Source organism: Odocoileus virginianus, chromosome 5 (assembly GCF_023699985.2).
Source record: "Odocoileus virginianus isolate 20LAN1187 ecotype Illinois chromosome 5, Ovbor_1.2, whole genome shotgun sequence".
Taxonomy (NCBI): Eukaryota; Metazoa; Chordata; class Mammalia; order Artiodactyla; family Cervidae; genus Odocoileus; species Odocoileus virginianus.
The window spans coordinates 37,562,856-37,630,188 of record NC_069678.1 but is presented as its reverse complement, the minus strand read 5'-3'; the positions used below and the strand labels follow the sequence as shown (position 1 = coordinate 37,630,188).

Genomic DNA, 67,333 nt, shown 5'->3' with positions numbered 1-67,333 from the left:
AGAAAAAGGTGAAGTTGATTGTTTTGGAGTGAAATGTCCTATAGATATCAATTAGGTCTAGCTGGTCCATTGTGTCATTTAAGGTTTGTGTTTCCTTGTTCATTTTCTGTTTAGTTGATCTATCCATAGTTGTGAGTGGGGTATTAAAGTCTCCCACTATTATTGTGTTACTATTAATTTCCTCTTTCATACTTGTTAGCATTTGCCGTATATATTGCGGTGCTCCTATGTTGGGTGCATATATATTTATAATTGTTATATCTTCTTCTTGGATTGATCCTTTGATCATTATATAGTGTCCTTCTTTGTCTCTTTTCACATCCTTTATTTGAAAGTCTATTTTATCTGATATGATTATTGCGACTCCTGCTTTCTTTTGGTCTCCATTTGTGTGAAATATTTTTTTCCAGCCCTTCACTTTTAGTCTGTATGTGTCTCTTGTTTTGAGGTGGGTCTCTTGTAGACAGCATATATAGGGGTCTTGTTTTTGTATCCATTCAGCCAATCTTTGTCTTTTGGTTGGGGCATTCAACCCATATACATTTAAGGTAATTATTGATAGATGTGGTCCTGTTGCCATTTACTTTGTTGTTTTGGGTTCACGTTTATACAACCTTTCTGCATTTCCTGTCTAGAGAAGATCCTTTAACATTTGTTGAAGAGCTGGTTTGGTGGTGCTGAATTCTCTCAGCTTTTGCTTGTCTGTAAAGCTTTTGAATTCTCCTTCATATCTGAATGAGATCCTTGCTGGATACAGTAATCTAGGTTGTAGGTTATTGTCTTTCATTACTTTAAGTATGCCCTACCATTTCCTTCTGGCCTGGAGGGTTTCTATTGTTAGATCAGCTGTTATCCTTATGGGAATCCCTTTGTGTGTTATTTGTTGTTTCTCGCTTGCTGCTTTTAATATTTGTTCTTTGTGTTTGATCTTTGTTAATTTGATTGATATGTGTCTTGGGGTGTTTCGCCTTGGGTTTATCCTGTTTGGGACTCTCTGGGTTTCTTGGACTTGGGTGGCTATTTCTTTCCCCATTTAGGGAAGTTTTCAGACTATTATCTCCTTGAGTATTTTCTCATGACCTTTCTTTTTGAGAAATGACAATTTTTAAATGAATGGTCCTAGGCCAATGAATATCCACAAAGAAAAATGAGAAAATGACTACCGTGTCATACCATACACAAAAAGTTATTCCAGAAAGATTGTAGAATTCAATTTAAAAGAGAAAAAAATAGCCTCTAGAAAATAATATGGAAGAATAATTTCAAGTATTTGAGGATCAGTTCAGTTCAGTTCAGTTCAGTCTCTCAGTTGTGTCTGACTCTTTGTGACCCCATGAATCACAGCATGCCAGGCCTCCCTGTCCATCACCAACTCATGGAGTTCACACAAATTCATGTCCATCGAGTCAGTGATGCCATCCAGCCATCTCATCCTCTGTCATCCCCTTCTCCTCCTGCCCCCAATCCCTCCCAGCATCATGGTCTTTTCCAATGAGTCAACTCTTTGCATGAGGTGGCCAAAGTATTGGAGTTCCAGCCTCAGCATCAGTCCTTCCAATTAATACCCAGGACTGGCCTCCTTTAGGATGGACTGGTTGGATTTGTTTGCAGTCCAAGGGACTCTCAAGAGTCTTCTCCAACACCATATTTCAAAAACATCAGTTTTTCAGCACTCAGCTTTCTTCACAGTCCAACTGTCACATCCATACATGACTATTGCAAAAACCATACCCTTCACTAGATAGACTTTTGTTGGTAAAGTAATATCGCTGCTTTTTAATATGCTATCTAGGTTGGTCATAACTTTCCTTCCAAGCAGTAAGCATCCTTTAATTTCATGGCTACAATCACCATCTGCAGTGATTTTGGAGCCCCCAAAAATAAAGTCTGACACTGTTTCCCCATCTATTTCCAATGAACTGATGGGACCAGATGTCATGATCTTAGTTTTCTGAATGTTGATCTTTAAGTCAACTTTTTCACTTTCCTCTTTCACTTTCATAAAGGGGTTTTTTAGTTCCTCTTCACTTTCTGCCATAAAGGTGGTGTCATCTGCATATCTGAGGTTATTGATATTTCTCCCGGCAATCTTGATTCCAGCTTGTGCTTCTTCCAGCCCAGGGTTTCTCATGATGTACTCTGCATAGAAGTTAAATAAGCAGGGTGACAATATACAGCCTTGACATACTCCTTTTCCTATTTGGAACCAGTGTGTTGTTCCATGTCCAGTTCTAACTGTTGCTTCCTGACCTGCATACAGGTTTCTCAAGAGGCAGGTCAGGGGGTCTGGTATGCCCATCTCTTTCAGAATTTTCCACAGTTTGTTGTGAGCCACACAAAGGCTTTGGTATAGTCAATAAAGCAGAAATAGATGTTTTCCTGGAACTCTCTTGCTTTTTTGATGATCCAGCAGATGTTGGCAATTTGATCTCTGGTTCCTCTGCCTTTTCTAAAACCAGCTTGAACACCTGGAAGTTCACGGTTCACAGATTGCTGAAGCCTGGCTTGCAGAATTTTGAGCATTACTTTACTAGCATGTGAGATGAGTGCAACTGTGCGGTACTTTGAGCATTCTTTGGCATTGCCTCTCATAGGGATTGGAATGAAAACTAACCTTTTCCAGTCCTGTGGCCACTGCTCAGTTTTCCAAATTTGTTGGCATATTGAGTGCAACATTTTCACGGCATCATCTTTCAGGCTTTGAAATAGCTCAACTGGAATTCCATCACATCCACTAGCTTTGTTCATAGTGATGCTTTCTAAGGCCCACTTGACTTCACATTCCAGGATGTCTGGCTCTAGGTGAGTGATCACACCATTGTGATTATCTGGGTCATGAAGATCTTTTTTGTACAGTTCTTCTGTGTATTCTTGCCACTTCTTCTTAATATCTCTGCTTCTGTTAGGTCCATACCATTTCTGTCCTTTATTGTGCTCATCTTTGCATGAAATGTTCCCTTGGTATGTCTAATTTTCTTGAAGAGATCTCTTGTCTTTCCCATTCTGTTGTTTTCCTCTATTTCTTTGCATTGATCGCTGAGGAAGGCTTTCTCATCTCTCCTTGTTATTCTTTGGAACTCTGCATTCAAATGGGAATATCTTTCCTTTTTTCCTTTGCTTTTTGCTTCTCTTGTTTTCACAGCTGTCTGTAAGGCCTCCTCAAACAGCCATTTTGCTTTTTTGCATTTCTTTTCCTTGGGGATGTTCTTGATCCCTGTCTCCTGTACAATATCATGAACCTCCATCCATAGTTCATCAGGCACTCTGTTTATCAAATCTAGTCCCTTAAATCTATTTCTCTCTTCCACTGTATAGTCATAAGGGATTTGATTTAGTTCATACCTGAATGGTCTAGTGGTTTTCCCTACTTTCTTCAATTTAAGTCTGAATTTGGCAATAAAGATTTCATGATCTGAGCCACAGTCAGCTCCCAGTCTTGTTTTTGCTGACTGTATAGAGCTTCTCCATCTTTGGCTGCAAAGAATATAATCAATCTGATTTCGGTGTTGACCATCTGATGACAGAAAATTTGTGGATAGGAAAGGTAGTTTTAGGGCATAAAATGTGTGAAGCAGCTATAAAGATTAACAAATTTGACTATATGAAAATTAAGATGCATTATCAAAAGATGCATTAATAAAAGAAAAAGGTAAACTGCATATGGGAAGACATATATAAATGATAAATGACCATATGCAAACATATAAATAACTTCTAGAAAGATAGGTACTCAATAGAAAATTGAAAATGATAATTCAGCTCTTCAAAAAGAAGGTATCTAAATAATCATAACATTTGAAAAAGATCTAACAGCATAAATCATAAGATAAATCAAGTTAACATCACTAGGCTATTGTAGCACACACCTATTACAGTGGCCTAAATTAACAATACTGATAAATGGAAATGTAGACTAAGACATGGAGCTTTTAGAATTCTTAGACATAGTTCCTGAGTAAATTTAGTACAACCACTCAGGTAGGTTTGGTGGTGATATTGGTGGCACCAGAAGACGTCTCCTAGTACTTATGCCCTGTGTAGTCCCCGCCACATTAAGTTCATGTTTAGCCATGTGGCTTGACAATGATATGTCAGCAAACATGACCCAGGGTTGCAGAAGTATTCCTGCAACTTTCATTTCCTATTAACATAAGTGAAAGTGAATGTGAAAATAGGACAGGGCTGATCTGAAATAGGATTAATGCTGAGAAATCACCTGTTGCTTCTCCAGACCAATGAAATCTGTTGCTTATATCAAAGCACCAAGAAGTAATTCCAGAAACAGTTTAGTCTTCCTGTGAATTATATGTAATGAGATTGTGCTTATAAACTGGAAAAAATTCATTTCCCTATCCCCTTTTCAGAGTTTCTCTTTTCTTCAGAAACTAATAGTTCTTTTCTCTAAACATCTAAATGTCAATAAAAGTCTAGGGTCAAATTAAAATTACTGGCAGCTTTAACACTTAGAGAAGTCTCCAAGTATCTAGGCTTCACCCCTATTGAAAAATGACCACCCAGAAAGCTAAAGCTTCAGGCTCCCTAACACTTTGGGAGTTTAACCTAAGTTCAGTCTTGGCTAAAGCTATTTCTACTTAGGAAGATAAGAAAAGTTTTATATTATTCTTTCAGACGAGAGAAATTAACTGGTAGCTACCTCAATTGTCCAGTGAGATTAGGGTGAACTCTGTAAAGGAAGACATGGGAAGTTCTGGATGTCATAGCAAATGGTGCTGCCCCGTACTCGCTGGAAAACAGGATACCGTTGACCCAGGGAAACGTGTCACATACTAGCTAAAACAGTGCAAAAGAATCTTACCTGTTCGGCTATAGAAAAAGTGTAATATTTCATCCTACTTACTAGTCACTTTCAGTCTACCTATATGCATGTACTTAATTCTTTTTACCCTGAAATGAGATAGTCTTCTTTCTTTTCTAAATTGTCATGATGAGGACTTTCTCTATTGATAAAAATTTTAATGCACCAAAAATATGAAACAATTGAATTTGCATTATACTCCAAATCTTTTTCCAGATGAGCCAAAGATATTTATCATAATAAATTTGGTATTTTGATTAAGAATAATTTAATTTATGGTAGGTATAAAATTACTTATGAAAAATTATAAATTAGTAATCAGTATAGAAAAGGTTGGAAGCATGTATTGTATACTCCAAAATTAATCTTAGTTTTCGCTAATTGATGGCACTAGAGATTATTTTCCCACTCCAGTACTCTTGCCTGGAGAATCCCACGGACGGAGGAGCCTGATAGGCTACAGTCCATGGGGTCGCTAAGAGTCGGACATGACTGAGCAACTTCACTTTCATGCATTGGAGAAGGAAATGGCAACCCACTCCAGTATTCTTGCCTAAAGAATCCCAGAGACGGGGGAGCCTGGTGGGCTGCCGTCTATGGGGTCGCACAGAGTTGGACACGACTGACGTGGCTTAGCAGTAGCAGCAGCAGAAATTATTTTGTGTTTCTGAACTTTGTGGATTCTTTAAATTACTATATAAACTTATTTTATGATAGTAGAAAATCATATACAACAAAAAGTAATTTCCCTTTTGAGAAATAAAATCATTTATTCAAGAAATATTTTTTGAGTATCACAATCCATTGGTCATTCTTTTATTATACAAGTATTTAATAAACAATGATGGTATACAAAGCCTGTCATACACTAGTGTTCAACTAATGTATTATATTATATTAATAATTAGCAAAATATTAATAATATAATAACCATATAATAAATTATAACCATAATATAAGGGGAGTTATTACATTAATATTAAGGTAGGTCATATAGGAAAGGCAGCTTGGAATGATGATTGTATTGATTCCCTTGGTTTGGACAGAAACCAGTTTTGTTTGCTATACTTGCAGCATCCAGGGCTTTCTCTTTCTGGAAATCAGGAAGAAAAATTATTATATTATTGTTATATTATTCATTATTCTAATTTGACTTCAGAATAAACAGTGTGCTGTGTATGTTTTCAAGCTATCTCCAATTTAAACCCATGGAGTTGTTAATGAACACGTGACTTGCCCTAATCTAAAAACATCACTTTAAGAGTTGATGGTTTAGCACAGGAAGCATTCTTTTCTGAACTAACAAAAATGAATGTGTTACTTGACATGCAAGTTGGCAGAAATAAGGACGTCACTAGTGTTCAGAGTGTGTGACAGCTTGGGAGAATGAACAGACGCAGATACCCTGCCAGCTGTGCGTGTCCCTGGACTGGAACCTGCGGTCCTGTTTCTCCCCCAGAGGGAGGCTCCTGGCCCTGCTGCAGAATCTCACTGCCCCAACCTGGGGATGAAACTCTGCCTGACACAGTGGGACCTCCCCACACTGCAGAGAGATTGCTTAAATGCTCTAACCTTCTTGTTATCTTCAAGGTACACGTGTTGCAGAATTTTATCTGAGACTGAGAAGGCTGCAGTAGTCCACTCGACACTCTTACCAACTCTCTTGAGCTTCCTTAAGCTCTTTCCTCTGTTCTGGTCACCTCTATTTTTCTTTGTATTTTCCACAATTTCCTGTCCCTAATCTCTAGTTCATCAGTGAAGTGTTTCCTTAGGAAATACTCTGTGTGTAATTTGAGACCAGGTTGACAGGTGAGAAGACAGCATCAGTGAGGCAAGCTATAGACTAAGTGGAGAAAGTATAGAGAGAATTCTAGGAGTGGTCAAGCTGCTAATTTGGTGTATAAAATGCCACATGCAAGGAGAGTTGTGAACCTAGCTTCCAAAAAATTGTGGGAAAGTACTTGAAATAGATCTCTTATTCCTTCATTCAGTCAATAATAATTGATTAACTTTCAAGTTTGTGAGAGGCCTTTTGCCTGAAGCCTTTTCTTGGGGTGTATATAAACTTTGACAACAGATGACAAGTTATACTTGAACTTGTAAAGTGGGTACATATTCCTTTTACTCAGCTTCATTGTCCTTTGACTCTCTCTGATCCCTTCCTGATCTATAGACAGCTCTATTCCATGTCAGCATTATTGTGCTGTTTCACATTCCCTTTCCTGGTTCCTGTACTGGGGAGACTGATGAGGACACAGCCCTTTTGCCTGCCTTCTCATCCCATTTCCAGACCATCCAGACATGCCACATGGAGCACATTTCTTTGATGAGACCTATGGGCTTCAGGACTGGCTCAGCTCTGACTTCTCATTTCTGTGTCGATGAGAGGAACCGAAAGGTGACTGAGAGTTACCTCACTTTCCTCAGAAAAGCACAGCTGTGCTCTTCCTTCCGCCTTTAGAAGGAAAGAAAAGATGAAGACTGATTACAGAAATTTCTGTTTCATGGCTCAATAGCCAATGTTCAGATTCCATCATGTTATCAGCCTGATCAATGCACTGAGATATTGGTTCTCATAGAAAATGTATGACTTTATTTCAGAACACCCTAAACTGATTTAAAAAAAAACTATGGTGGAAATATGAGGGGTTTTCATGATTCTGATAATTTATTTACTATTTTAAACACCACAATCACTCTGTGAGCCAAAGGCATTGGGTTAAGTTCTGGCAATTAACCTGGAGGAAGTTTAAGAACACAGGGAACACGGAGTTTCCGCCCCTCAGAGAGAACAGCAGAGCCGGTTCAGATGGAAGAGCGTGTCCTTTCTGCCTCAGGGAGTCCCATCTGCCCTAGTTCCTAAACTGTGGCCTGTGTTTTGAGAACCCTGAAGAGCAGGGAATAGAGTGGAGGCATGGTAAATTGAATGGCAGTTCTTCATTTATTCAACTTAGACCAGTCTTTTTATGTGGTGGATTCTATACCGGGAAATAAAGAAACATGATGGAGACCAAATACCTGAGATCAAGAGACAGGGGAGACAAAAGTTCACAACAATTTCCATTTCACAATGATATAAAAGGTGCTGCTGTAGGAGTGACAACAAGCAAGGCACAATGGCAGCGCGGAGGTGGTCACCTCATCCAGGCTCAGGAGGTTAGGCGGTAGCGGACCATGAGGAGGAACAGAAGTAACAAGTAAGGAGCATCCGATGGGGAAGCAAGGATGCCTTTTTAGGGAGGGGGCGGGGAGGAAAAAAAAAGAATGCCTTTTTAAGAAATCTGTTCATTGTGTTGCAAAAACCTAGAGTTAAGAGAATATGTCCAGCTTGTAGAATTATAAGGAGTTCATTCGAGCTACTGCAGAGTCTAAGGCAGTAGACAGCATAGGCGCTCCCCCAAAATGGGTGGGCCCTAAAGAAAAAAGATTCTTCCCAATTCACCAACTTTATAAATGTGGGACTTTAATTTAGATGCCATTCTAGGCAACCTCCATATGACTTTATATCTAAAGAGATTGGGGGTCAAATTTTAAAGCCTTACTGAGAATCCATATACTGATGATCCCACAATATAATCAAAGTTCCACCACACATTCTGAGCAGAGACAGTTTGGGACAAAGGTGCCACATGGTTCCCAGTGACAATCATCCCTTTGGGGGGTCTTAGTCATTGCATAAATGAAGAATATGAATAAAAATTTTGGATGCACCTGGAAATTACTATTCAGCTGTTTTTCTGGCATGTTATCAAAATGGAATAAGATTTTTGTCACTTGTTAGTTGGTCAAGGACAAGGCACTTCTGTTTTAGAAAGAACTGTCTGATACATGGTGGACATGTTGGATTTGGGGACTTTTACCTGTAGACATGGAAAATCAGTGGTCACTGAAGGGAAAGCCTTTAGTTGAAGAGGTTGAGCACTTTCATTTCCAGGGAGCTTTGCATCATTGCAGCTCCTATACCTTTAAACTTCCTTTAATCCAATCCAGAGTTACCTTATGGCAATTCAAATTTAGGTTAATCCAGCAAAGACAAAGATAATTATTTTTACACAGGCCAAGAGTCAAGGATGTACTTCAGGAGAGAAAGGAGAGGCATGTAGCCCAAGTGAAGAAGCTTGTGGTTGGTTTTTGTAACACTGGTATGGAGTTAGGTGAATTAAATGTTTACTAAATACTTATTGAGGGACTGATTAATGAAAGTATGATCATAACTCCTTGTGATCCTATTGTCTCCATGGCAAAATTGAAAAGTGTGCCCTGGAATAAAGTAATAAAGTAATGTCAGAAAGAATACATGTTGATTGTGAGAATATCATGTTGAAGAGAGTAATAGCTAGGTCTGTAAAGAGAAAACTTAGAACTCAGAGTTAAGCATGGGTATGTGTGTGTGTGTGTGTGTGTGTGTGTGTGTGTACACATACATACATATGCCATAAATACATTGGAAAGTCTCTTAACAGAAAACACTAAAGAGTGAGGTTAACCTAAATATAATTTAGAACTCACTCCTTATCTATATCAGATTATATTGCCTTGACAATGCCTTACAGAGTCATTTTGTGGTCCTTACTAGGTATTTAACAAACATTTGTGAATGGAATGAATAAATGAATGAGTAAACAAAAATGGATACTCTTTCTTAGTGCCATCAGTTATCCATTGTGCCAAATACAACAAATGTATTAAAATTATAATAGCAAAATGGGTACTGTAGTGTGTGAGGTTGTAGAATGAGTAGTTAAGTCCTGAGGAAAGTAAAATAAAAGGTGTGATTGTCTTCTGAAAGGATACATCATTTGGGGGGAAACATTTAGGTATAAATATCCTTTCTCTGAAAGATGCAACTGTCTAGGATCTAGTAAAATATGCTTAATGAAATATAGTTTTTAAATGACATAATTTTATTTCTTGAGACTCTTTTTATTAACCACTGCTCTGATGAACTCTTTTTGGAAGTAAAGAACAGGAAAAGCACAGAATAAGGAACATATATATGTGAGCCTTGGGAAGTTATAGCACTTACTATAAGCTGGAAAATTGTTTTCATGGTATAATTGGTATAAAATTATTTGTGCCAACATTGGTTCTCAAATTTTGGAGTTGTTCATTTTATGAGTCAAACAGCTAAAGGATGCCTAGAGACCTTGCAAAACATTTTTTCTGAGTAGGTCTGTGAGGGGGTTTCTGGAGGAGATTAACATTTGATTCAACGGACTAAGTGAAGAAGGTCCACTCTCAGCAATATCAGTGGGCCTCGTCCAATCCCTTAACAACTCAAGTAAAACAAAAAGACAAAGGGAAAACAAAGTTCCTTCATCCTCCTACATTTTTCAACATCAGGAGGATGTAGGAACTAGCACTAAATCAGCCTCCCTCTGGTTCTTAGACCCTCAGCCTTGGACTGTATTATATACCATCAGTTTCCCTTGTCTCAGGCTTTCAGACTCAAACTGAATTATACCACTGACTTTCTTTTTCTTTAGCTTACAGAGCATGGTACTACTTGGCCTCCATAATTGGAAGAAACAATTCCTGTAATTTCTATAATTATATACAGTTTTTCTGGAGAATCTCGACTACTTCTTCAGTGAGCTTATCCAGCGTAAAAATTGAATATTAATCACCAATTGCCACTTAACAATCACTGCTATTAGTATGAATCTCATTTCAGGCTCAGAAGTTGAAGTCAAGTTCAGAATGATGGTACTTAATTGATCCTATCCACTGCTGAAGCCTCCACCATCCAGGCCATGCTCTGGCACCTTGAATCAACTTCAAGGCATCTTCCAAGTACTCTTATCTTTATCTCCAAGGCAAAAACAAGACAGGCCAAACAAAATTTGGAAAGACATTTAAAACCTCTGTGGAGTCTTTTATTTCACCAGGTTTCAAGGAACATTTTGTTCTAATTAGCTCTTTTAGTTGAGTCACATAGCTGGGAACTTAGATAAGGAAGCCAAAGTATTCTACATCCCACTGTCCAGATTGCAGAAAAAAATTATAAACATTAACTTTTGTCTCAGGCCCCTTTTCAACCATGACAACTGAGGCACAGAAAAGAATAGTCTCAGTTGCCATATCTTAACTAACAACACAGGGTTAGTTCATTCACTTGGTTATTGATGGTGCCCATACTGCTATAGACAAAATCATTACTCAGAAGCACAGCCCATGCAAGGATCTAAGAGTTGTTCTTACAGTCACTTTAGAAACTATATTAAAGGATAAGAAGTCATTCTTTCATTCATTCACTCACTGTTTAATTCACTAATATAAAGACTAGAATATAGTAGGTGTGAACTAAGAAGCAAAGAATGATATCTTTAGCAAATGTACTCCATCATGGCAATATTAGAAACACAGAGCTGTTCAACTAAACTCAAGAACTATTCATTGGGCATCTACTAAATGCCAGGCAGCATACTTAGTTGTGTTTAAGAAAAGTTCCTTATGATAGTCCCTGCACCCAAAAAGATGAGTTTGTAGATGGGCAGACCAGTTTGTACAACTGCAAACAAGTTTAATATCTCTGTCAGGAGGGAAACCAAAGCTATAATGAAAAAGAAAAAGGAGTAAATCCAGTTAACATAAAAAGATGTAACAAGAATATATCTTATTATGAAATGAGAGTAGTAGGCAAAAAAAGAAAAAAGTTGCACATGAAAGAAGTGGTAGAATATGGACTTGTGGAGACAAAAGGATCATGCAAGTGGGAGGACCAACACAAGCCAAGTCAGAATTCTTAAAAGCACCATCATATTAAGGTATTATAAAGTCATTACATTTGACTGAAGCACTGGATACCTCTGGGAAGGGAGGTCAAGGAAATTTAGGCAAGACATGAAAGACCCTGAAGGTTGAACAAATAGAATTGGACACTACTCAAATCACACGATGGGTCCTAAAGTTAACAAGCAATTTTATTTCCATTGTCATGAATAATTTGATGTGATTTGGTGCCTTGAACAATGCAGCTAGATTCAAATAACTAAGTTTAAGTTAAGTTAAATAAGTTTAAGTTAAAGAAATGCAAAAAGGCAAAATGGTTGTCTGAGGAGGCATTTTAAATAGCTGTAAAAAGAAGAGAAGCAAAAACCAAAGGAGAAACGAAAAGATATTCCCATTTGAATGCAGAGTTCCAAAGAATAGCCAGGAGAGATAAGAAAGCCTTCTTCGGCAATCAATGCAAGAAATAGAGGAGAACAACAGAATGGGAAAGACTAGAGATCTCTTCAAGAAAATTAGAGGTACCAAGGGAACATTTCAGGCAAAGATGGGCTCGATAAAGGACCGAAATGGTATGGACCTAACAGAAGCAGAGATGTTAAGAAGAGGTGGCAAGAATACACAGAAAAACTGTACAAAAAAAAAGATCTTCACGACCCAGCTAATCACAATGGTGTGATCACTCACCTAGAGCCAGACATCCTGGAATGTGAAGTCAAGTGGGCCTTAGAAAGCATCACTATGAACAAAGCTAGTGGATGTGATGGAATTCCAGTTGAGCTATTTCAAAGCCTGAAAGATGATGCTGTGAAAGTGCTGCACTTAATATGCCAACAAATTTGGAAAACTGAACAGTGGCCACAGGACTGGAAAAGGTCAGTTTTCATTCCAATCCCTATGAGAGGCAATGCCAAAGAATGCTCAAACTACCGCACAATTGCACTCATCTCACATGCTAGTAAAGTAATGCTCAAAATTCTGCAAGCCAGGCTTCAGCAATCCATGAACCGTGAACTTCCAGGTGTTCAAGCTGGTTTTAGAAAAGGCAGAGGAACCAGAGATCAAATTGCCAACATCTGCTGGATCATCGAAAAAGCAAGAGAGTTCCAGAAAAACATCTATTTCTGCTTTATTAACTATACCAAAGCCTTCGACTGTGTGGCTCACAACAAACTGTGGAAAATTCTTAAAGAGATGGGCATACCAGACCCCCTGACCTGCCTCTTGAGAAACCTGTATGCAGGTCAGGAAGCAACAGTTAGAACTGGACATGGAACAACACACTGGTTCCAAATAGGAAAAGGAGTATGTCAAGGCTGTATATTGTCACCCTGCTTATTTAACTTCTATGCAGAGTACATCATGAGAAACCCTGGGCTGGAAGAAGCACAAGCTGGAATCAAGATTGCTGGGAGAAATATCAATAACCTCAGATATGCAGATGACACCACCCTTATGGCAGAAAGTGAAGAGGAACTAAAAAGCCTCTTGATGAAAGTGAAAGAGGAGAGTGAAAAAGCTGGCTTAAAGCTTAACATTCAGAAAACTAAGATCATGGCATCTGGTCCTATCACCTCATGGGAAATAGATGGGGAGACAGTGGAAACAGTGTCAGACTTTATTTTTGGGGGGGCTCCAAAATCACTGCAGATGCTGACTGCAGCCATGAAACTAAAAGACGCTTACTGCTTGGAAGGAACGTTATGACCAACCTAGATAGCATATTAAAAAGCAGAGACATTACTTTGCCAAGAAAGGTCCGTCTGGTCAAGGCTATGGTTTTTCCAGTGGTAATGTATGGATGTGAGATTTGGACTGTGAAGAAAGCTGAGCACCGAAAAATTGGTGCTTTTGAACTGTGGTGTTGGAGAAGACTCTTGAGAGTCCGTTGGACTGCAAGGAGATCCAAACAGTCCATCCTAAAGGAGATCAGTCCTGGGTGTTCATTGGAAGGACTGATGCTGAAGCTGAAACTCCAATACTTTGGCCACCTCATGCAAAGAGTTGACTCATTGGAAAAGGCCCTGATGCTAGGAGAGATTGGGGGCAGGAGGAGAAGGGGACGACAGAGGATGAGATGGGTGGATGGCATCACTGACTCAATGGGCATGAGTTTGAGTAAACTCCAGGACTTGGTAATGGACAGTGGGACCTGGCGTGCTGCGTTTCATGGGGTTGCAAAGAGTCAGACAGACGACTAAGCGACTGAACTGAACTGAACTGAAGTTAAAGTACAGTCTATTTCTTTCTTTTTTTTTTTTTCATTTATTTTTATTAGTTGGAGGCTAATTACTTCACAACATTGCAGTGGGTTTTGTCATACATTGACATGAATCAGCCTTGGAGTTACATGTATTCCCCATCCCGATCCCCCCTCCCACCTCCCTCTCCACCCAATTCCACTGGGTCTTCCCAGTGCACCAGGCCCGAGCACTTGTTTCATACATCCCACCTGGGCTGGTGATCTCTTTCACTATAGATAATATACATGTTATTCTCTCGAAACATCCCACCCTCGCCTTCTCCCACAGAGTCCAAAAGTCTGTTCTGTACATCTGTGTCTCTTTTTCTGTTTTGTATATAGGGTTATCATTACCATCTTTCTATATTCCATATACATGTGTTAGTATGCTGCAATGTTCTTTATCTTTCTGGCTTACTTCACTCTGTATAATGGCTCCAGTTTCATCCATCTCATTAGAACTGATTCAAATGAATTCTTTTTAATGGCTGAGTAATATTCCATGGTGTATAGGTACCACAGCTTCCTTATCCATTTGTCTGCTGATGGGCATCTAGGTTGCTTCCATGTCCTGGCTATTATAAACAGTGCTGCGATGAACATTGGGGTGCACATGTCTCTTTCAGATCTGGTTTTCTCAGAGTGTATGCCCAGAAGTGGGATTGCTGGGTCATATGGCAGTTCTATTTCCAGTTTTTTAAGAAATCTCCACACTGTTCTCCATAGCGGATGTACTAGTTTGCATTCCCACCAACAGTGTAAGAGGGTTCCCTTTTCTCCACACCCTCTCCAGCATTTATTGCTTGTAGACTTTTGGATAGCAGCCATCCTGACTGGCGTGTAATGGTACCTCATTGTGGTTTTGATTTGCATTTCTCTGATAATGAGTGATGTTGAGCATCTTTTCATATGTTTGTTAGCCATCTGTATGTCTTCTTTGGAGAAATGTCTGTTTAGTTCTCTGGCCCATTTTTTGATTGGGTCATTTATTTTTCTGGAATTGAGCTGGAGGAGTTGCTTGTATATTTTTGAGATTAATCCTTTGTCTGTTGCTTCGTTTGCTATTATTTTCTCCCAATCTGAGGGCTGTCTTTTCACCTTGCTTATAGTTTCCTTTGTTGTGCAAAAGCTTTTAAGTTTCCTTAGGTCCCATTTGTTTATTTTTGCTTTTATTTCCAATATTCTGGGAGGTGGGTCATAGAGGATCCTGCTGTGATTCATGTCGGAGAGTGTTTTGCCTATGTTCTCCACTAGGAGTTTTATAGTTTCTGGTCTTACATTTATATCTTTAATCCATTTTGAGTTTATTTTTGTGTATGGTGTTAGAAAGTGTTCTAGTTGCATTCTTTTACAAGTGGTTGACCAGTTTTCCCAGCACCACTTGTTAAAGAGGTTGTCTTTTTTCCATTGTATATCCTTGCCTCCTTTCTCGAAGATAAGGTGTCCATAGGTTTGTGTATTTATCTCTGGGCTTTCTATTCTGTTCCATTGATCTATATTTCTGTCTTTGTGCCAGTACCATACTGTCTTGATGACTGTGGCTTTGTAGTAGAGTCTGAAGTCAGGCAGGTTGATTTCTCCAGTTCCATTCTTCTTTCTCAAGATTACTTTGGCTATTCGAGGTTTTTTGTATTTCCATACAAATTGTGAAATTATTTGCTCTAGTCCTGTGAAAAATACCGTTGGTAGCTTGATAGGGATTGCATTGAATCTATAGATTACTTTGGGTAGTATAGCCATTTTGACAGTTGATTCTTCCAATCCATGAACACGGTATGTTTCTCCATCTGTTTGTGTCCTCTTTGATTTCTTTCATCAGTGTTTTATAGTTTTCTATGTATAGGCCTTTTGTTTCTTTAGGTAGATATACTCCTAAGTATTTTATTATTTTTGTTTCAATGGTGAATGATATTGTTCCCTTAATTTCTCTTTCCATCTTCTCATTTTTAGTGTATAGGAACACCAGGGATTTCTGTGTGCTAATTTTATATCCTGCCACTTTACTATATTTGTTGATTAGCTCTAGTAATTTTCTGGTAGCATCTTTAGAGTTTTCTATGTAGAGGATCATGTCATCTGCAAACAGCGAGACCTATGGGACACTGTAAGAGCAGTTCTAAGGGGAAGGTTCATAGCATTACAGGCTTACCTCAAGAAACAAGAAAAAAGTCAAATAAATAACCTAACTCTACACCTAAAGCAATTAGAGAAGGAAGAAATGAAGAACCCCAGGGTTAGTAGAAGGAAAGAAATCTTAAAAATTAGGGCAGAAATAAATGCAAAAGAAACTAAAGAGATCATAGCAAAAATTAACAAAGCTAAAAGCTGTTTTTTGAAAAAATAAACAAAATTGACAAACCATTAGCAAGACTCATTAAGAAACAAAGAGAGAAGAACCAAATAACAAAATTAGAAATGAAAATGGAGAGATCACAACAGACAACACTGAAATACAAAGGATCATAAGAGACTACTACCAGCAGCTCTATGCCAATAAAATGGACAACTTGGAAGAAATGGAAAAATTCTTAGAAAAGTATAACTTTCCAAAACTGAACCAGGAAGAAATAGAAGATCTTAACAGAGCCATCACAAGCAAGGAAATCGAAACTGTAATCAGAAATGTTTCAGCAAACAAAAGCCCAGGACCAGATGGCTTCACAGCTGAATACTACCAAGAATTTGGAGAAGAGCTAACACCTATCTTACTCAAACTCTTCCAGAAAATTGCAGAAGAAGGTAAACTTCAAACTCATTCTATGAGGCCACCATCACCCTAATTCCAAAACCAGACAAAGATGCCACAAAAAAGGAAAACTACAGGCCAATATCACTGATGAACATAGATGCAAAAATCCTTAACAAAATTCTAGCAAATAGAATCCAACAACATATTAAAAAAATCATACACCATGACTAAGTGGGCTTTATCCCAGGAATGCAAGGATTCTTTAATATCCACAAATCAATCAATGTAATACACCTCATTAACAAATTGAAAGATAAAAACCATATGATTATCTCAATAGATGCAGAGAAAGCCTTTGAGAAAATTCAACACTCATTTATGATTAAAACTCTCCAGAAAGCAGGAATAGAAGGAACATAGCTCAACATAATAAAAGCTATATATGACAAACCCACAGCAAGCATTATGCTCAATGGTGAAAAATTGAAAGCATTTCCCCTGAAATCAGGAACAAGACAAGGGTGCCGACTCTCACCACTACTATTCAACATAGTTTTGTAAGTGTTGGCCACAGCAATCAGAGCAGAAAAAGAAGTAAAAGGAATCCAGGTAGGAAAAGTACGTCTATTTCAACACTAGGAGTCCATCTTAGTTTTATACTTTATATTGAAAACTTTAAATATCATGAGTTTGAATACTTTAAAACTTTTAAAATTAAAGATAATTTTAATTCAGAACTTTTAAATTATTTTTTTTCAATAAAGGAAGCCTATTGGCATGGTACTATACTCAATGTAGATATGTAAATTCAGACTCAGTCTAACATAAAAATGACTTATTTCACCTACTGTATAAAGTCAGTGTACCAAAAATTATCACATTTAATATGTTTTTCATTGTTTAAACTTGTGCTTTTGAAGAGACTGTAAAGAATCAATCTTCAAAGCCCAAAATTTGCACCAAAATCTTTATGATTGTTTCTGGAGCAGCTAAAGCCATACTAGATACAGTTTAAATATATTCCTTTACAGTTTAAATATATTGAAAGCCTATTTTCAAGGCTCCTGTATCCAACCGCATAACTCCACACAGCTTAACTGGTGGCTCCTACAGACCTCACATGTTACAGTTTAGAGCTTGTCTCACAGTGAAACTTTCTCTATGTGTACAACAGGGCTGCACCAATGGCATCCTATACTGATCACGCTCTGTACTGTCATCTCCCAAACTAGCTTCTGGTCCTTTCTTCACTGCAGTGTCTGTAAGACTTAATACAGAGCCCTGCATTCCACCATTCAGTAAAGCATTTATTAAATTGTGTTATTCTTCCCAGTGTTAAAAATCAGATGAAAATCTTGCCTTAAAACACAGATGTTTCTACTGATCAAGAAAACATGTTTAAGGTAAGAGAATTTAACTTTATTATCCAACATTAACATTGGATGGATAATATTGGCTTCCCAGTTGGTGCTAGTGGTAAAGAATCCTCCCCACCAGTGCAGGAGATGCAAGAGATGGGGGTTCAACCCTGGGTTGGGAAGCTCCCCTGAGAAGGGAGTTGCATTCCACTCCAGTATTCTTGCCTGGGAACTCCCATAGACAGAGGAACCTGGTGGGCTATCCCCCATGGGGTCGTAAAGAGTCGGACACAACTGAGTGACTGAGCACATGCACGTCCAGCATTTGGGGTTACAATTTGCAGGAAGACGTCACAAAGGTTGAATTAGGAGGGCAAATTAAAAGGCCAGGGAAAATAAGATTTTTTTCCATGATCCTCACTGTCCAAATCCTCTGTGTCCATAAGAAACACTATTTGTAGGAATGGAGCACATAACATTTAGATGACCTTGGATTCAGATCACACTGTGGATCCCAGATAGAAACCTGTAAGGAAAGAGAAGTACATGACATTAAGTCACAACTGGTTATCCAGGTGATCCCAGGGCTAAAGGAATTAAACTAGTAAGAAATTAAGGGCCCAACAGGGAAAGAAGTTGCTTCCATTTCAGCAAAGACAGGCAATCAAAACTTTATACATATTAAATACCTTCTCAGGAAACATGCTCTGTTCCCTATTCACCACACATCTTTATAAGCTAAACTCTGTAACATTACAGAATTAATGAAACCTCTATAAATCTACATATTTTTACCTGATGCCCCACAAAGAAAGGAAAGACCTGCATCCTGTCTAGAGAAAGATATATACCAAGGTTTAACTTAATTAACTGGTAGAAGAAGACATTTCTTGTTTATAGGTTGACAGGAAGAGAGAAAAAAATAGCAAGGGTATCTGAGGATCTCCCAGGTCTGACAAGAGTCCTACGTCTGAGGGAGGCTCTCCTTTGTATTTTTTCATCTCAATGAGTGGGACATTTCATGACCTCAAGATACAGAGAGCAAAAAGCATGGTTACCCCTTTATTCAAAGACAGTTCTATGCAGCATTCACATGTTCTCACACTGCTTCCAGCCCTCTGCCTAAGGTGGGCTAACTTTAGACAGGCATTCAGCCCTCCTGGAGCCCATGTCAGAGGAGCTCTCTTGTCCAAAGGTGCCCCACCAAAAGGTCTCAATGTGTATGTTTGTAAAACATATGATTTTATCTTTCAAAATAATCACTATCATTTGGAGGCTCATTTTTTTCACTGGAATGAATGCAGATTTGGGGGAACCAGAGTTTATATCTTTGGGGAATTCACTTTGAATGATGCATAAATAAAAATTGAAACTCAATCAGTTGCTGTACAGCAGAAATTAACACATTGCAACTCAACTATGCTTTAATTTTTAAATTTTTAAAAATAAGAAAAAAATTCAAAAGTGCATATTTATTTAAGTGTGCAAAAGCAACCATAACAAATAGATTTTTCATATCTGTCAAATCATCAAACAGTTTCTCTCAGCTTCCAGTTTTTCTTCTATTAGGGTGCTTCTAATAATCATTGAATATTAGTGTAATAATTCTGGAGAAGCTAAAAATATTCAAATGTAAGGCACTCCCCTGTACTGAATTAGTGAACTAAAACTACATGATCCATTACCTGACATCTGCTGGCCTCTGGATGGATACAGATAGGAACTGTGTCATGGAATCCTTTGTGCACATTGGTTCATCAGCCACTTTGCCCAGAATATTCTGACAAGAATATTAAATATTAATATTAATATTCAAGACATTAAATATTGTAATTCCATTTTCAGCAATATCTTTGTGTAAAGTTGACTCAGACAATACTGTTAAAAAAAAAAAAACTACTAAGATGTTAGATTCACTTCTGGTAATACTGTCAAAAAAAGATTCTTAAAATGACAGATGAATCAAGAAAGATTTTACATGGAAAAAATTCAGGAAACAAACACCTAAAATAAAAACACATTGGATATTTCTGGGCATGGAAGCACCCAGGATAAGAAAGTCAGAATTCAGATTTACACAAATGTAAGACAATAAAACTTTCACATTGAGTCAGCATAATAAATGCCATGTTGCTTGCAAGTTGGGATGAAAGCTGTATTACCAAAACATACACCCTTTATTTAGTTTCAGTGTCCCTGGAACATGAGATTTAAAGGGAAAACTTGGTAACAAAGGCTTTTAACTTGTAGGATAGCTACTTAGGGAGAAAAGAAGCCTTAAGTAAGACCCAGGTATTGACGTGTTAGAGTTACATATTTATAAGTTTACAAAGTCAGGGTTGGTTTCCATGCCACTTTCTGAGAGGCTCCAGCCAGTTCCCTGGTCCCCTTCTCCAAGCTGGTTCTGCCCATAGTGATCCCTTACACACATCTATCCTAACAAGAGGTAAGAATAGCCTTGTCTCACATCACTGATGTTACTGCTGGGTAACACTTGAGACTCCTGGTCATTCTTCCTGTCAGGGGGCCTTTCACAGACTCCCTGACCTCCCTAGAGAAAAATTCAGTGATTTGTAAATGGGTTGAGGTTAAAAAAAAAAAAAAAAACCCACCTTATCCATCTTCCCAAGATCCAATCTGGAAAAGATCGCATTAAGAGTCAACTGATGTGCCCTCTTCACGGGTGATGCATTGATTTTGGTGTGGAGGGAAAGTGGTCCTAATTCTCAGTTCCACTGAGGTAGCATCTAACAAATAATGGGAACTGTTAACCCTGTATAGAACACTAGCTAACAAAGTGAAGTGTGTTAGTCACTCTTCGTGACATGATGGACTGCTGTAGCCTGCCAGGCTCCTCTGTTCATGGAATTCTCTAGGCAAGAATACAGGAGTGGGTAGACATTCCCTTCTCCAGGGACTCTTCCTGACCTCAGGATCAAACCGTGTGGGTCTCTGGCTTTGCAGGCAGATTCTTTACCATCTGAGTCACCAGGGAAGCCCAAGTTAAATTAAAGAAAGTATTTTCCTCAGTGTTTGTAAATGCAACAGGTTTTAGAAATGTCCACATCCTGTATTCTGTATTGACCAAGCCTGATACTTGTAAGTCTAGATGTATCTATTTCAGGTCTCTCTGATAGTTGTACCAAGAAAATTAGGAAGTGTAGGCTAAGGCTCTCTTCATTTAGGACACAATGAGGCCATCCTATAATCAACATACATAGAAGCCCAGCTCCCTGGGAGATGTTACATGTACACTCTAAGGCTAACATAACAGAAAATGGTGGACTCATAGATTTAAGGGCTTCAGCAGAATCCAGATGGATTTGAGGCAGTTGGTGAAGCATAAGCCATTTGTGTTTTTCTCTGAGACCATGACTTCACTTATAATTTGGGGTCAGTACTTCATGAAATGCCTTGGCATTATTCATCAGGCATTGCCCAGGTCTGATATAGACTTAGCTTCAGTTGGTGCTTCGGCATTCTTTCCCATTCTCTCAGCCTTGAGTCAGGGTCTATTTTCCTTAAAGTTTCAATTTTTATTTTTTAGAATGTATTTATTCTTAAATGGAAGATAATTGTTTTACAATGCTGTGTTGGTTTCTGCCATACAGCAACATGAATCAGCCATAGGTATACATATGCCCCCTTCCTCTTGAACCTTCCTCTCACCCTATCCCACCCCTTTAGGTTGTCACAGAACACTGGGTTTGAGCTCCCTATGTCATACAGCAAATTCCCACTGCCTATTTATTTTATGGGTATTGTGTATACATATGGTATTGTGTATGTTTCAGTGCTATTGTCTTAATTTGTCCCACCCTGCCTTCCCAGGTGGTACTAGTAGTAAAGAACCCACCTGCCAATGCAGGTAGACAAAAGATACATGGGTTCGATCCCTGGGACAGGAAGATCCCCTGGAGGAGATCTGGAGTATTCTTGAGAAGACTCTTGACTGGAGTATTCTTGAGAAGACTCTCGACTGGAGTATTCTTGCCTGGAGAATCCCATGGACAGAGAAGCCTGGCAGGCTGCAGTTCTTAGGGTTGCACGGAGTCAGACATGACTGAAGCAACTTAGTATGCACTCCTTCCCTTACCGTGTCCACAAGTCTATTCTCCACGTTGGTGTCTCTATTGCTGCCCTGCAAATAGGTTCATCAGTACCATTTTTCTAGATTCTAGATATATGCATTAATATAGAACTTTTTTTTTTACTTTCTGACTTTCTTCAGTCTGTACAAGAGGATCTAGGTTCATCTACCAAAGGTACACTCTTGAGCCATCATCTGTTGCTGCTTCTTTCATAGTTTCTGACTTAGTAGCTCCCATTCTTTCTTAACTGTTTCCTTAGCACAGTCTACTACCCATGAAGTTTTTATGAAGAAAGCAACAGTTAGACTTATGCTTTGCTGTCCTGAGACCAGAGAAATAAAGTTAAGAATAGTTGCAAATTTTCTGAATCCATTCAGTTGTACACACCATCAAAAGCATGTATCAGAATGTGATGGCCTGTCTCGCTGGACATCCAACTTATGTTTTTCAGATAAGGCAGAATGTGTTCCACAGAAAGAGATAATGTTCCTCATTATAGGAAGATACCCCACTCAAATATGTCAGAAGGCACTGCCAAAACCTACTCATTTGCTGTGACCTGAGCCCTGCTCCTATACCTGCTAGGGCCTTCTCTCCATTGGTGAGAGCTTTGTCTATCTGCAGGATGGATTTCTCTATTGTTTTCTGTGACTGCAGGGAACACTGGGAGACCTCTGTCACTTGAGGAAACAAGGAACAAAAATATTTCAGGTAAGAAAGAGCTAGAGGGCTTCTTAGTGGTGCAGCAGTTAAAAAAAAAAAAAAAAGTCCACCTGCAATGCAGGAGATGTAGGAGATGTAGATTTGACTGGGTCGGGAAGATCCCTTGAAGAAGGGAATGGCTACCCACTCCAGTATCCTTGCCTGGAGAATCCCATGGACAGAGGAGCCTGGTGGGCTACAGTCCATAGGGTCATAAAGAGTTGGACAGGATTGAAGTGACTGAGAATGCATGCACATGAAAGATCTAAACTCTTGCTAGGGAAATTAAAATGCCAAATCTGACCTTGTAAACTTTGTATCTGTTAGGAAAATTAAATAGATAGCCCTGTTCAGGCTTCAGAGAGAAAACAGAGCAGGCCTTGACCTTGCTTCTAATCTGCCTGGACACTGCCCTGATTGTGAGTACCCTGACTGCCTGCTGAGAGTACAAGCCTCGAGGCCCCATATAAGATAGAGGACAAATCTTGAGATTGTTGAGCCTCTGGAGGCGGTCTGGCCAATAAAACCCAAGACTTAACAACATTACAAGTTTTTACATAAAACAAACAGCATTAACAAGAAATCAGAACTGCAATTTGCTGACAGATTGATGATGATATCAGTTTGCCTCCTGTGATTATAAGCAGGAATCCCAAATTGCAATTTTTGATGTCTCACCCATGAAGAAGACACATTGCCTGGGACATTTTCCCATTAGGGACTCCAGATGTGCTGTGTCATGGGACTTGCCAGCACTATTTAAGCCTAAGTGTTAGTCAAAACCCAATTTGGTGACATATCCTCTACTGTTTCTATTTCTCTTTTCTTTTAATGTTAGTATATTGAAAGTTTCTCTAGTGGCTCAAGCAGTAAGGAATCCATCAGCAATGCAGGAGCTGCAGGAGATGCAGGTTCAATGCCTGGGTTGGGAAGATCCCCTGGAGAAGGGCATGGCAACCAACTCCAGTATTCTTGCCTGAAGAATCCCATGGACAGAGGAGCCTGGCAGCTACAGTCCATGGGGTCCCAGAGTCGGACACGACTGAAGGGACTTAGCACACACACATTTTGAAAGTAAGCCAGATAATTCTCTAATAAATATTGGTATTATTTATTAGTACATAACAAGTGGCTTATTTTAACATATCCTTTGAATGTCAGATGAAAGTGAAAAGTTTCTGCAAAACAGCACCCAAAGATCTTGCTTTGTTTCTTCTTCTTCCTCATCACTCACAAACAACAAACATTTGCTCCTTGCAATCCTGGAGTCTGGGAAGTCCAAGATCAAGTTGCCAGAAAATGGGTGTATAGTGAGAGTTGCTTCCTGGTTCATAAACGGTGCCTTCTCATCATGTTCTGACCTGAGGAAGTTGTGGGGGAGCTCTCTGGGTCCTCTTTTATAACAGCACTAATCCCATTCATGAGGCATATGCCCTCATGACTTAATCAGCTCCCAAAAGTCTCACCTCCAAATACTTTAGGGATCAGATTTTAACATATGAATTTTGGAGGGAGAAAAATATTCTGTCTGTAGCACCAAGGGACTGTTAACATATTGACACTAACTAAGGAGACATGACAACTAAATACATTTTGGGTCCTGGCACAGAAGTGCACTCAAAGATGTGTAAAATAAATGATTGGTGTCTGGATTTTCATAATAGAAGCAGAATTGGTCTCCAGTATAAGAATCTTCAGAGAAACTGCAACAGCTCATATTGATAAGAAAGCCTTGTGTCCTGAGAAATCAGATCATGGAACTAGAGTGAAATACAGTTGGTTTTGGCTGAATTTCCAGGCTATGCTGTCTCTTTGGGCTCCTTTGGATGGTTTGAGGTGCTAGTGCTCATCTGTGAAGACAAGATGTGTGTAGATGAAGGCGCAGATAATGATGCACCAGCCCAAGTGTTGAAGGTCTGGAGAAGCACTGGAGGAAAGCTTTGTCCTGAAAACAGAATCCCTTCTGGAACAACCCTGGAAGGACATCATGGGGCCTGTGTTTAAGCACTTGGCTGATGGGTCCCTGTGGTTCTGCAGGTGGCCCAGCAGGGACTTGGTCCACATTTTTGTCTTTATGTCCCTGACCATAATACACATTCTAAGCTCTTTGGTGTGACATACAAACCCTCCTTTGAATTATACTTCTCTTCTTTTCACAGCTATTTCCAAGGCCTCCTCAGACAGCCATTTTGCTTTTTTGCATTTCTTTTTCTTGGGGATGCTCTTGATTCCTGACTCCTGTACAATGTCAGGAACCTCTGTCCATAGTTAATCAGGCACTTGGTCTATCAGATCTAGTCCTCAAAATCTATTTCTCATTTCCACTTTATAATCATAAGGGATTTGATTTAGGTCATACCTGAATGGTTTAGAGGTTTTCCCCACTCTCTTCAATTTAAATCTGAATTTGGCAATAAGGAGTTCATGATCTGAGCCACAGTCCGCTCCCAGTCTTGTTTTAGCTGATTGTATAGAGCTTCTCCATCTTTGACTGCAAAGAATATAATCAATCTGATTTTGGTGTTGACCATCTGGTGATGTCCATGTGTAGAGTCTTTCTTGTGTTGTTGGAAGAGGGTGTTTGCTATGACCAGTGCATTCTCTTGGTAAAACTCTATTAGCCATTTCCCTGATTCATTCTGTTTCCCTGATTCATTCTGTACTCCAAGACAAAATTTGCCTGTTACTCCAGGTGTTTCTTGACTTCCAGTCCCCTAAAATGAAAAGGACATCTTTTTTTGGGTGTTAGTTCTAGAAGGTCTTGTAGGTCTTCATAGAACCATTCAACTTCAGCTTCTTCAGCATTACTGGTCAGGGCATTGACTTGAATTACAGTGATATTGAATGGTTTGTCTTGGAGATGAACAGAGATCGTTCTTTCATTTTTGAGATTGCATCCAAGTACTGCATTTTGGATTCTTTTGTTGACTATCATGGCAACTTCATTTCTTTTAAGGGATTCCTGCCCACAGTAGTAGATATAATGGTCATCTAAGTTAAATTCACCCATTCCAGTCCATTTTAGTTTGCTGATTCCTAAAATGTCAACGTTCACTCTTGCCATCTCCTGTTTGACCACTTCCAATTTGCCTTGATTCATGTACCTAACATTCAGAAAAAGAAATGTAAAAAAGCAAAATGGCTGTCTGAGGAGGCCTTACAGATACCTGTGAAAAGAAGAGAAGCAAAAACCAAAGGAGAAACAAAAAGATATACCCATTTGAATGTAGAGTTCCAAAGAATAGCAAGGAGAGATAAGAAAGGCTTCCTCAGCAAAGAAAGAGGAAACAAGAGAATGGGAAAGACTAGAGATCTCTTCAAGAAAATTAGAGATACCAAGGGAACATTTCAGGCAAAGATGGGCTCGATAAAGGACCGAAATGGTATGGACCTAACAGAAGCAGAGATATTAAGAAGAGGTGGCAAGAATACATAGAAGAACTGTACAAAAAAGATCTTCACAACCCAGATAATCATGATGGTGTGATCACTCACCTAGCGCCAGACATCCTGGAATGCAAAGTCAAGTGGGCCTTAGGAAGCATTACTGCAAATAAAGCTAGTTGAGGTGATGGAATTCCAGTTAAGCTATTTCAATCCTAAAAGATGCTGCTGTGAAAGTGCTGCACTCAATATGTCAGCAAATTTGGAAAACTGAGCAGTGGCCACAGGACTAGAAAAGGTCAGTTTTCATTCCAATCCCAATGAAAGGAAATGTTAATGATTGCTCAAACTACCACACAATTGCACTCATCTCACACGCTAGTAAAGTAATGCTCAAAATTCTCCAAGCCAGGCTTCAATAATACATGAACCATGAACTTCCAGGTGTTCAAGCTGGTTTTAGAAAAGGCAGAGGAACCAGAGATCAAATTGCCAACATCCACTAGATCATCAAAAAAGCAAGAGAGTTCCAGAAAAACTATCTACTTCTGCTTTATTGACTATTCCAAAGCCTTTGGCTGTGTGGATCACCACAAACTGTGGAAAATTCTTCAAGAAATAGGAATACCAGACCCCCTGACCTGCCTCTTGAGAAACCTGTATGCAGGTCAGAAAGCAACAGTTAGAACTGGACATGGAACAACAGACTTGTTCCAAATAGGAAAAGGAGTACGTTAAGGCTGTATATTGTCACCCTGCTTATTTAACTTATATGCAGAGTACATCATGAGAAAGTTTGGGCTGCCTCAAGCACAAGCTGGAATCAAGATTGTCAGGAGAAATATCAATAACCTCAGATATGCAAATGACACTACCGTTATGGCAAAAAGTGAAGAAGAACTAAAGAGCCTCTTGATGAAAGTGAAAGAGGAGAGTGAAAAAGTTGGCTTAAAGCTCAACATTCAGAAAACTAAGATCATGGCATCTGGTCCCATCACTTCATGTCAAATAGATGGGGAAACAGTGGAAACAGTAGCTGACTTTATTTTTATGGGCTCCAAAATCACTGCAGATGGTGATTGCAGGCATGAAATTAAAAGATGCTTGCTCCTTGGAAGGGAAATTATGACCAACCTAGACAGTATATTAAAAAGCAGAGACATTACTTTGCCAACAAAGGTCCATCTAGTCAAGGATATAGTTTTTCCAGTAGTCATGTATGGATGTGAGAGTTAGACTAAGAAAGCTGAGCACAGAAGAATTCATGCTTTGGAACTGTGGTGTTGGAGAAGACTCTTGAAAGTTCGTTGGACTGCAAGGAGATCCAACTAGTCCATCCTAAAGGAGATCAGTCCTGGGTGTTCATTGGAAGGACTGGTGCTGAAGCTGAAACTCCAATACTTTGGCCACCTGATGCAAAGTGCAGACTCATTGGAAAAGACCCTGATGCTGGGAATGATTGAGGGCAGGAGGAGAAGGGGATGACAGAGGATGAGATGGTTAGATGGCATCACCAACTCAATGAACATGAGTTTGGTAAACTCTGGGTGTTGGTGATGGACGGAGGCTTGGTGTGCTGCAGTTCATGGGGTCACAAAGAGTCAGACATGACTGAGCAAGTGAACTGAACTGAACAAACCCTCCATCACAGCTTTTTCTCCAGCTTTCCATCCTTATCCCTTAAGTGATGCCTCCCACCTCCCATTGAGTTATAGCATACAAGAACACAATCTCTGTTTTTTCACATATTTGTACATATTTTTTTTTGTGCCTTGATGCTCATCCACCCTTTCTCAACCGCTCAGCACACTGAGTGATACTACTTCTAGTATCTTGTATCTCTTCTTACCCCGATTTTTCTTAAGCTCCCTTCCCAATTTGGAATGGCTTTGAGTACTTTGAGTCGGACCTTAGCTACACCCCATGCTGGATGTGTGACTTTGAATAACTTAACTTCTTTGTGCATCACATTTCTCAATTGTATATTGTGGGTAGCAGTAGAATCTAATTCATAATATTATTCTTGAGTCTTAACCTGGTAATCCAGCAAAAGCACTTTAGAATATGCCTGGTACAAAAAATGCATACTCAATATGTATTAGCTGTTAGGAACCTTTCTTCTTATACTATTCCTTGTCCATCATCATCATCATCATCATCATCATCATCATCATCATCTGTGTATTCTAGTATGATAACTCTTATTAAACTAGACTCAATCAACTATTATATTTGTTTGCATTTCAGATAATAACCACTGTGCAATCAAAAGTGTGTCTTAAATATTGTATCCCGTTTTTAGAAAAAGTACAAGAAAGAAATCTCCTTTACTTGGATTCATTATTCTAAGCTATTTTTAGAAATATTTGTGGTCTTTTCAAGAATATCTAATTGTGGTTATAAAAAGATAAAAAGTCAAGCTATCACCATGTTCCACTTCCCCCCTACCGCTGGCACTGTTTGGTCTTAGGCCTTCAGAAAGAGGAATAAAGACCATTTGACTTCTGTCATTTACCCATCTCTGATCTCTCCTTGGGCTTCTCTGGGGGCTCAGATGGTAAAGAATTTGCCTACAATGCAGGGGACCTGGATTTGATCCCTGGGTCGGGAAGATCCTCTGGAGAAGGGAACGGCAACCCACTCCTCTCTTGCCTGGGAAATCCCATGAATTGAGGAGCCTGGCGGGCTAAAGTCCACAGAGTTGCAAAGATTCCTTATCTTAACTCCTTTCTTGGGCACTAACTTATAGTCAAATTCAACCTCTTCTTTGCCTCTGAGTAAAGATTGTCTCCTCCAGGAACAGAGAAATTTGTTGAAATAGTCTCCACTGTGGGCTGTAAAAGCAGTTTCAGCTCAACCTGGCAATAACTGACAGATATCTTTCCATTCTGCAACAATAAATCATCCTTCTTTTTTCTATAGTAACTTGCCAGGGAAATGTAGAAAAACACAATATAAAGAAGTTGTTATTAACAGAAGGGATGCTCCAGCTATGATTCTCTTGGACAAAATAGCCTGATGGCTTTAGAGTGGCTGGAATTTGGAATGGGCAAGGTATCTAGAAACTTGTTTTAGAGCCAGCCACTTCTGATTAATCTTCGAGGTTACCTATGGAAATTCTCTTAATTCTCTGGGGCCAACCTCATTATCCGTAAAATTATGAGTTTGGCAATCATGAACTCGAGATACCCTAGTACAACTGTAGTATGATTAATAGTGACCCAACAACCAATAATGAGCAATAAAAAGGTGGATTGTGGCTGAAAGCAGAGCTTCCTCAAATAACTTGTATTGCTATGAATGAAAATTTACATGTAGAAAAATAACGCCCAGTAATGGCTCCAAGCACTCTGAACATAGGGTGGAACCTTTCATGAGTACTTTGAATGATGACTTGAAGGTGTGAAGATGTGGAAATGGACAAGTTCCCTTGCTCTTGACAATTACAATTCAGATTGTTTTCTGGCACTTTATCAATATGAACTAAGACTTTTTTGGTCAGACATTATTTAGTCTGATTCATGTTGATACACAGCAGAAACCAACACAACACTGTAAAGCAATTATCCTCCAATTAAAACTAAATAAATTAAAGAAAAAGAAGTTCTATAGGCAAAAGAAAAAAAAGACCAAAAAAAGCTTTCAGTGATTGTGTCTCTGGTAAGCAGAATTTAAAAGTCCCTGAAGATATCTCTCCTCTAATATACATACACTGCATTGTCCCTGGAAATAGGCTGTTTTCATCCTATTCTTAGGCTACATTATAGAGCACAACTTAACTTTTAAGAAATTGGAGGCTGACCAGGGTGGCATAACCTAATCACATGACAATATTTCCTGGTGCTCTCCAGAACTGTGGAGCTCAGGCCTGTTCCCAACAACTTGCATAGCCTCAGGAGTGTAGGGAATACAACCGATAAAAATCATTCTGAGCAGCTTTAAATTGGTGATAGTCGATCTCCATTTGGAAGGGCTGCCTGAGGGGTCTTGGGATTCTCCGGAAATCAAGGCTGCTGAGTGTCTCTTTTTGGAGGATACCTGAGCTAGCCGCCCAATCCAGATTTCTCAGTTCTGCCTTCGGGGGAATGTGGGAATTTGTGTACGTTAGGTCTTGGAATTACGTAGATGCCTTGAACCCCCAAGAGTCTGCTCCTATGAACAGGTTTCTCCTGACACTTGCTCTGTGCCAGGCCCCTAGCTACCCTGATCTGCTCGGCCCACCCATACACGATACAAACATTGTTAGCCACACTTGGGAAGCCTAAAGTTTTATTTCTCTCTTGTGTAAGAGTTGGAAAGCCTTGCATGGCACAGGGGACTCTGCTCAATAATTATGCCCCTGAAAGCATGAAAAAAGATCTTACCTCTGTGAGCCTCCATGTTCTTAACAATAGGTAGGTAAAACAATAATTCCTCCTGGATTTTTTACTGTACAGGTTGATAACAAATAGCTTAATAAATAATTTTTATTTAGCCAGGATTAGTATACTACTTCTTCAGTGAGCAAGTGAAGCCATGAGTTCATATGTCCATAAGTCCTGTAAACTGTAAAATGCCTAGAAATCTGATTGATAGATTATTTTGTCAGAAAAAAAATTATAGATTGGCTTAACATTTCTCCTCTGTATGAAATATCTTATTTCATTTTATCTGTTGGGGAGCAGTATGGAGTAAAGCAGGGTTTTTTGTTTTTGGTGTCTTATAAGCAGGAGAATTTAAAGAAGTTCTTAGAGTTAATATTTCAAAAAGCTTTGGAGAAGAGTAGATGAGTTTACACAGCTGGGTATTTCAGGTGTTTTGTTTGCTTGCTTTTGTTTTTCGCTTTTACTGTAAAGGAGATATCCAAGCAAATAAACTTTAAACTTCAATTAAACAGGTAAATTAGATTATTAGATTGTGTAGATGATTAGCAGTTTCCAAAAGTTATTATCCGTAAAGTCTCCGTGATGATTAAAAATGATTAAAAATGTCCCAAATCCCTATTTACAGCAAGTTACCACAGCTGATTCTGATGTAACTTGTGCATGAGCCATGCTTTTAAAAAGTGCACGCTAAATGAGTAAACTTTATAGCTATTTTTAACAGTTGGTGAGCGTAAATGTGATTGAATTATTTCATATATTATAGCTTTGTAGAATGTATGAAATTAAATGTAGTTAAATTAAATATAGTTATTACAAAAATAAGCAAGAGATAACCTACTGGGATGTAAAAGGTAGGGGCCCTCTCGTCTTTTTTTCTCGGGTTTCTCCAACGCCTGGTAGGGGGCAGTTAGAAAATGCTCGAAGGAGGGAGGAGGAGACGGAAGCGACCCCACCCCGCACCTCAGCAGAGGGGCTGAATTTTGGTCCTCAGTCAGAGAAAGGATATCAGCCTCCTTTCCGCAGTTGAGGTAGGATTCACTGCTCTTCCTTTGTAGGGCTTTTTGTGCAGCCCCCAGGGGGATGTTGGAGGAGGAGCAGCGCATCTTGCTTTGGTCTCGCAACCGCAACCACCACACGCAGCAGCGCCGCGCGGCCGCCAACTACCTTTCAGCTTGCAGGGGAAGCGAGGGTACGCCAGTGCGGTCTGTGCTGGGAAACTGTTGTTGCTCGCTAACGGAAACGTGCATGGATGACCACGCCGAGAGGCGAATTTGTGTATTGCGCGGGGGAGCTGTAGCTGGGGGACAGGTTCTCAGTTCTCAGCTGCCTTTGCTCGCCCCTCGCGCTCTCCCCGCGTCTGGCTTCGGAAATCGACTGTTCAGTAGCTGAAAATCAAGCGGTGATGTTACAGCCCTTGGGGATGAGGCTAACCGAAAGAAGAGCTCATTTTGTGGTTTAACTGTCAGAGTTTTTAACGTTTGTGGTTTTGTTTTTTCATTTTTTAAAAATTGGGAACGGATTGTGGGAGGAGGCTGGTGACAAGTCGGCGGCTTGGCTCCTCTACACCTGGCATTGGAAACCCAGGTATTCCAAAAACAGACCTGGCCCTTTTTTTTACGGTTGGCTTGGGTTTCCTTGGCCTCGCAATACAGAAAGCAGCCGTGAATGTGACCAAGTAACTGTGGGGTGAAATAGTTCAACAGACCGTTTCTCAGGGGTGCTTTGCCAGGAAAGAGGTTTGGGGTTTTGTTTTGTTTGCGTGAATGGTTAGTTTTGGTAATTTTTGCTTACGCATTTCCTGTCTTTTTCTTTTCTCTTTCCCACAGCTTTTAAAAAGAGTACTTTTGTAGTTAACATACCTACTCTATTCATAACAATAAAAATACGTGCAGTATGTTCGTGCATATATGAAACCTTGATATTATAGATTACCCAAAGATAATCACTATGATTTTGATGTACATTCTTCCTGATTTTTTTCCTTTCTTATATTAAGGTATATCTGTATTTTGATATCCTGAAGCTTATATAATTTGGAGTTCTGCTTTAAAAAAAATAAAAAATAAAATTTTTTTAAAAAATTAGCAAATAAATTCTAAGTAACATTTTCTTAAAGCCGAGAGGGCTACAGAACTTTATATTACCTTCTTTTTTTCTTTTTTTTTTTTGCACTTGTTAGAGTACTTTCTTCTTATTTCTTATCATTTGAATTTTATTGTGCACAATAATTTCTGGCATTCTTAATAATGTTGAGCCCTACAGAAGAAACATTTTTAGTGGATTTTAAAATTGCATTTCATTATACTGAGCAACTGAATGACAGTTATAATTAAATTGACCTTTTACTATTTTTGTTGTCTTCTGAATAGTTATAGGTAGGAGCTGTTTTGCTAGAACAGCGTGGTCTTTGGTTCATTAGCTAGCTTTCTTTTTTAATTTATTTTTTAATTGGAGGATAATTGCTTTACAATGTTGTGTTGGCTTCTGCCATAAACAATGTGAATCAGTCATTTTATATATATATATATATATATATATATATATATACTCCCTCTTGAGCCTCCCCCCATCCTGTCCCTCTAGGGTCACAGTGCACAGAGGCTGAGCTCCCTGTGTTATAAAGCAGCTTCCCACTAGCTATCTATTTTACACATGATAGTGTATATATGGCAATGCTACTTTCTTAGTTTCTCCCACCCTCTCCTCCTGCTGCTGTGTCCACAAATCTGGACACATGACTCCACCCCTTCCTCTGTCTTATGGTTCTTTAGATCTTTAGTGGTAGATCTTTTCCAGAAGCTTCCAGTTTTTTTCATCCATAGTTGTTCTGCAAATGGTTATGACTTTGGTATACCTATCAGAGGAGGTGAGCTCAGATGAGTGTCTTTCTACTCTATCATCTTGTGTGGTCTCCTGAATTTAATATTGAGGTTTAAAAATCCTTTTTTCTTTTATATTTAATGTATTGCTATTCATCACATTTTCTTCGGAAAGTTTACCTTTAAGTTGTGATTATATACCATCTTTCCTAGTGTTAAAGCTCAAATGTACTTGTCCAATATAGTATCATGATGAAATTAGATGATAAGTGCTTTCTTTTTAAAAAAAACTTTACAAAATGTATGAAGTAAACATAATTTTCTGTTTCAACATTGCCAGTATTTCATCTTTTGACTTTAGTCCACTCAGAGTCTGAAAGGACTTTGGGAATTCTGTTAGTTTTTCTTAGCTGCAGTTTATTTATCTCCTAGTGGGTTTAGCTAATCTCTAGTATTTGTTTGTACTTTTCCAATTTATGAGAGTAAAATCAATGCAGATTTTCAATTCGCTTAACTCTAAGTTGGCAATAAAAATATTATTTACTCAATATGTACCTCAAAGGTTTGCTACATATGTAAGCTTTTAGAATGAACCTTCCAAGCAATAATTGGCATTAAACTGAAAGCTGTATTTATTTTTTTTTAAACTATTTCAACATTTGGTATGTACCCACAAAGATGGACTCTTTAATCTTTTAGTCAATTTAAAAAAATCAGTACAAGTAAATGAGTAATAAATGTGATTGATTCTATATTGATTCAGTTCAATTTGACAGACATTTAATTGCATAATTATTATATGCTTATCCCTGTAATATATATAGACTGTGACATGGTCCCAGATATTGAAGTGTTTACAATCTTGAAAGGTGAAAGTTTTATAAGAAAAACATACAAAGGAAATCTGGTGGTGGTTTAGTTGCTAAGTCACCTCTGATACTAATTCAAATAATAATTAGTATATGAATACGTATGTTTTAACATGAATGTATACACATGAATGAGTATATGCATATAAAATTTCAGGTGAAAATGAAGAATGGTAACAAGTATATGGGTAACAGGCATAGGGGGTGGCTATTCTAACTGTGTTAGTCAAAAAAGGATTCTCTGAGGAGGTGACATATATAAAAGTTGTAAATAAAGGGAGGGGGTAAACCATTTGAAGAGGTAGTGGAATAGTGTTTCAGGCAGGAGATCGGCAGGTTGCTGAAGTGAAAACAAGCTTGGTGTGCTCAGGAAACCATGAGATAATTTTGTTATAACACCAAAAATATATGCAACAAAATATCACAGACACATTTTTTTAATGAATCCTGAAACAGTTTGGCCATTTTGAAAGTTGAACCCAAGCTGGGCTAAGTATAGTGGCCCTGTACTTCTGAGACACAGAGATTGATTTAGAGGGAGGGTGGGCACATGACCCATACCTGAATAATAACAGTCCTTTATCTCCTCACTGGATCCAAGAAGTCCTCCTTTCTCTGTTATGTTTTTGGCTTTATTTTTAATATGGTTTATTAAGGCTATAAAGATGGGTTTCTAAAAAAGAATAGTCTAAGGAGAGTTAGTTCTTTTTGAATGTAAACAAGATATTTTTAATATTTAATAATGGAGGCAAAAATAAATTCAGATTATTTCTTTCAGATTCCATGATTTGTAAATGTTCCAAAGAATATTTTTTTAATTACCCTCAAAAGTTCAGTTATAAGAGTATAATATTGGTAAAGGAAATTTTATTAAAATGGCTTATTAAACTGGTAGAATTTAATGGGGCTGCATTTAAGTGATATGAAATTTTTCATATTCTATTAGTGAATTCCAGAAAAAAATGGTCTAGCATCTTGTTTTGGAAATGGTGGGGTTCTTTGAAACCTAGGGTACTGAGCTATTGGGCATAGCAATCTCATTATTCAACATCCTGCTACACAAAGTTTGGGAAAGTTGGAAAAGCTGACCTCCATCAGGTGCTCACGGAAAATATTAAGTGTAGGGTGGGAGGCATGAGGGAGCCGCCTAGGTGGGGCAGGCAGGCTGGACATTTCTTGGTTTGAAGTTATGCCTCTGTACCTAGAGAAGAGAGATGACTGATGTTGTCACCAGGAGACTTGAGCTGAATTACAGGTAATTGCAGCCCACCATTGGGATAGGAATAAGATCATAAAGAAATAAAAGACCCATATGATGCAGGTGTTCAGAGTCTGCTAAAATTGGGAGTAGAACAGCAATACTGAGAAAAACCTTTTGACACTCCAGGTTTTACATAAAGAACAATGTAATTGCAGAACTCCACTGGAGAAATTTGAGACTTTATTCACTTAAATTAGCTATAAAATAAACAAAACCCATGTCCACCTGAACTGCAACTATACTGAATCATCTTAACAGAAAAGAGATGTACCCATTTCTAAGCATAAGTACTATGTCAGTCCCAACTATTTTTTACACAGTCACCAGCATTCAGTCAAAAATTATGAGACACAGAGAAAAAATGAAGTAGAAGCTATCCATTGTGAAGACATAAAGCAAGCAGCAGAAATAGAGATAGACCAAGTGCTGGAACCATCAGACAGCCCTTTTAAAATCACTATAATTATTATGTTAAAGGATCTAGTGGGAAGACAAACACAGTAAACAGATGTGAATTTTCAGTGGAGAACTGGAAACTATTAGTAGAGTCAGATGGAAATACTGTAAATGACAATTAAGGTGTCCTTTATAGCCTTGTGGGCTATAGTCCATGGGGTCGCAGAGAGTCGGACACAACTGAGAGACTAACACACACTTTAATGGGTTTAGCAGATGACCAAATGAGTACACAGTGGAGGAACGAATCAGAGAACTTTAGATAGGTCAATAGACTTTAAACTGAGCCGTGAAGTTATTCAAGGAGTGAAAGAAATAGTTGAGCATCCAGTAGCTCAGTTATCATAAAACAATATCAAAAGATTTGCTATACATGTAATATTAAAAAATCAAAAGTAATCCAAAATTACTGAAAGACAGCACACTACAGGTTCAGAAGTTCAGAGAAACCCAAGCAGGATAAATACAAAGAAAAATACAATATAGGCAAAGTAATGAAATCTAAACAAAAAGATCTTGAAGGCTATGAGAAAAACAGATGCTGCTGCTGCTGCTGAGTCACTTCAGTCGTGTTCGACTCTGTGCGACCCTGTAAATGTCAGCCCACCAGGCTCCCCCATCCCTGGGATTCTCCAGGCAAGAGTACTGGAGTGGGGTGCCATTGCCTTCTCTGAAAACAGATGCTACATACAGGGAAACAAGGGTAAGAATATGAACAACTTCTTTCTGGAAACTCTGCAAGTTAGGGAAAGTGGAAAAACATTTCTAAAGTACTAAATAAAACAATATTAACTGAGATTTCTTTACTCAGTAAAAAAAGTCTCCAAATGGATATAAAAATACAGAGATTTTCATAGCACAGCTGATAGAAATATATTTTAATGGACTCTGTAAATCCAGTGAAAATTTATGCTATTGTTGGTGGAAGAAAGGTGACTTTAAAATTTATATGAAGATTTCTTATTTGTAGGATAGATACAAGAAAGTATCCCTCTAAATGTGGCATCACATGTTTGTGAATGTGAAGAAGACAAAAGGCTCTCTTCTGTCACTCCTTGAGAGGCACTGATGTTCCTTCTGTCCCTTTTCCTTCAACACAGATTCAGCTGTTCTTTTCTAAGGCTGAGTATATTCCTGTTAAGCCACATCATTGATGGTGACCATAAGCACTACTGCAGATACAGCCCTGGAGTCTTGAGTGTTTCTCATTTGCCCTAACACCATTCCACAGGAACAGATTTGGTGCCTCTCAATTGAGGCCAATTGGAAGTAGTATCTTCACCTCTTGGTCTTAAAATCCAATCTGTGAAATTAAGACAACAGTTATATAATTTGGCTTCCTTTGTTACCTGTGACACCTATTTCCAAAGGTGAAGATGTATATGAGAAGATTATCATAAATTTGAAAGTGTCCATTATACATTTCTAAAACATTTCAAGGCTACTTCATTTTAGGTTAAGAAATTTTCAAATTTGTGGCTTGGGCCTCATGTCAATCAAACTTCTCTGTCAAAAGCAATTGATTTGCATCTTGCCTATCGCTTCCCTGGTGGCTCAGATGGTAAAGCGTCTGCCTGCAATGCTGGAGACCCAGGTTCAGTCTCTGGGTTGGGAAGATCCCCTGGAGAAAGAAATGGCAACCCACTCCAGTACTCTTGCCTGGGAAATTCCATGGACTGAGGAGCCTGGTAGGCTACAGTCCGTGGGGTCACAAAGAATCAGATAGGACTGAGTGATTTCACTTTCACTTTTATGTCGTTACTATAGCTCCAGTGCCATCAAAACCAGCATTTGTATTGATAAACAGTTAATAGACACAGCATAGTCTATTGCTGTGTCTTACTTAAGAGCAGTAAGTATACTGGAGATCTGAGTGTAATATACTCTATGTTAACAGTACCAAACTTGGAACTTTAGATAAGTGACTTAATTTTACCCAATCTCAGCTTTTAAAAATCTCTATAGGAGAAGTAATAATGAAATCAGCATTGATTTTGAAGGTACTGTTCTTTTCAACCAAGACAGTTCCTTGGATATTAAATTGTACATTATCATTTTCCTTCATGAATTGTACAGCTTGCAAAGGCAGTTATAAAGTATTATTAGTAAGTGCTCCAGCAAAATAGGCTGTGGTCTTTGGTACCTTTGAAAGTTCAGTTCAAGTCTGGAAGTACAGCTGAACAGTAAGAACAAGATCCTATCTGATTATGGGAAAGTCAGCATAATAAAACTGCAAAGAACAGGAAAAAAGACAGATGTTAAAATATTTGCTTTTCTTCCTTTAACAATAAATCATATTTTGAGCAACTAAAAAATTTCAAACACCTATAGTGTAACCCAATTGGGTAATTCATATAAAACCCCACCAGGGCTTCCCTGGTGGCTTAGTGGTAAGAATCTGCTTGCAATGCAGGAGACACTGGTTCAGTCCCTGGGTCAGAAAGATCACCTGGAGAAGGGAATGGCAACCCACTTCGGTATTCTTGCATGGAGAATCTCATGGACAGTCCATGGGGTTGCAAAGAGTCCAGACACACTGACCTGCTATGTTTCACTTTTTGTGTAATTTTTCTATAGGCTTCCCAGGTGGTGCTAGTGGTAAAGAACCTGCCTGCCAATACAGTAGACATAAGAAATGTGGGTTCCATCCCTGCGTTGGGAAGATCCCCTGGAAGAGGGCACAGCAACCCACTCTAGTATTCTTGCCTGGGAAATCTGTGGACTGAGAAGTCTGGTGGACTACAGTCCAAAGGGTTGCAGAGTCAGATATGACTGAAGTGACTTAGCACACATGCACCATAATATTACTATAAGACCTATTTTGCTGGAACTCCTTTTTTATGAACTTCTTATTGCAAAATTCAGACTTAAATAGAAGAAAGTAGGGGAAACCACTAGATGATTCAGGTATGACCTAAATGAAATACCTTATGATTATACAGTGGAAGTGAGAAATAGATTCAAGGGATTAGATCTGATAGACAGAGTGCCTGAAGAACTATGGATGGAGGTTTGTGACATTACACAGGAGGCAGTGATCAAGACCATCGACAAGAAAAAGAAATGCAAAAAGGCAAAATGGTTGTCTGAGGAGGGCTTAAGGAGCTGAGAAAAGAAGAGAAGCAAAAGGAATAGGAGAAAAGGAAAGATATACCCATTTGAATGCAGAGTTCCAAAGAATAGCACAGAGAGATAAGAAAGCCTTCCTCAGTGATCAATGCAAAGAAATAGAGGAAAACAATACAATGGGAAAGACTAGAGATCTCTTCAAGAAAATTAGAGATACCAAGAGATCTTTTCATGCAAAGATGGGCACAATAGAGGACAGAAATGGTATGGACCTGACAGAAATGGTATGGACCTAACAGAAGCAGCAGATACTAAGAAGAGGTGGCAAGAATACACAGAAGAACAATACAAAAAAATCTTCATGACCCAGATAATCACAATGGTGTGATCACTCACCTAGAGTCAGACATCCTGGAATGCAAAGTCAAGTGGGCCTTAGGAAGCATCATTATGAACTAGTGGAGGTGATGGAATTCCAGTCGAGATATTTCAAATCCTGAAAGATGATGCTGTGAAAGTGCTGCACTCAATGTGTCAGCAAATTTGGAAAACTGAACAGTGGCCCCAGGACTGGAAAAGGTCAGTTTTCACTCCAATCCCAAAGAAAGGCAATGCCAAAGAATATTCAAACTACCACACAGTTGCACTCATCTCACATGCTGGCAAGTTAAGTTCAGTCAGTCGCTCAGATAGGTCTGACTCCTTGTGATCCCATGGACTGCAACACACCAGGCTTCCCTGTCCATCACCAACTCTTGGAGCCCACTCACGTTCATGTCCATCGCATCAGTGCTGCCATCCAATCATCTCATCCTCTGTCGTCCCTTTCTCCTCCTACCCTCAATCTTTCCCAGCATCAGCGTCTTTTCCAATGAGTCAGTTCTCTGCATCAGGTGGCCAAAGTATTGGAGTTTCAGATTGAACACCAGTCCTTCCAATGAATATTCAGGACTCATTTCTTTTAGGATTGACAAGTTGGATCTTCTTGCAGTCCACGGGACTCTCAAGAGTCTTCTCCAACGCCACATTTCAAAAGCATCAATTCTTTGGCACTCAGCTTTCTTTAGAGTCCAATTGTCACATCCATACATGAATACTGGAAAAACCATAGCTTTGACTAGATGGAACTTTGCTGGTAAAGCAATGTCTCTGCTTTTTAAAATGCTGTCTAGGTTGGTCATATTTTTTCTTCCAAGGAGCAAGCGTCTTTTAATTTCATGGCTGCAATCACCACCTGCAGTGATTTTGGAGCCCCCCAAAATAAAATCTTTCACTGTTTCCATTGTTTCCCCATCTATTCCCCAGCATGAAGTGATGGGACTGGATGCTATGATCTGAGTTTTCTGAATGTTGAGTACTAAGTCAACTTTTTCACTCTCCTCTTCCACCTTCATCAAGAGGCTATTTAGTTCTTCTTCATTTTCTTCCATAAGGGTGGTGTCATTTGTGTATCTGAGGTTATTGATATTTCTCCCAGCAATCTTGATTCCACCTTGTGCTTCATCCAGTCTGGCATTTCGCTGATGTTCTCTTCATATAAGTTAAATAAGCAGGGTGACAATATACAGCCTTGATGTACTCCTTTCCCAATTTGGAAACAGTCTGTTGTTCCATGTCCAGTTCTAACTGTTGCTTCTTGACCTGCATTCATATTTCTCAGGAGGCAAGTCAGGTGGTCTGGTATTCCCATCTCTTTCAGAAGTTTCCACAGTTTGTTGTGATCCAGACAGTCAAAGGCTTTGGTATAGTCAATAAAGCAAAAGTAGATTTTTTTTTCTGGAACTCGCTTGCTTTTGCAATGATCCAGTGGATGTTGGCAATTTGATCTCTGGTTCCTCTGCCTTTTCTAAATCCAGATTAAACATCTGGAAGTTCATGGTTCATGTACTGTTGAATCCTGGCTTGGAGAATTTTGAGCATTACTTTCCTAGCGTGTGAGATGAGTGCAATTGTTTGAGCATTCTTTAGGATTGTCTTTCTTGGGATTGGAATGAAAACTGACCTTCCAGTCCTGTGGTCACTGCTGAGTTTTCCAGATTTGCTGGCATATTGAGTGCAGCACTTTCACAGGATCATCTTTTAAGATTTGAAATAGCTCAGCTGGAATTCCATCACCTCCACTAGCTTTGTTAATAGTGATGCTTCCTAAGGCCCACTTGACTTTGCATTCCAGAATGTCTGACTCTAGGTGAGTGATCACACCATCATGGTTACCTGGGTCATGAAGACCTTTTTTGTACAGTTCTTCTGTGTATTCTTGCCACCTCTTCTTAGTATCTTCTGCTTCTGTTAGGCCCATACCATTTCTGTCCTCTATTGTGCCCATCTTTGCATGAAAAGTTCCCTTGGTATCTCTAATTTTCTTGAAGAGATCTCTAATCATTCCCATTGTATTGTTTTCATCTATTTCTTTGCATTGATCGCTGAGGAAGGCTTTCTTATCTCTCCTTGCTATTCTTTGGAACTCTGCATTCAAATGGTTATATCTTTCCATTTCTCCTTTACCTTTAGTGCTAGAAAGTAATGCTCAAATTTCTGCAAGCCAGGCTTCACCAGTATGTGAACTGTGAACTTCCAGATGTTCAAAGTGGATTTAGAAAAGACAGAGGAACCAGAGATCAAATTGCCAACATCCGCTGGATCATCAAAAAGCAAGAGACTTCCAGAAAAACATCTACTTCTGCTTTCTTTACTACAACAAAACCTTTGACTGTGTGGATCACAACAAATGGTGGAAACTTCTGAAAGAGATGGGAATACTAGACCACCTGACCTGCCTCTAGAGAAACTTGTATGCAGGTCAAGAAGCAATAGTTAGAACTGGACATGGAACAACAGACTGCCTCCAAATGGGGAAAGGAGTATGACAAGGCTGTATATTGTCACTCTGCTTATTTAACTTACATGCAGAGTTGATCATGTGAAATGCCGGGCTGGATGAAGCACAAGCTGGAATCAAGATTGCCAGGAGAAATATCAATAACCTCAGATATGCAGATGACACCACCCTTATGGCAGAGAGCAAAGAAGAACTAAATAGCCTCCTGATGAAGGTGAAAGAAGGGAGTGAAAAAGTTGACTTAAAACTCAACTTTCAGAAAACTAAGATCATGGCATCTGGTCCCATCACTTCATGGCAAATAGATGGGGAAACAATGGACACAGTGAAAGATTTTATTTTGGGGAGAGGCCTCCAAAATCACTGCAGATGGTGATTGCAGGCATGAAATTAAAAGACACCTGCTCCTTGGAAGGAAAGCTATGACCAACCTAGACAGCATATTAAAAAGCAGAGACATTACTTAGCCAACAGAGGTGCATCTAGTCAAAGCTCTGGTTTTTCTAGTAGCCATGTATGGATGTGAGAGTTAAGCTATAAAGAAAGCTGATCACCAAAGAATTGATGCTTTTGAAATGTGGTGTTGGAGAAGACTCTTGAGGGTCCCTTGGACTGCAAGGAGATCCAACCTGTCAATCCTACAAGAAATGAGTCCTGAATATTCATTGGAAGGAATGATGCTGAAGCTGAAACTCCAGTATTTTGGCCACCTGATGTGGAGAACCAACTCATTGGAAAAGACTCTGATGCTGAGAAAGATTGAAGGCTGGAGGAGAAGGGGATGACAGAGAATGAGAATGAGATGGTTGGATGGCATCCCTGGGTCAATGGACATGAGTTTGAATAAGCTCCGGAGTTGGTGATGGGCAGCAAAGCCTGGCATGCTGCAGACCATGGGATCACAAAGAACTGGACATGACTGAGTGACTGTACTGAACTGATTTTACTGGAGACAAAAAAAACAAAAAGGAAATAAAATGTGTAAGAAAATGTTTAATTTTTACTATTAAAATAATTTTCAGTCATTTTAGGGAAATACAGAAATCCCTGAAGATGTAACTATTGGGAGAAAAAAAGCCAAAGTGGTAGAATTATTTTTTAAAAATTTATGGTTATTCACAGCTAAAATATGTATATACATATGTTTATAAAACCTATAGTTTTTTAATAAAAATCAGTAGGCTTTCACATATGACTGCAAGCAATTACACTCATTTAATTTCAGTACTGTAAGCAAGGCTCAAAGTTAAATGCCAACATTTGGGGCTTAAAATTAAATGAGCCCCATCATATTGTTTGTCACATTATGTTGCATTCCTTTTACTATTTATTTACAGACTTAAAGGATTATAAACAAAATCCAATAGAAATTGGTTCATAATATAAAATATTCTATTTAAGTTATGCCCTTGGTGAGGATAAAAGGAGGGTTAGACTTCTTTAGCTTTTCAACTTTGACATAATTTCCATGCTGGTAGTTCTTTACATCTTCTAGAGTACTTCTGTTTCATTATGATGTTATTTGCTTACAGCTTAGAATAATCTAAGCTGATTGTCCGTTAACCATGACCAGGAGTCATATAATTGCCCATAAGCTGCGTGTCCTCCATCCAGTTGGGAACCATACATTGTATACTGTCTGCACTAAGAAGCTAGGTTAGTTTTTGTTTGTTTTTATCATTGATGCTTCTCCCTGATGGCCTCCAGCACAAAACCGTTTGGCAAGAGTGATGTCCATCTGAGTTCAATCAAGATCCTTGTGACTTGGGTTATTACAGAAATATTCCCCACTCCAGGTCACTTCCAATCCCCACTGAGAAAAATATGGAAAATCAGAGGTACAAGAGAAAGTTTCCCTGATACAACCTGCCCAATATCACTGCCAAGAGGCAATGATAAAATGTCCCTTATAATAAAAGTCACAATCTTTTTAAGGAAGCAATCAATACTTAAACTATTTGTGCATTTACTAAGAAATTAGTAAAATGCACGTGTTACCCATTGAGTATCATAACTTAATAATTCAGTACAAAAGTTCAATATAATTATCGAAGTTTATTTAAATGATGATTGTATCAGGTTCTATAGTTTCTTGTTCCTTTGCATCTTTGTGAATTCTAGTGTTCAGCTCTTTAGAGTAAGATGCATGTATCATCTGGTGAGTCATTCCTCAGAAGATTCTGGAGCTCATTGTGAAGTTGTCTGTTCTCAGCTTGGAATCTCTCCTTGAGCCTTTTCACCTCTTCCTAAAGAGTGATACATAAAACAAAAGAGCTGAGCAAAAAGTGGTGTCCAAATCATTGTTTAGGGAAAGTCCCAGTCACTGACTTTCTCTTACTTATTTTAAACAATCAGTAATAGAAGACGGTCCCTAATTCCACCTTTCCATTCATATTCATTTTACCTCTTACTCTTGGTTTCCCTACTTGTGTAATTCTTATTCCCAGTCTGTTCCTATAGCTGCAGAAACATCATCTCTCAATCCCTGAAATATTGGTATCCCAAGAATTATATCCTAAAGCCCCTTCTCCCTTTGTCCTTAAGCAATCTGAATCACATCTTGACTTCAGTTCTCATGTACACACAAAGGAACATCAGATCTAGTATCACAAGGAGAGGTTGAAATTAGTAAAATGCCCATTTTATCCATTATGAATATCAATATCACAACTTTATAACTCATTACAGAAGTTCAACTGGGTGGTCTAGGTGATATCATCAATCAGGTGTTGGGTCTGAGCCTTAGATAAGGGAATTTGTTCTGGGTCTCCACAGTAACGGGGTTAAAATAGAAGGAAAGGATGAGATCAGAAACCCTAGATTGAAAATACTGCCCTTCAGTGTGGGTCTATAATCTCAAAATTGTCTTGAAACAGTCCCTGGAAAACAAGGACCTACAGGTAGACCAGCCATGATGGGGAGGATGCCCTTTGTCTCACAGAAGAATGTAAGACTAGGTTTGCAGATATGAAAGCATTGCAGATCCCACACACTGAGCATTGCAGATCCCACACACTGAGAAGACTGTTTTGATAACTTGCTAGGCTGTGTGATAGTGGCATTAATTATCTCTCTGGAACTTAATTTTTCTAATCAGAAAAATGGGGGCATAATGGTCCTGATTCACTGAATAGACTAGGCTAAAGAATGTGTGTATGGTGCTTTGTACAGTGCTTGGTAGATAGAAACCACTGCCAACTGAGTGATAATAATAGCAGAGGACTGGATGAAACAAACTCTACAAGTTAAAGGTCTTCAGAACCAGCAACAATTAAGGTAAAGACAGGGGCATGGATATAGTAATATGAGATTAATTCAACAAGGTAATCTGTGACCAAAGGAAAAGACTAGCTAGAAAAATGAACAAAATAACAAAAAGACTAATTACTGTGGGTTAGAAATGTCCTTGGATTTTGCTTAACAAATTATAATGCTTATGCTGTGCCAAGCACCATTCTACACTCAAATATTGACTTATTTAAGCTTCAAAATAGCCCTATAAAATAAGCAATATTAATATAACTATCTCCAAACAATGTATTTAGTAAGAGGTAGAGCTGGGTTTCCCACACACACTATTTGATTCCAGAGTCTTTGCCCTAGGCCACAATATTATGCTGCCTCTTCCATGTTGTTGGTGCTTCCTGTTCTCATTGACACAGAGAAGGGAGTGTGACTAAAATCCCAAGAAGAAATAACTGATGAGTACCTGGAGCTGACGTTCCATGGCCCTCTGTTGCAGGGCCTCCTGGTATACTCTGTTTGTCTCCATTAGTCTCACTTGTTCCTGATGGACTGTCTTCCTCTGCTCCATCATTTGCTGATGCTGTGTTAGACTTTCCATCAACCTTTGTGCTTCAGGCTTCATAAACTCTTCTCTTAAACCTACCTCAGAGAGGAAGAAAATGACAAACCTCTCTAGGATTAAAGTACCCTTCCTTCGCCCCCCTCCCTTATTTGTTATTGCCGCTACTTCATAGATAAAATTTCCTGGTCATTTTTTCTGCCTGCAAGTAATCATATGGTAGCTGAGGGTATATGCCCTATTCAGGTACAGACTGAGGAGCTAAGAATGGTACATCTTTGCCATTCTAGCTTTAGTTTAATGATCCCAGGTTTAACCAGGTCAAATTAACTTAAAATGTGTAGAATTTCTGTGTTGCATTTTTTTCCCATTTTTTTCCTCACCTTTGATATCCTTTTCAATTGCTGTGAGAGCAAGGTCTGTCTGCAAAATGATAACACTCACAGACTCCTTGGACTCTAAATATTTCTGAAGAGCTTCCTCAGCCTAAGAACCCAAAAACATATAATTAGAAGTAAAAAATGATTAGAAATGTTGTAAACCTCTTTATTTCCTTTTCTTCCCAGCATCTTTTCCTCCCTAGAAGTGCTCAGCCTGTACTTAGTGAAACTGTCAGTCAAGCTTCTTCTGTCGAGGAGTGGACACAAGCTCCAGGCTGGCCTATTGGAGTACCCAAAGTCGCTTGATGCAGAAGATTTAGGTATAGGTGGGAAAATACTGCAACTTGAGTGTTTTAAAGACTGATATGGATGCCGGAAAAGATATCTTCTCTCCCATGAGACTGAGGTCATGAAGGACTAGTTAAGCTGGGAGCTGTCGGTGTCATCTTTGCTGCCCTGTGGGGTGAGGCTGCCTGAGAATGAAGTCAATGGTGAGGAAAACAGAAACAGCTGGATTTTGGATAGGAAAGAAAGAAGGAAAGGGGAACATTGATTATGTTGTTACATGTAATCAACTGATTAAACTCTTGGACATATTTATATTAATACTTACAACTAAATTTAAACATTTTGCCTTTAGTTTATGTGCATCAATGAATTATTTTCTTAGGTTAGTTCATTTACTGGGATTCTGTCCTGTGTATCCAAAAACGTTCTTTTGTTGCAATGAATGTTGATGGTTGTAATAAAAGTCTGGTGATTATGGCAAAAGTCTAGTTTAATTCCACCACTATTATTCTTCCTGTCTGTCATCATTGATTTTTCAAAGAAGACCCCCTACAGTTCCCCCATAATTAATACATAAAATCAAGGATACCTGTATTCCTTTCCTGGGCTCCTGATTGTACTTTTCCTTCAGCTCTTCTCTCTTCTGAATGTAGAGACAATGCCCCCCAGGTTTTGCATAAACCCCTTGCTTCACATTTTCTTCTAGAGGATGAAAAATATCCTGAAGTAAAGCTGAGCAACGATTCAGTGATGCCTCCAAGTTTCGTTTATGAAAGTCATTCTGTTTAGCTGCTAGCTGCATCTTTAAGGGGACAAAGACCCACGGAAAAGGTATTACCAACACTTCAGTATTTTTAGAAATGATTCACAAAGAGAATCTCTGTATTTGGGTGGGGGAGGGGGGATTCAAAGACTACAAGCAATACTATATTCTTCCTACCAAACCTATTGTAAAAAAGTTCCATGGATAATACACTGTAGAAAAGTGACTTTACTTTTATACTTGAAGTCTCTGGACACCCCTTTCTTTTGCCTCTTCTACTTTAGATAGAATCTGCAGAGTGCAGATCTCTAGCCTCAAGCCCTAATTTTAAATTCAACCTACTGTTACAACAGACTGCTTCCAAATAGGAAAAGGAGTACATCAAGGCTGTATATTGTCACCCTGCTTATTTAACTTATATGCAGAGTACATCATGAGAAATGCTGGGTTGGAAGAAGCACAAGCTGGAATCAAGATTGCCAAAAGAAATATCAATAACCTCAGATATGCAGATGACACCACCCTTATGGCAGAAAGTGAAGAGGAACTAAAAAGCCTCTTGATGAAAGTGAAAGAGGAGAGTGAAAAAGTTGGCTTAAAGCCCAACATTCAGAAAACTAAGATCATGGCATCTGGTCCCACCACCTCATGGGAAATAGATGGGGAGACAGTGGAAACAGTGTCAGATTTTATTTTGGGGGGCTCCAAAATCACTGAAGATGGTGATTGCAGCCATGAAATTAAAAGATGCTTACTCCTTGGAAGGAAAGTTATGACCAACCTAGATAGCATATTTAAAAGCAGAGACATTACTTTGCCAACAAAGGTCCGTCTAGTCAAGGCCATGGTTTTTCCAGTGGTCATGTATGGATGTGAGAGTTGGACTGTGAAGAAAGCTGAGCACCGAAGAATTGATGCTTTTGAACTATGGTGTTGGAGAAGACTCTTGAGAGTCCCTTGGACTGCAAGAAGATCCAACCAGTCCATCCTAAAGGAGATCAGTCCTGGGTGTTCATTGGAAGGACTGATGCTGAAGCTGAAACTCCAATACTTTGGCCACCTCATGCAAAGAGTTGGCTCATTGGAAAAGACCCTGATGCTGGGAAGGATTGGGGGCAGGAGAAGAAGGAGATAACAGAGGATGAGATGGCTGGATGACATCACCGGCTTGATGGACATGAGTTTGAGTAAACTCCGGGAGTTGGTGATGGACAGGGAGGCCTGGCGTGCTGCGATTCATGGGGTCACACAGAGTTGGACATGAATGAGTGACTGAACCGAACTGAATGGATGTTACTACTGTTTCAATATTATATTGGGTCTGGGATTTCCAGACCCTGGGATTTCCAGGAGGTAGAATGGATAATTGGCCTGAATAATGAGCGTATGCTATTAAACCTGAGGAGATAATCTTTTAGTAGAGCCTTTGGCAATTCTATATGCTTGATTAATAAAAAAGGAAAGTTAATACTTTATGAATACAAATTTTTAAGGGATAATATTGCTTTTAAAAAACTAGTCTACAGACATAACATAATAAGAGGAGTTATCGGTGTGTGAAACTTTCAGAATCTATAGGGTCTCGGGGCTTCCCTGGTGGCTCAGTAGTAAAGAATCTACTTGCAATGTAGGAGATGCACGTTCGATCCTTGTGTTGGGAAGAGATCCCCTGGAGAAGGAAATGGCAACCCACTCCAATACTGTTGTCTGGGAAATCCAATGGACAGAGGAGCCAGGAGGGCTACAGTCCATGGGGTTGCAAAGAGTCGGACATGACTTAAGACTAAATAATGACAACAGCAATAGGGTCCAGGGTAGTTATAAGCTTTTTGTTGTTATTTGTCTTCAGAATAATAGTGAAATCTTGGTCACATAAGTGATAGTCATTATCTCTCAGTCTAGTAAGAATTGTTTTTCTTAAGTCCACATTTTGTATTTCATAGCAACATTTTGCCTTTTATTATGCCTAAGTCCCATGACTATAGCAAAAAACTTGATTACCTCTAATTTTTTCCGGTACCCTTGGTCCTCATCCTTGAAAGAGTTCCTCATGAAGACTTCAATGGCCTCTTTCTCACTGGCCCTGTGCAGGTCCAGCAACTCCTGGAGGGTTTCTGTGGGCAGTTTCAGCTTCTGGCCCATCTGCTGGTCATAATGGGCAATGGCCTTTTGCACTGCAGCCAAGTTCTTAATCTGGGCCAAGGTCAGGACTTCACTTTCCATGCAGGGCAGATCCCCACTGTTGATGGCATTGACATAGGTCTGCACTAGGTTCCATAGATCTTCACAGAGGGGAAAGATGCTTGAATTATTTGCAGAGAAAAAGGACATGCTCTGAACTAATTAACATTCTGAGAATGTTAATTTAGCATATTCAGCCTTCTGCACAGTGTTTAAATGGCCCAAGTAAGTTCCTTTTGGAAATTATCTGATCAAGAAGACAGATATTTCATTCTCTGAGAAAGGAAAGTGTTCAAAGGAGAAAACTGAAGATTTGTGTGATGATCCACATTTCATCCCTTTCTAATTGAGCAATGAGAATATGGTTATACAAATTTGTGTGTATTCATTTATTTAGAATACTATAGACCTTTTGCCTGTTTACTCTTCCCTTTCTCTCTTCCTCAGGTTTCTATTCCCTTTAGAATTCCCTTTTCTCCTCCACTTCAACATGTAAAGCTGGTGTGAGTATTACCCTCACCCAAAAAAGCACAGAGTAGGCAAATTAAGCCAGGTCACCTTACTCTTTGTTGGAACTTTCCTGTTTGTCTTCCTATGCCTTTGGCTACTTGCATTTGCCCTCATCTTCCCTTTAGATTGTAGCAATAATTTACAATATGGACTTCCCTAGTAGCTCAGACTGTAAAGCATCTGCCTACAATGCAGGAGACCCGGGTTTGATCCCTGGGTTGGGAAGATGCCCTGGAAAAGGAAATGGCAACCCACTCCAGTATCCTTGCCTGGTAAATTCCATGGACAGGGGAGCCTGGTGGGCTATAGTCCTTGGGGTCACAAAGAGCGGACATGACTGAGTGACTAACACACAATAATTTACAAATTTCCAAGACATAGAATATTTAGGAACAATTGGATTGAGAAGTCTGCTTAGATTTCTTGAAGGGTTTTAGACAATCTGGGCATCTGTTTGTTTAATATTTATGTTAAGTATGTTCCATTTCTACAATGAATGTCTTCCCATTTTCTGCCTATCTAAGGCTGTGGCACTTAATAAGTACCCACTGTATTGGTGGAACAAATGCTGCCAATCCATGCGGGTTAGTCTAGTTCAACAGTGGATCATTTATAGGCAGAACTTTTTTAACTTGACCTTTTCTTCAGGTTATTCTTCCTATTTTATCTTATTTTGCAAGCATTACTAAAAACATCTAGAAATATTTTTTGAAATATTTAATAAATATGATACCTATGATTTTCTTGGTAGTATCTGACGATGCATTTTTAGCATTGGCAGTGGAAGGAGAAATTACAACAGTGCTCTCATTCTCTATTTTGAATTGAGGGAAAACCCTTGAAAAAGTACTCACGAGATCCACTGGCCTGGATACCTCCTGAAAGAGTTTTAGTCTTGGAATAGCTAAAGATGTAGGAACAGAATTCTGCCACTTGTTGTACAAACTTAGGATCCAGATCATCATTATGCAGTGTCTCAAGCTGGGCAAGCTTCTTCTGGTGAGTGGGCAAGTCAAAAATGAAGCATTTCTTTACTGGAAAGAATTTCTGTATACACAGACAGGGCAGATTAAAATTCTGAAAATGTTGGTTGGTGCCTGAGGAGGGAAAAAATAGGATTTATTTAGTATCAAATTACATTCATTTTAATCTATTCCCCACAAATAAATGTGTCCTCTACCTGATGTTGGGCTTCCCTTCTTCAGCTGGTAAAGAATCTGACTGCAATGTGGGAGGCCTGGGTTCAATCCCAGGTTACAAAGATCCCCTGAAGAAGGGAAAGGCTACCCACTCCAGTATTCTTGCTGGAGAATCCCATTGACTGTATAGTCCATGGGGTCACAAAGAGTCAGACTCGACTGAACGACTTTCACTTTCACTCCCTGATGTTATTTGTGTCACTACATTTTCACAAACCCTAAGCAAAAGCTTAAAAGGTGATCAGCCAGGAAAAGGAAAATGGAAAAGTTATTTGCTCCAAGAACAGGGAATAATATAATTTAATATCGACTCTATTAGTTCATTTAAGTTAATAGTATTAATTATTTATATGGTCACTTAGTCAGCGGAGTAAATATAGGAAACTCTAAGTTTAACCAGCAACATACAAGAGATAATTTCTTGTGCTACTTTTCTCCCTCTTTCCAAAATTGGAGTCAGTTACCTTGCTTTGGCCTCAGTGAATTCTCCAGGTATTCATCTGCTGTGATGCGTTGCCCATTTGCTTCCAGGTCAAGGTAGAAATCTCTCAAAGTCCACACTAAGTCTGGACAGACTCTCACAAAGTCAGCTGCATCATCTACCCCGTTAAGAGCAGGTGAAGTATCTGTTCTGAGCAGTTGTGACAGTTCTGTCACATAGCTGAGATACAATTAAGGAAAACTGCATCTGAGCCATATTTAATTCCATGCCTTCATATGCTTTTATAGTCTCTTTGGGTTGTAACCAAGTCCTCATTGCATTCAGTAAACATAAGGACTTCGTCTTGTTCTTTCAATGTTCACAGTGTTTTCATTTTTGTGTTTGATACACAAGGACTCATGAGCTGGTGAATGGTGGAATTCTTTCTGGCTTTGGTGCCATCCTGGACCACAAAAGGATACTGCAAGAGGTTGATAGCCCCATGGTCAATTTTGTTCATGGTATTGTATACAAAAGTACTACTCAATAGTAGTGCCAGTACAAATATATGGGTGTCATTTGTCTTGCCGCCCTAGAAGTCAGAATAAATTTCAGTCATGTCTCATGGCGCTCCCATATGAGCAGTTACGAAAAACAGGCCCTTGATCTACAAATGTGAAACAGGACAAACTAAAATGGTTGTGAGAAACATGGGAACTTTAGTTCTGTCATTAGCATTGATAATTTTATATAAAACCATAGTTTGTTAATTTATTAGTCCCTCTTATAACTGGTTAGGTATTTGCAAAATCGGTAGTCAAATTTACTGAAGGTAATCAGAGGAGTTAAAAATCAAGATTTTTGACTGTGTAGAACAAAGTTGGTCTGTATGTATAATACATGCATCTATTTTATTGAATAACTATGATACACAGGGAACTTCACATTACTGATCTTATCTAATACTCAATGCTGTGAGAATAAGGTTTTAACTACTGTCTCTATGTTACAGGTAAGCAAACTAAAGCAAAAATGGGTTTATCATTTTGTGGTACATCAAAAGCAAAATAAAGACATAAAAAACAAGAGAAATACAAGGGAAAGATCCCGTTTTGTGCCCAAGCCATCTCATACCAGCTTACAACAGCAGGTTGTGTACATCTTTTCTGAGCCTTGAGTTTAGTGACTTCACTTTGGTAGCTTGGAGTCAGCTGTGATGGGAGCACTTAGGAAACTTGAAAGTACTACAAATCAAGGCTTTTTTTCTTGCCAGATAGAAGTGGAAAAATAACATGCATCTCCTGTGCAACTGATAAAATGGATCAGACCAAAGGGGAAATAGGAGATTTGAGGAGACTTATTCTTGTTTGTCAGTTTTAAGAGCTGCAAGTACCAGGATCCTGATTTGGACTCAAGTTCTGCTGCCCTGAAGCCCACTGCTAACCTCTGTCCTCTGCAGTGACAGACTTATGACGGTGACTTTATTTGCACTGTCTCTCTTCAGTTTGGTTAACTGTCTAGCTCCACATTAGCACAGTCTCCCAATTGTGATTCTGGCTTTCACACCTATTTTTCTCACTTCAGGTTTCTAAAATTTGACTATTAAAAACAGAAAGGGGAAAAAAGTATACCCTGGTCAAGTAGAAGTAAAAAAAAAAAACTCCCCATGTAAAGAGTGTTCAGGGATGAGGAGGCTGATTAAAAAGAAATTCTTGTTAATTACCTTCTCTACGTCTCCGAGTCCCTCAGTGTCAAGAAGAACCAGGGTGTGGTTTGGTTTCTTGGGGTGAGGCACACACCACATCCAGATGCCCTTCGTGCTACACTGCACTGTAGATCCAACTGAGAATCCTACAAGGGGAGTTGAAACACTGTAATAGAGGAGTGGATCTGGAAACTGGAAACTGTCTTAATAAGTGAGCTGCCATTTAAGGAAAGCAAGGCAAGGCTATGGCAGAAAATATAACTCTGTATTGATCTGAATTACAATAGAGGAATGCGATAATAAGAATGCCAAGTACCATAGGGCTGGAAATTTGACATTTCTTTTTTTGCAAGAATATTATACTATCAAAATTTAGTCACTTATAATTACATATGTAGAAGTTATTTCATTGATGTCTTCTTATAATTGGAAAGTACTGTAATTTTTTAAGTAGATACTGAGGGGGAAAAAAATGAGGTGGTATATCAGAAGCAGAACTCTACCTTTCATCTCCCAGAAGATCATTAACTAGATTTGAGCCAAGCATTAGCTTTCAATATTCCTCCCAGGTCTCTCACTTCCTCTCCTCACATTGCTGTGCTGCATGCTGGGAGTGTGGGTGAACAGAAGGGACTTGGCTGGGCTCTGCCCGTGTCACTCACCCTTTTTCTTCCCAGCCAGCTTGTTCATCAGGTAGGACTTGCCTGTGCGGTAGGGGCCCACGATAGCCACCACCACAATGGGCTGTCTGATGGCAGACAGGATCTTCAGAGCTTCTGGATTAAGCAGCAGTGGCCCATTAGTGTTCTCGATGAGGCACAAGGGTTCGGGCATGTGATTCAATGGGGCCATGTCCATAGTGTCACCTGATGTTCAAGGACAGACATGGGATAGACTGAAGTTTCTATTCTTAAAGCAGAGAAAAGTCATTTTGCTTCCTCAACCTGTGGACATACTTCTCCCCAGATGGTCTAAGTTTCTGAAGAAGTGAATAATAATATATAAAAGATAGTAAAAAGGGTCATAGTAACATAAGTCCAAGCCCTTCAACACAAGAGAAGTCCTAGACCCAACAACACAAGAGAAGACTCTAGACATGGACATCATCAGATGGTCAATACAGAAATCAGATTCATTATATTCTTTGAAGCCAAAGACGGAGAAACTCTATAGAGTCAGCAAAAAAAAGAAAAAGACTAGGAGCTGACTGTTGCTCAGATCATGAATTCCTTACTGCAAAATTCAGACTTAAATTAAAGAAAGTAGGGAAACCACTAGACGATTCAGATGACCTAAATCAAATCCCTTATGATTATATGGTGGAAGTGACAAACAGATTCAAGGGATTAGATTTAATAGAGTGCTGGAAGAACTATGGATGGAGTTTCATGACATTGTACAGGAGGCAGTGTTCAAGACCATCCCCAAGTAAAAGAAATACAAAAAGGCAAAATGGTTGTCTGAGGCGGCCTTACAAATACCTGTGAAAAGAAGAGAAGCAAAATGCAAAGGAGAAAAGAAAAGATATACCCATTTGAATGCAGAGTTCCAAAGAATAGCCAGAAGAGACAAGAAAGCCTTCCTCAGTGATCAGTGCAAAGAAATAGAGGAAAACAATAGAATGGAAAAGACAAGAGATTTCTTCAAGAGAATTACAGGTACCAAGGAAACATTTCATGCAAAAATAGGCACAATAAAGGACTGAAATGGTATGGACCTAACAGAAACAGAAGATACTAAGAAGAGGTGGCAAGAATACACAGAACAATACAAAAAAGATCTTCATGACCCAGATAATCACGATGGTGTAATCACTCACCTAGAGCCAGACATCCTGGAATGCAAAGTCAAGTGGTCCTTAGGAAGCATCAACATGAATAAGTGAGTGGAGGTGATGGAATTCCAGCTGAGCTATTTCAAATCCTAAAAGATGATGCTGTTAAGGTGCTGCACTCAATATGCCAGCAAATTTGGAAAACTCAGCAGTGTCCACAGGACTGGAAAAGGTCAGTTTTCATTCCAGTCCCCAAAAAAGGCAATGCCAAGGAACGTCAAACTACCACACAATTGCACTCATCTCACATGCTAGCAAAGTAATGCTCAAAATTCTCCAAGCCAGGCTTCAACAGTATGTGAACCATGAACTTCCAGATGTTCAAGCTCATTTTAAAAAAGACAGAGGAATCGGAGATCAAATTGCCAACATCCACTGGATCATCGAAAAAGAAAGAGTTCCAGAAAAACATCTACTTCTGCTTTATTGACTATGCCAAAGCCTTTGACTGTGTGGGTCACAACAAACTGTGGAAAATTCTTAAAGAGATGGGAATATCAGACCACTTGACCTGCCTCCTGAGAAATCTGTATGCAGTTCAAGAAGCAGCAGTTAAAACTGGACATGGAATAACAGACTAGTTCCAAATGGGGAAAGGAGTATGTCAAGGCTATAAATTGTTACCCTGCTTATTTAACTTATATGCAGAGTACATCATGTGAAATGCCTGGCTGGCTGAAGCACAAGCTGGAATCAAGATTGCTGGGAGACATATCAATAACCTCAGATATGCAGATGACACCACCCTTATGGCAGAAAACAAAGAAGAACTAAAGAGCCTCTTCTTGAAAGTGAAAGGGGACAGTGAAAAAGTTGGCTTAAAACTCAACATACAGAAAGCTAAGTTCATGGCATCCAGTCCCATCACTTTCTGGCAAATAGGTGGGGAGACAATGGAAACAGTGAGAGACTTTATTTTTTGGAGGGGCTCCAAAACCACTGCAGATGGTGACTGCAGCTATGAAATTAAAAGACACTTGCTCTTTGGAAGAAAGAAAAACTATGACAAACCTAGAGAGCATATTAAAAAGCAAAGACATTACTTTGCTGAAAAATATCTGTCTAGTCAAAGCTATGGTTTTTCCAGTATTCAGGTGTGGATGTGAGAGTTGGACTATAAAGAAAGCTGAGCAGTGAAGAATAAATGCTTTTGAAGTGTGGTGTTAGAGAAGACTCTTGAGAGTCCCTTGGACTGCAAGGAGATCAAACCAGTCAATGCTAAAGGAAATGAGTCCTGAATGTTCATTGGAAGGACTGATGCTGAAGCTGTAACTCCAATACTTTGGACACCCGATGGGAAGCTGTAACTCCAATACTTTGGACACCAGATGGGAAGACTCATTGGAAAAGACCCTGATGCTGGGAATGATTGAAGGCAGGAGGTGAAGGGGATGACTAAGGATGAGATGGTTGGATAGCATCACCAACTCAATGGACGTGAGTTTGAGCAAGCTCCTGGAGTTGGTGATGGACAGGGAAGCCTGACGTTTTGCAGTCCATGGGGTTGCAAAGAGTCCTACATGACTCTTTGCATGTAGTAGTAGTTCAGCTACTGAACTGAACTGAGGCCCTTCAGAGTTCTACTAGAGAGTGCCCCACTGGTTCTTAAGTATTTGGTGAATGTAAAAAAAATGCATTTTCTAAATCTAAACTACTGCTAGTTTGAGTCTCACTTTTCTCCATTGGCTTTTGTCTTGGTTATGTTTCTTAGTTTGTATCTCCCTGAATCCCCAGATTGAATATTTATGACCACTATTTGTCCTATTAAACTTTTTTCCTTTACCCAATATCAACCTGCTTTTCTCTCATTTAGGACTATGTCCAGCCAAAGTACATTAAACTAAATCCTGCCAGGTCCTTATGTACCATTGTCTAGCAAATAGTAATTGTTTACTTCTTAAAACTTTACTTTTAAAGAATTTTTATATAACTATTAATATGTGTTATTCAATCAGAAAATATATATATATATATATATATATATATATATATATATATATGTTTGATTAATTTTTAGCAATTGAGAACTCTTGTGGCAGCATTTTCTTTTTTGTTTAGTATGTCTGAACTTAATAGCTCTTCAGAATGGTCCATTGAAAATCATCAATTGGTATTCCTGACACCCCAGCTGGTTCCCCAAACTGCCTTCACTGTAACAGCTATTTTCTAATTTCTTAATGTTAATTCTTGTAACCTAAAGAATCCCTGATAAAACAGTTTTAAAGCTATCTGAAATGTATACAAATGCTTGCTTTTCTGCCTTGCCATATTATAAAGAATGATTATCTTCCATTTTAGAAGTGATTATTTACAACAGAAGCTAAAATCTCACCATCTGCTTGCCTTTTTTTGAAGGGATATCCTACAATAAAAAGGTCTGGATTCCCTTGTTATCTAAAGTGAAAATTCCTTTTTTAAAAAGTGTGAAGACCCATTTCCCCCTTTCCTTAATTGCCAATGCCCCAGAGATTATCCAGGTGACAGATAAATAGAAACTGCTTGGGAGCAGATAAGAGATCCACTGCAAATAACATAGCCCCAGGACATGGGAGCTAGAAATGCCCAGTCCAAGCCAGATCCAAAAAGAGAGGATTCCACATAATTTTACATTCCCAAAGGCCAAATCTCTTTTTACTTTAACCCATTTCCAAAGCAATATTGGCATCTTATGTTTGTTGAGTCCTATTTTGTGATTTGTTTATAGCAGGAATCACAATCATTTTTAGATTAGAAAGATATGGAGACCTGGCAGTTATGACTTAAAACAATTAGCTAGAAAAACAGAAGATAAGCAATCAAAATTTATTTGTAGATATTGAGAGATTACCAGATCTTTTGCTGTGAGATGATGTCACTAACGAGAAAGGAAATGAAATTGACTGAATTTTCAGGCCACTTAATAAATAACATTAGGGCTGTGTATTTATACTAGTGGAAGTATTTTATATATTGTCACCAGATGTTATCTGGGTAGCATCTTTAATGTTAATCAAATAACCCAGTCTCCAAAACATCTTTGCTGATTCACTGTGTTTGAGCCCCATGCCTAACTGTTGCTCTGCTATCGTAACTCAGTTTATGATGTGTGGTTTTGTTATTGTTGTTTGCCTTCACTTTGCTTTGTGTTGTTTTTGGTTTGAATTTGTAGAGGAAAAACTCTTATAAAGGAGAAAATGGAAATCAAACAAGAAGGAGATGTGCAAAGTATGTGCCATGATAATGAAGGAGGAAACAGACAGAATAGACTCTATCTTGAAAGCAGGACTCCTCTTGGGCCAGACTGTGGACTTTGAGCTATATGTCCAGTATGTATGGAAACGACATACCAACTGGAAAACCAGGCCCCCCAGGGCTTGTACCTAGACTCTCCATGCTGCCTAAAAGAATACCCTGATTATCGGTGTAACCGAGTAGAATCATACATTCTATTATGCTTATTGGGGTATGACCACAGGCCTATTGATAATTGTCCACTGTTAACTACCTAGCTTAAGGCATACGAATCATGGGTTAACTTTGATTGTGTCTTTCTTTTTCCTTAGTTCAGACTAGTTTCCAGGAATTTGGGGAGGCAGGTTTGTGCACTTAGTGTATATAAGGTTTTCACAAAAACTGGAAGGGGTCCTTGACTAAGAGGAGACTCTGCCTTGTCTGCATTGTCCTTCTGAGTGAATTTGTTTCCCGGAATGAGTGGCTACAACAACAATACATTCAAAGGAGGAGAGAGTGCCAAGGAGTGAAGAAAATTGCCAGACAGTTTAAAGTGCTCAAGGAGGCAACTGTTATATTAAGTGATTCTTAATAGTAACATCAATAGAGTAGCAGAAACAATACAAAATACAAAAGGCCTTAAGGAATGAAAGGGTGTCAAGAAATCAAAGCTAATTAATTTAGGATTCTTTCTGAACAAAGAAATCCATCTTCAAACAAAGTACAAGACTAGGAATAAAATGTATAGCCATTTTCGTGAAGCCTTATTTCATTGTACTTTCTGGGATTCAACTGTTTTCCTTTTTTCTCTTTTGTTTTTATTTTTTTTATTTTTTTTTCTCTTTTGTTTTTAATGTAAGCAAGCCATTTACATTACATCTCATTCAATGCCGTTTCTCATGAAAATAATTCATAGTTCTTGAAAAATTCAGGCTGCAACTTGAAGGATCTTAATCAGGTTTTTTATCAAAGACAGTTTAAGTGGCAGTTACAATCCCCATGGATCATAAGGTGGCAAAGAAAGAAAAACAGGGTGAAGACATTTCACACTCTCTGTCCCCGCACATGCTCCTGTCTAATTCAACCATAAGCAAAAGGAACTGACAATGAATTCTGCTGCCTGGCTGACATCACCCCAATTTACCTTTAACAGGGCTCTGATAGTCCACATCGAGCTCAGCTGCATCATACCATGAACAGACTATTTTTAACTGGCGGAAAATTGCTTTACAATGTTGCGCTGGTTTCTGCTATACCAAAATGTTAATCAGTCATAATTTTATATGTATTTATACAAAGCCCCTCCCAGTGGAGCCTCCCTCCCCTCCCCTCCTCCCACTCCTCTAGGTTGTCACAGAAAGCCAGGCGGGGCTCCCTGTGTTATATAGCAATTTCCCACTAGCTATCTGTTTTACACACGATATTGTATATATGTCATGCTACTTTCTCAATTCGTCCCACCCTCTTTCTCCTACTGTTCCACAGGTCCATGAATGGCTCTTTTAAAACATCCCGCCCCTTGCAAACATTTTTCCACCCTTCCCCCGGTGTTACCTTAACTGTAAATTCAGTAGCAAAAATCTTTTAGAGCTGTTCAGAAATCTGCTTCATTGAAAACTTGAGTTCTCGCTCCTTCTCTTAGTTTATTTGTGTTGGTTTCTGATATCTTTTTTCCTTACCAACCCTAGGGATTTCTTTTCTCTTCACCCCACTCTGCCAGAGGACAAAGGATTAGAATATGAAATGGAAACGCAAAGTGAAAGGGGTTTTTGAAATGTCGCTGAAGGAAACTGAAACCAAAAGCCAAACTCAGTGACTAAATGATTCCAGATGGAGCTTCTTGGTCTGGATATATTTGGATTGATTTGCCGGAAACTGTATATTGTCCATGGAAGAGAACTTTGAAATCATTTGCATTTTTTCCTTCTCCAAACTGTCTTCAAGGCTGTGAAAAAACCACAGTAAGTCTACAGTAACAGTGATTATAACCCCAAAGTAAGGAAGCAGCCATCCTATGCAATTCAGGTCCTCTCTTGCTAAATATTTAGGAATTTTTTTCTGAGAAAATCTGAGTTTGACACACAGAATAAACTGTTGTATCATTTCAGTGAAAAAGAAAAAAGAAAAAGACTTCCTAAATAAATAAACCAGACGCTAAACAGTTTTAAAGAATTTAAAAAATAATGTCATTAAATGGTCAACAAATGGATTTTTGCAACTGTGCCTTTCATCAGTCGGCAAATATTCAAAGCAAACAGTTTGCTTCATGAACTTAAATGTCAAGTTCCTTCCTCAGGCTTAAGAAGTTCTCAGCTATCATGTCTTTAAATAAATTCTCTGCTCCCTTGTGCTCCTTTTCTTCTGGGAAACCTACTACCCTTATGCCTTTCTTAACGGAGTCAGATAATTCTTACAGAATTTCCTCATTTTTTAATTCTCTTTCCACTTTTGCCTCTATTATTTCTAGATTTCTATCTTCAAACTAATTCTCTCTGCCATGTGGTCTGTTCTAATACTTTCTAATGCATTCTTTATCCTGTTTATTGAGTCCTTCAATGGCAGAATTTCTATTTGACCCTTTTTTAGTGTTTCAGTCTCTTTGGCAAAGTTTTCCTTCTGTTCACTTTTTTTATTCCTGAGTTCATTGAACTGCTTTCTGAATTCCTGGAGCACTGTCATTTTCTTTGTGTGATACAGTATTACTGTTCTTCATGTAGTGAAGAGTCATTGGTTCTTGTGCTGATGCATTTAAAGTGGTGAACACCTTTCTTCTTTATGTAAAGCTTGCGTGTGTGTCTCTGGTTCTACCTTTTTTTAAAAAGTGAAAACTATTTATTTATTTTTACAGATATTCATGCTGTTTCAGATTCTTTTCCCATATAGGTTATTACAGAATATTAAGTAGAATCCCCCATGTTATATATGCTTATTAATTATCTATTGTATATAGTAGGGTGTATATGTTAATTGCAAACTCCTAATTTATCCCCCCTACTTGTCCCCTTTGGTTACCATAAATTTGTTTTTGAAGTTTGTGTGTCTGTTTTTGTTCTGTAAATAAGTTTATTTGTATCTTTTTTTCAAAGTCTACATATAAGTGATACCATGATATTTTTATTTGTGGGACTTACTTCACTTAGTGAGATAATCTCTGGGTTCATCCATGTTGCTACAAATGGCATTATTTCATTCTTTCCGATGGCTGAGTAATATTTCATTTTATTTATGTACCATATCTCCTTTACTGGTTCCTCTGTCAGTGGACATTTAGATTCTTTAGAAACAGGAGCCAGTCTTTTGTTTGCCCATAGGTGGCACTACGGAAAACTTGGCACTAGCTAAAGTTTTTTATTTATCTGAGCTGCCTCTGGTTATACTTGAGGGTTAGCACTTTCCACCCTCCACTGCCTCTGGCAGAGCTGCCCTTTGGTGTCTACTTGTCCAGACTTGTGCCTCTAGGGTTGCTGGGGCCTTGGTGCAGGCTGGTATCCCGAGTATCACCATCTGGGGCACCAAAATGGCAGATCCTCCTCTAGAGACCCTAACAAGCATGTCTTAAAGGGAAAATCAACTAAGAATGACTCTATTTTATTCCTACAATATTACATTTGGTTGGTTTTCCACAGCAAGCTGAGACCATACTGGGTCATTGTCTGATCTATTGTAGCATGAATTTTTAGTCACAGTGATGGTGAACTCTCAGTTTTTGGACTGGAATTTGTCTGAGGTGGAATTGGAAATATCAGCTCCTATAGACTCCATTCCCAAATGCAGGCTATATAAAAGTCATGTGAGTATAGCAGATTCCATTAAAGATGTACAGTAAGGTGCATCTCTTTTCCTAAGAATTCTTTGCTCATCACAACTTTGATGGGTATACAAGCCTTCAGTTCATTTCAGTTCAATCATTCAGTCATGTCCGACGCTTTGCGACCCCATGAATTGCAGCATGCCAGGCCTCCCTGTCCATCACCAACTCCTGGAGTTTACCCAAACTCATGTCCATCGAGTTGGTGATGCCATCCAGCCATCTCATCCTCTGTCATCCCCTTCTCCTCCTGTCCCCAATCCTTCCCAGCATCAGGGTCTTTTCCAATAAGCCAACTCTTTGCATGAGGTGGCCAAAGTATTGGAGTTTCAGCTTCAGCGTCAGTCCTTCCAATGAACACCCAGGACTGATCCCCTTTAGGATGGACTGGTTGGATCTCCTTGCAGTCCAAGGGACTCTCAAGAGTCCTCTCCAACACCATAGTTCAAAAGCATCAATTTTTCAGCACTCAGCTTTCTTCACAGTTCAATTCTCACATCCATACATGACCACTGGAAAAACCATAGCCTTGACCAGACAGACCTTTTTTGGCAAAGTAATGTCTCTGCTCTTTAATGTGCTATCTAGGTTGGTCATAACTTTCCTTCCAAGGACTAAGCATCTTTTAATTTCATGGCTGCAATCACCATCTGCAGTGATTTTGGAGCCCAGAAAAATAACGTCTGACACTGTTTCCATTGTTTCCCCATCTGTTTGCCATGAAGTGATGGGACCAGTTTCCATGATCTTAGTTTTCTGAATGTTGGGCTTTAAGCCAACTTTTTCACTCTCCTCTTTCACTTTCATCAAGAGGCTCTTTAGTTCCTCTTCACTTTCTGCCATAAGGGTGGTGTCATCTGCATATCTGAGGTTATTGATCTTTCTCCCAGAAATCTTGATTCCAGCTTGTGCTTCTTCCAGCCCAGACTTTCTCATGATGTACTCTGCATATAAGTTAAATAAGCAGGGTGACAATATACAGCCTTGACGTACTCCTTTTCCTATTTGGAACCTGTCTGTTGTTCCATGTCCAGTTCTAACTGTTGCTTCCTGACCTGCATACACATTTCTCAAGAGGCAGGTCAGGTGGACTGGTATTCCCATCTCCTTCAGAATTTTCCACAGTTTATTGTGATCCACACAGTTGTAGGCTTTGGCGTAGTCAATAAAGCAGAAATAGATGTTTTTCTGGAACTCTCTTGCTTTTTTGATGATCCAGTGGATGTTGGCAATTTGATCTCTTGTTCCTCTGCCTTTTCTAAAACCAGCTTGAACATCTGGAACTTCACAGTTCACATATTGCTGAAGCCTGGCTTGGAGAATTTTGAGCATTACTTTACTAGCATGTGAGATGAGTGCCAAAACTCATTCTCTTTCTACCTTGATAACTCCACACTCTGTTCTTACTCTGTCTGCTTTCCTCTACTCACTACCTTGAGTTTTAGAGCAAATATTTCTGCTAAGACTTACATCCTTCTATTTACCACCTCTGCTCTAACACACGTGAATAAATTTTTATAACATGCACGCTTCCCCTTCTATCACAAATTTTGGGGTGAAGTATTCAAATACAAAATTTGTGTTTCATTTTTTTATCATATGTTACCCCAGCAACATATGTTACACTGCTATAGAGTAGAGGGCTGAATTTAAAATTTGAGGCATTATAAATTGTGCAGACACCCTTGCTCTGAAAACCATGTGGAAAAATGTCTTACAGGAGTGTAGAGGCATGCAGCTTAAAATGAATTACATTTTGAGGGCTCTGAGTTTTTGGTGATGTTTCCAGACAAGCAGCAGCTGCTTGTGAAATTTTTCTAAACACTGAAAAACCGGTGGGCACAGTGGAAGAAAGAGATATTTAGAAACCATCTTCAAAGGCACCATCAGGGACAGTGGCTTCATTGCCCTTTGAACAATTTTAATGCAATCTGGTATAAATTTATTAAATATTTTAAAAATCACATTCTTATTTTGCTAGAACAGAAAAACCAGTGATTTCTTAGAATTGAGCCTATTATACAAGTAGCTGCTTGTTAATTTCAGTTTCAATCTGAATTCTGTTCCAGCAAATGCTGATTCATAGCCTTTAATTGATCTGAGGGATTGTTTTCCTGGCTGGAAAGGATTTACACTAGGTAAAGAAAAGCACAATATCTGAAAATGCCTATAATTTATGGTGATAAGAAGAGAGTCCCAGCACTTCCCCTTTTTATTGTTGCTTCTCAGGACCACATATGAGGCGTTTAGATATTTTAATTGTCTACAAAAACAGGCTGGTCAACATAGTGAGCTGCTTGCCAGGACTGATGTCATGACTTATTACTTTTTATTGTTTTCAATTCATTCTCCATTCAGTAGACAGTGAATTAAAACAATCAAACACCTCAAGGAATCATTTCATTTTTATGTCCAAAAGTTTTTAAAAAATCGAAAGCTTCCTGTGGCAGTGAGTGTAACATGCAGTCTCCTCTGTGGCCTACAAGAATCTACATAATATGGCTCCTGCATGCCCCCTTTCTAAACCCAAACTGTCTCTACCACATGGACCTGCATTCAGGACCCAACATACCACACTGTTGCTCAATGAAGAGTTTTAAACAAAGTCTCCATATGGTTGGAAATCCATTCCTTCATTCCTTTCCTGACTCAATTTTCTCTTAGTAAAAATTCATCTTACATGGAAGCAACCTAAATAGCCATCCACAGAGGAATGCGTAAAGATGTGACATGTGTATATATATATATATATATATGCCATATCTGTATATGAAATTTCATATATATATATGAACTTCCCTGGTGGCTCAGTGATAAAGAATCCATCTGTCTATACAGGAGATGGAGAAACGTGAGTCATATCCCTGGGTCAGGAAGATCCCTTGGTGAAGAAAATGGCAAGCCACTCCAGTACACTTGCTGGGAAAATCCCATGGACGGAGGAGCCTGGAGGGCTACAGTTCATGGGGTTTCAAAGAGTAAGATATGACTGGGCACACACACACACACACACACACACACACACACACACACACATACACACAATGGAATATTACTCAGCTATAAAAAAGAATGAAATAATGCCATTTGCAGCAACATGGATGGACCTAGAGACTCTGTCATTCTAAGTGAAGTAAGTCAGAAAAAAGACAAATACCATGCGTTATCACTTGTATGTGGAATCTTAACAATGATATGATTTATTTATAAAACAGAAAGTTAGGGTTAGGGTTAGGGGTTAGGGTTAGGGTTGCTCTGCTGCTGCTGCTGCTGCTGCTGCTAAGTCACTTCAGTCGTGTAGACAGCAGCCCACCAGACTCCCCCGTCCCTGGGATTCTCCAGGCAAGAACACTGGAGTGGGTTGCCATTTCCTTCTCCAATGCATGAAAGTGAAAAGTGAAAATGAAGTTGCTCAGTCATGTCTGACTCTTAGCGACCCAATCGACTTCAGCCTACCAGGCTCCTCCGTCCATGGGATTTTCCAGGCAAGAGTACTGGAGTGGGGTGCCATTGCCTTCTCCGAGGGTTAGGGTTAGGGTTATATAACCTAACCCTAACATATATATATATGTTATATATATGTATATATATGCATATATATATATGTCTCCCTGAATTTCTCAGGGAGACATTTCCAGCCAACTCATGTACTTTGGGTTATCCCTTTACCCTCATGTATCCTAGTCCTTTTCAGTGCTTTTCAGAAATTGAAATACTACACTTGTTGGGATGCCAATTTGTGGATGTCTTACTTGTGAACTAAAAAACTGCATGTACATGGGGATCATAGCTGTTTTACTAACCATAGTATTCCTGCTGCCTTCCCCAATGCTTTCCATAGTGTCCAGGACATGGTCAGTAGTCAATACCTGTTTACTGAATAACTAAATGCAATCATGTTTAAAAGTACACGTGCTTTATCAGTCAGATATACATTTGAGTTTGGTTTATAGCATCTTGAGTGTTTGACCTGGTAAAACAAAATGTGGGAAATCCACCCCATGATGTTCGAACATGACTTCATGAATGTGAGCCCTTCTACTACTGTACTTGTTACAGTCATTGTCTGCATCATCACCATTATCATCTCATTTTAGATTTAGCTTCATGGTTCTATGACCCAAAAGAAACCCTTGTCTCTGTAAAATAAGTATGTTGTACAAGAGGCAGTAACCTTAGAAGTTAGATTTGTCTTATCATCATTTAATGATGGTGTTGGATTTTATTCTGATATCAGTTTTTTAAAAAAATATTTACTTTCTTATATATTTATTTATTTGACTGTGTCAGGTCTTTGTTGCAGCTCTTGGGACTTTTGGTCTTCGTTTCAGCATGGAGGATCTGTAGTGGTAGAGTTGCATGAAAACTTTTTAGTTGTAGCATGTGGGATTTAGTTCCACAATCAGAGGTAGAACCCAGGCCTGCCCCCTGCGTTGGGAGTGTGGAATCTTAGCCACTCGGCCATCAGAGAAGTCCCTCAGTTCTTTATTTAACATTATTCTGAGTAGAAATAAAAAGAATTACAAGAGACGTTTGATACTGACAACATTTTCTTTTTCTTTTTAAAATTAATGTTTATTTTATGTTGGGCTTCCCTGGTGGCTCAGACAGTAAAGAATCCACCTGCAGTGCAGGAGACCTGAGTTCAATCCCTGGGTCGGGAAGATCCCCTGGAGAAGGGATTCCTGAGAAATCCCATGGACAGAGGAGCCTGGTGGGCTACAGTCCATGGGGTCACAAAGAGTCAGACACGACTGAGTGACTAACACTTTCACTTTTCTTTATTTTGGAGTATAGTTGATTTACAATGTTGTATTAGTTTCATGTATACATACAGTAAAGGAATTCAGTTATACATATATGTATATCAGGTCTCCTGCATTGCAGGCAGATACTTTATCATCTGAGCCACCCGGGAAGCCAATTATGGTAACCCCAAATTAAAGTGTATTCATAGCTGAACAGTAATTTTAGCTTCATATATAGCAATATGGCTTTTTCAAACTTTTAAATGATAGAAATAATCCATTGTGTATGTGTGTGTGTGCTCAGTCATATTCAACTCTTGGCAGCCCCATGGACTGTAGTCCACCAGGCTCCTCTGTCCATTAAATTTCCAAAGCAAGAACACTGGAGTGGGTTGCTATTTCCTATTTGCCTCTTCACTAATTCCACTCATTTTTAACAAATATATTTATTTCTGACAATAATTTAGACATAAGATGGAAAATCACTGAGTATTTTGCAAGGGTCAGAAACCTTTTGGATTAGCCTCACCCTGGGACTCTCAAGTTCAAAGATTAAACCCGACTTTATGGGAGAGTTTACACATTGTACCACTTCCCCTAACTCAGCTATTGAGAACCCTACATCAGTCTAATATAATCCTTCTACTTGAAATCTTATCTGTATTTTGGTCTATCAATCCCAAGGATACAACATCTTAGCAAAAAGTTTTTACTTTTATCACTACAAATAATAGAAGAAATATTTATTACCCCTTGAAATGATTTAAAAAATCACACTTATTCATTCATCCAA

The 67,333-nt window shown here is 38.9% G+C and overlaps 1 protein-coding gene and 1 long non-coding RNA gene across 4 annotated transcripts; one reads left to right on the top strand and one right to left on the bottom strand.

Moving 5' to 3' along the window:
- The first annotated feature begins 31,409 nt into the window (after nucleotides 1-31,409).
- Nucleotides 31,410-46,644, top strand: LOC139035196 (uncharacterized). The gene is made up of 2 exons (XR_011487800.1): nucleotides 31,410-31,959; nucleotides 46,060-46,644. It is a non-coding gene; the product is annotated as an uncharacterized lncRNA (long non-coding RNA).
- LOC110140196 (guanylate-binding protein 5-like) lies at nucleotides 43,724-59,902 on the bottom strand. 3 transcript variants are annotated; one of them, XM_070467802.1, is made up of 12 exons: nucleotides 59,539-59,902; nucleotides 59,129-59,234; nucleotides 53,603-53,806; nucleotides 52,959-53,086; nucleotides 51,718-51,827; nucleotides 51,279-51,475; nucleotides 50,470-50,712; nucleotides 48,926-49,206; nucleotides 46,751-46,963; nucleotides 45,877-45,979; nucleotides 45,398-45,573; nucleotides 43,724-43,934 (listed from the first exon to the last, which is right to left on the bottom strand). In XM_070467802.1, the coding sequence occupies exons 3-12, from the start codon at nucleotides 53,796-53,798 to the stop codon at nucleotides 43,821-43,823; spliced, it is 1,761 nt and encodes a 586-aa protein (XP_070323903.1). In that variant the 5' UTR covers nucleotides 53,799-53,806; nucleotides 59,129-59,234; nucleotides 59,539-59,902; the 3' UTR covers nucleotides 43,724-43,820. The 3 variants fall into 3 exon arrangements, with proteins under 3 accessions (XP_070323903.1, XP_070323902.1, XP_020754153.2); XM_070467801.1 differs by having other exon boundaries at nucleotides 59,129-59,231; XM_020898494.2 differs by lacking the exon at nucleotides 59,129-59,234 and having other exon boundaries at nucleotides 59,539-59,900.
- Between the last annotated feature and the right edge of the window lie 7,431 nt (nucleotides 59,903-67,333).

What these genes read in the sequence shown, in the direction of transcription:
- LOC110140196 (XM_070467802.1), bottom strand. Translation starts at nt 53,798, where the DNA reads ATGGACATGGCCCCATTGAATCACATGCCCGAACCCTTGTGCCTCATC. An exon ending in GACTCGGAGACGTAGAGAAG is followed by an intron (nt 51,828 to 52,958) that starts GTAATTAACAAG and finishes TCTGACTTCTAG; the next exon opens with GGCGGCAAGACAAATGACAC. An exon ending in TATCCAGGCCAGTGGATCTC is followed by an intron (nt 49,207 to 50,469) that starts GTGAGTACTTTT and finishes CCCTCTGTGAAG; the next exon opens with ATCTATGGAACCTAGTGCAG.